This window comes from Phyllobates terribilis, unplaced genomic scaffold (assembly GCF_046119375.1).
Source record: "Phyllobates terribilis strain yellow unplaced genomic scaffold, ASM4611937v1 Scaffold_8__6_contigs__length_399053987, whole genome shotgun sequence".
In the NCBI taxonomy this organism is placed as follows: domain Eukaryota; kingdom Metazoa; phylum Chordata; class Amphibia; order Anura; family Dendrobatidae; genus Phyllobates; species Phyllobates terribilis.
In genome coordinates this window covers 232436700-232508788 of record NW_027362768.1, presented here as the reverse complement: position 1 = coordinate 232508788, position 72089 = coordinate 232436700, and positions in this window count along the sequence as shown.

Genomic DNA, 72089 nt, shown 5'->3' with positions numbered 1-72089 from the left:
AAAGCATAAGATAAAACAACATGAATACAATTTAATAAAGCATAGGTTAAAACAACATAAATACAATTCAAGAAAGCATAGGATAAAACTACATAAATACATTTTAATAAAGCATAGGATAAAACAGCATAAATACAATTTAATAAAGCATAGGTTAAAACAACATAAATACAATTTAATAAAGCATAGGACAAAACAACATAAATACAATTTAATAAAGCATAGGATAAAACAACATAAATACAATTTATAAAGCATAGGATAAAACAACATAAATACAATTTAATAAAGCATAGGATAAAACAACATAAATACAATTTAATAAAGCATAGGATAAAACAACATAAATACAATTTAATCAAGCATAGGCTAAAACAACATAAATACACTTTAATAAAGCATAGGATAAAACAAATTAAATACAATTTAATAAAGCATAGGATAAAACAACATAAATTCAATTTAATAAAGCATAGGATAAAACAACATAAATACAATTTAATAAAGCATAGGATAAAACAACATAAATACAATTTAATAAAGCATAAGATAAAACAACATGAATACAATTTAATAAAGCATAGGATAAAACAACGTAAATACAATTTAATAAATCATAGGAAAAAACAACATAAATACAATTTAATAAAGCATAGGTTAAAACAACATGAATACAATTTAATAAAGCATAGGATAAAAAAACGTAAATATTTTTTAATAAAGCATAGGATAAAACCACATAAATACAATTTAATAAAGCATAGGATAAAACAACATAAATAAAATTTAATAAAGCATAGGTTAAAACAACATAAATACAATTTAATAAAGCATAGTTTAATACAACATAAATACAATTTAATAAAGCATAGTTTAAAACAACATAAATACAATTTAATAAAGCATAGTTTAAAACAACATAAATACAATTGAATAAAGCATAGTTTAAAACAACATAAATACAATTTAATAAAGCATAGTTTAAAACAACATAAATACAATTTAATAAAGCATCGTTTAAAACAGCATAAATACAATTTAATAAAGCATTAGATAAAACAACATGAATATAATTTAGTAAAGCATAAGATAAAACAACATAAATACAATTTAATAAAGCATAGGATAAAACCACATAAATACAATTTAATAAAGCATAGGATAAAACAACTAAAATATAATTTAATAAAATATAGGATAAAACAACATAAATACAATTTAATGAAACATAGGATATACAACATAAATACAATTTAATAAAGCATAGGGCAAAACAACATAAATACAGTTTAATAAAGCATATGTTAAAACAACATAAATACAATTTAATAAAGCATAAGATAAAACAACATGAATATAATTTAGTAAAGCATAAGATAAAACAACATGAATACAATTTAATAAAGCATAGGTTAAAACAACATAAATACAATTCAAGAAAGCATAGGATAAAACTACATAAATACATTTTAATAAAGCATAGGATAAAACAACATAAATACAATTTAATAAAGCATAGGTTAAAACAACATAAATACAATTTAATAAAGCATATTACAAAACAACATAAATACAATTTAATAAAGCATAGGATAAAACAACATAAATACAATTTATAAAGCATAGGATAAAACAACATAAATACAATTTAATAAAGCATAGGATAAAACAACATAAATACAATTTAATAAAGCATAGGATAAAACAACATAAATACAATTTAATCAAGCATAGGCTAAAACAACATAAATACACTATAATAAAGCATAGGATAAAACAAATTAAATACAATTTAATAAAGCATAGGATAAAACAACATAAATTCAATTTAATAAAGCATAGGATAAAACAACATAAATACAATTTAATAAAGCATAGGATAAAACAACATAAATACAATTTAATAAAGCATAAGATAAAACAACATGAATACAATTTAATAAAGCATAGGATAAAACAACGTAAATACAATTTAATAAATCATAGGAAAAAACAACATAAATACAATTTAATAAAGCATAGGTTAAAACAACATGAATACAATTTAATAAAGCATAGGATAAAAAAACGTAAATACTTTTTAATAAAGCATAGGATAAAACCACATAAATACAATTTAATAAAGCATAGGATAAAACAACATAAATAAAATTTAATAAAGCATAGGTTAAAACAACATAAATACAATTTAATAAAGCATAGTTTAATACAACATAAATACAATTTAATAAAGCATAGTTTAAAACAACATAAATACAATTTAATAAAGCATAGTTTAAAACAACATAAATACAATTGAATAAAGCATAGTTTAAAACAACATAAATACAATTTAATAAAGCATAGTTTAAAACAACATAAATACAATTGAATAAAGCATAGTTTAAAACAACATAAATACAATTTAATAAAGCATAGTTTAAAACAACATAAATACAATTTAATAAAGCATTAGATAAAACAACATGAATATAATTTAGTAAAGCATAAGATAAAACAACATGAATACAATTTAATAAAGCATAGGATAAAACAACATAAATAAAATTTAATAAAGCATAGGTTAAAACAACATAAATACAATTTAATAAAGCATAGTTTAAAACAACATAAATACAATTTAATAAAGCATAGGATAAAACCACAGAAATACAATTTAATAAAGCATAGGATAAAACAACATAAATACAATTTAATAAAGCATAGGACAAAACAACATAAATACAATTTAATAAAGCATAGGATAAAACAACATAAATACAATTTAATGAAACATAGGATAAACAACATAAATACAATTTAATAAAGCATAGGACAAAACAACATAAATACAATTTAATAAAGCATAGGATAAAGCAACATAAATACAATTTAATGAAACATAGGTTAAACAAAATAAATACAATTTAATAAAGCATAGGACAAAACAACATAAATACAATTTAATAAAGCATAGGACAAAACAACATAAATACAATTTAATAAAGCATATGTTAAAACAACATAAATACAATTTAATAAAGCATAGGATAAAACAACATAAATAAAATTTAATAAAGCATAGGTTAAAACAACATAAATACAATTTAATAAAGCATAGGATAAAACCACAGAAATACAATTTAATAAAGCATAGGATAAAACAACATAAATACAATTTAATAAAGCATAGGACAAAACAACATAAATACAATTTAATAATGCATAGGATAAAACAACATAAATACAATTTAATGAAACGTAGGATAAACAACATAAATACAATTTAATAAAGCATAGGACAAAACAACATAAATACAATTTAATAAAGCATATGTTAAAACAACATAAATACAATTTAATAAAGCATAGTTTAAAACAACATAAATACAATTTAATAAAGCATAGTTTAAAACAACATAAATACAATTTAATAAAGCATAGTTTAAAACAACATAAATACAATTTAATAAAGCATAGTTTAAAACAACATAAATACAATTTAATAAAGCATCGTTTAAAACAGCATAAATACAATTTAATAAAGCATTAGATAAAACAACATGAATATAATTTAGTAAAGCATAAGATAAAACAACATAAATACAATTTAATAAAGCATAGGATAAAACCACATAAATACAATTTAATAAAGCATAGGATAAAACAACTAAAATATAATTTAATAAAATATAGGATAAAGCAACATAAATACAATTTAATGCAACATAGGATATACAACATAAATACAATTTAATAAAGCATAGGGCAAAACAACATAAATACAGTTTAATAAAGCATATGTTAAAACAACATAAATACAATTTAATAAAGCATAGGATAAAACAACATAAATACAATTTAATCAAGCATAGGCTAAAACAACATAAATACACTTTAATAAAGCATAGGATAAAACAAATTAAATACAATTTAATAAAGCATAGGATAAAACAACATAAATTCAATTTAATAAAGCATAGGATAAAACAACATAAATACAATTTAATAAAGCATAGGATAAAACAACATAAATACAATTTAATAAAGCATAAGATAAAACAACATGAATACAATTTAATAAAGCATAGGATAAAACAACGTAAATACAATTTAATAAATCATAGGAAAAAACAACATAAATACAATTTAATAAAGCATAGGTTAAAACAACATGAATACAATTTAATAAAGCATAGGATAAAAAAACGTAAATACTTTTTAATAAAACATAGGATAAAACCACATAAATACAATTTAATAAAGCATAGGATAAAACAACATAAATAAAATTTAATAAAGCATAGGTTAAAACAACATAAATACAATTTAATAAAGCATAGTTTAATACAACATAAATACAATTTAATAAAGCATAGTTTAAAACAACATAAATACAATTTAATAAAGCATTAGATAAAACAACATGAATATAATTTAGTAAAGCATAAGATAAAACAACATGAATACAATTTAATAAAGCATAGGATAAAACAACATAAATAAAATTTAATAAAGCATAGGTTAAAACAACATAAATACAATTTAATAAAGCATAGTTTAAAACAACATAAATACAATTTAATAAAGCATAGGATAAAACCACAGAAATACAATTTAATAAAGCATAGGATAAAACAACATAAATACAATTTAATAAAGCATAGGACAAAACAACATAAATACAATTTAATAAAGCATAGGATAAAACAACATAAATACAATTTAATGAAACATAGGATAAACAACATAAATACAATTTAATAAAGCATAGGACAAAACAACATAAATACAATTTAATAAAGCATAGGATAAAACAACATAAATACAATTTAATGAAACATAGGTTAAACAAAATAAATACAATTTAATAAAGCATAGGACAAAACAACATAAATACAATTTAATAAAGCATATGTTAAAACAACATGAATACAATTTAATAAAGCATAAGATAAAACAACATGAATATAATTTAGTAAAGCATAAGATAAAACAACATGAATACAATTTAATAAAGCATAGGTTAAAACAACATAAATACAATTTAAGAAAGCATAGGATAAAACTACATAAATACATTTTAATAAAGCATAGGATAAAACAACATAAATACAATTTAATAAAGCATAGGTTAAAACAACATAAATACAATTTAATAAAGCATAGGACAAAACAACATAAATACAATTTAATAAAGCATAGGATAAAACAACATAAATACAATTTATAAAGCATAGGATAAAACAACATAAATACAATTTAATAAAGCATAGGATAAAACAACATAAATACAATTTAATAAAGCATAGGCTAAAACAACATAAATACACTTTAATAAAGCATAGGATAAAACAAATTAAATACAATTTAATAAAGCATAGGATAAAACAACATAAATTCAATTTAATAAAGCATAGGATAAAACAACATAAATAAAATTAAATAAAGCATAGGATAAAACAACATAAATACAATTTAATAAAGCATAGGATAAAACACCATAAATACAATTTAATAAAGCATAGGTTAAAACAACATAAATGCAATTTAATAAAGCATATGATAAAACAACATAAATACAATTTAATAAAGCATAGGATAAAACAACATAAATACAATTTAATAAAGCATAGGATAAAACAACATAAATACAATTTAATAAAGCATAGGATAAAACAACATAAATACAATTTAATAAAGCATAGGATAAAACAACATAAATAAAATTTAATAAAGCATAGGTTAAAACAACATAAATACAATTTAATAAAGCATAGGATAAAACCACAGAAATACAATTTAATAAAGCATAGGATAAAACAACATAAATACAATTTAATAAAGCATAGGACAAAACAACATAAATACAATTTAATAACGCATAGGATAAAACAACATAAATACAATTTAATGAAACATAGGATAAACAACATAAATACAATTTAATAAAGCATAGGACAAAACAACATAAATACAATTTAATAAAGCATATGTTAAAACAACATAAATACAATTTAATAAAGCATAGTTTAATACAACATAAATACAATTTAATAAAGCATAGTTTAAAACAACATAAATACAATTTAATAAAGCATAGTTTAAAACAACATAAATACAATTTAAGAAAGCATAGGATAAAACAACATAAATACAATTTAATAAAGCATAGGACAAAACAACATAAATACAATTTAATAAAGCATAGGATAAAACAACATAAATACAATTTATAAAGCATAGGATAAAACAACATAAATACAATTTAATAAAGCATAGGTTAAAACAACATAAATACAATTTAAGAAAGCATAGGATAAAACAACATAAATACAATTTAATAAAGCATAGGACAAAACAACATAAATACAATTTAATAAAGCATAGGATAAAACAACATAAATACAATTTATAAAGCATAGGATAAAACAACATAAATACAATTTAATAAAGCATAGGATAAAACAACATAAATACAATTTAATAAAGCATAGGATAAAACAACATAAATACAATTTAATAAAGCATAGGCTAAAACAACATAAATACACTTTAATAAAGCATAGGATAAAACAAATTAAATACAATTTAATAAAGCATAGGATAAAACAACATAAATTCAATTTAATAAAGCATAGGATAAAACAACATAAATAAAATTTAATAAAGAATAGGATAAAACAACATAAATACAATTTAATAAAGCATAGGATAAAACAACATAAATACAATTTATAAAGCATTGGATAAAACAACATAAATACAATATAATAAAGCATAGGATAAAACAACATAAATACAATTTAATAAAGCATAGGATAAAACAACATAAATACAATTTAATAAAGCATAGGCTAAAACAACATAAATACACTTTAATAAAGCATAGGATAAAACAAATTAAATACAATTTAATAAAGCATAGGATAAAACAACATAAATTCAATTTAATAAAGCATAGGATAAAACAACATAAATAAAATTTAATAAAGAATAGGATAAAACAACATAAATACAATTTAATAAAGCATAGGCTAAAACAACATAAATACACTTTAATAAAGCATAGGTTAAAACAACATAAATACAATTTATTAAAGCATAGGATAAAACAACGTAAATTCAATTTAATAAAGCACAGGATAAAACAACATAAATAAAATTTAATAAAGCATAGGATAAAACAACATAAATACAATTTAATAAAGCATAGGATAAAACACCATAAATACAATTTAATAAAGCATAGGTTAAAACAACATAAATGCAATTTAATAAAGCATAGGATAAAACAACATAAATACAATTTAATAAAGCATAGGATAAAACAACATAAATAAAATTTAATAAAGCATAGGATAAAACAACATAAATACAATTTAATAAAGCATAGGATAAAACAACATAAATACAATTTAATAAAGCATAGGATAAAACAACATAAATAAAATTTAATAAAGCATAGGATAAAACAACATAAATAAAATTTAATAAATCATAGGTTAAAACAACATAAATACAATTTAATAAAGCATAGGATAAAACCACAGAAATACAATTTAATAAAGCATAGTTTAATACAACATAAATACGATTTAATAAAGCATAGTTTAAAACAACATAAATACAATTTAATAAAGCATAGTTTAAAACAACATAAATACAATTTAATAAAGCATAGTTTAAAACAACATAAATACAATTTAATAAAGCATAGTTTAAAACAACATAAATACAATTTAATAAAGCATTAGATAAAACAACATGAATATAATTTAGTAAAGCATAAGATAAAACAACATGAATACAATTTAATAAAGCATAGGATAAAACAACATAAATACAATTTAATGAAACATAGGATAAACAACATAAATACAATTTAATAAAGCATAGGACAAAACAACATAAATACAATTTAATAAAGCATATGTTAAAACAACATAAATACAATTTAATAAAGCATAGTTTAAAACAACATAAATACAATTTAATAAAGCATAGTTTAAAACAACATAAATACAATTTAATAAAGCATAGTTTAAAACAACATAAATACAATTTAATAAAGCATAAGATAAAACAACATGAATATAATTTAGTAAAGCATAAGATAAAACAACATGAATACAATTTAATAAAGCATAGGTTAAAACAACATAAATACAATTTAAGAAAGCATAGGATAAAACTACATAAATACATTTTAATAAAGCATAGGATAAAACAACATAAATACAATTTAATAAAGCATAGGTTAAAACAACAGAAATACAATTTAATAAAGCATAGGATAAAACAACATAAATACAATTTAATAAAGCATAGGACAAAACAACATAAATACAATTTAATAACGCATAGGATAAAACAACATAAATACAATTTAATGAAACATAGGATAAACAACATAAATACAATTTAATAAAGCATAGGACAAAACAACATAAATACAATTTAATAAAGCATATGTTAAAACAACATAAATACAATTTAATAAAGCATAGTTTAAAACAACATAAATACAATTTAATAAAGCATAGTTTAAAACAACATAAATACAATTTAATAAAGCATAGTTTAAAACAACATAAATACAATTTAATAAAGCATTAGATAAAACAACATGAATATAATTTAGTAAAGCATAAGATAAAACAACATGAATACAATTTAATAAAGCATAGGATAAAACAACATAAATAAAATTTAATAAAGCATAGGTTAAAACAACATTAATCCAATTTAATAAAGCATAGTTTAAAACAACATAAAAACAATTTAATAAAGCATAGTTTAAAACAACATAAATACAATTTAATAAAGCATAGGATAAAACCACAGAAATACAATTTAATAAAGCATAGGACAAAACAACATAAATACAATTTAAGAAAGCATAGGATAAAACAACATAAATACAATTTAATGAAACATAGGTTAAACAAAATAAATACAATTTAATAAAGCATAGGACAAAACAACATAAATACAATTTAATAAAGCATATGTTAAAACAACATGAATACAATTTAATAAAGCATAGGATAAAACCACAGAAATACAATTTAATAAAGCATAGGATAAAACAACATAAATACAATTTAATAAAGCATAGGATAAAACAACATAAATACAATTTAATAAAGCATAGGATAAAACAACATAAATACAATTTAATAAAGCATAGGCTAAAACAACATAAATACACTTTAATAAAGCATAGGATAAAACAAATTAAATATAATTTAATAAAGCATAGGATAAAACAACATAAATTCAATTTAATAAAACATAGGATAAAACAACATAAATAAAATTTAATAAAGAATAGGATAAAACAACATAAATACAATTTAATAAAGCATAGGCTAAAACAACATAAATACACTTTAATAAAGCATAGGTTAAAACAACATAAATGCAGTTTAATAAAGCATAGGATAAAACAACATAAATACAATTTAATAAAGCATAGGATAAAACAACATAAATAAAATTTAATAAAGCATAGGATAAAACAACATAAATACAATTTAATAAAGCATAGGATAAAACAACATAAATACAATTTAATAAAGCATAGGATAAAACAACATAAATACAATTTAATAAAGCATAGGATAAAACAACATAAATATAATTTAATAAAGCATAGGATAAAACAACATAAATACAATTTAATAAAGCATAGGATAAAACACCATAAATACAATTTAATAAAGCATAGGTTAAAACAACATAAATGCAATTTAATAAAGCATAGGATAAAACAACATAAATACAATTTAATAAAGCATAGGATAAAACAACATAAATAAAATTTAATAAAGCATAGGATAAAACAACATAAATACAATTTAATAAAGCATAGGATAAAACACCATAAATACAATTTAATAAAGCATAGGTTAAAACAACATAAATGCAATTTAATAAAGCATAGGATAAAACAACATAAATACAATTTAATAAAGCATAGGATAAAACAACATAAATAAAATTTAATAAAGCATAGGATAAAACAACATAAATACAATTTAATAAAGCATAGGATAAAACAACATAAATACAATTTAATAAAGCATAGGATAAAACAACATAAATAAAATTTAATAAAGCATAGGATAAAACAACATAAATAAAATTTAATAAATCATAGGTTAAAACAACATAAATACAATTTAATAAAGCATAGGATAAAACCACAGAAATACAATTTAATAAAGCATAGTTTAATACAACATAAATACGATTTAATAAAGCATAGTTTAAAACAACATAAATACAATTTAATAAAGCATAGTTTAAAACAACATAAATACAATTTAATAAAGCATAGTTTAAAACAACATAAATACAATTTAATAAAGCATAGTTTAAAACAACATAAATACAATTTAATAAAGCATTAGATAAAACAACATGAATATAATTTAGTAAAGCATAAGATAAAACAACATGAATACAATTTAATAAAGCATAGGATAAAACAACATAAATACAATTTAATGAAACATAGGATAAACAACATAAATACAATTTAATAAAGCATAGGACAAAACAACATAAATACAATTTAATAAAGCATATGTTAAAACAACATAAATACAATTTAATAAAGCATAGTTTAAAACAACATAAATACAATTTAATAAAGCATAGTTTAAAACAACATAAATACAATTTAATAAAGCATAGTTTAAAACAACATAAATACAATTTAATAAAGCATAAGATAAAACAACATGAATATAATTTAGTAAAGCATAAGATAAAACAACATGAATACAATTTAATAAAGCATAGGTTAAAACAACATAAATACAATTTAAGAAAGCATAGGATAAAACTACATAAATACATTTTAATAAAGCATAGGATAAAACAACATAAATACAATTTAATAAAGCATAGGTTAAAACAACAGAAATACAATTTAATAAAGCATAGGATAAAACAACATAAATACAATTTAATAAAGCATAGGACAAAACAACATAAATACAATTTAATAACGCATAGGATAAAACAACATAAATACAATTTAATGAAACATAGAATAAACAACATAAATACAATTTAATAAAGCATAGGACAAAACAACATAAATACAATTTAATAAAGCATATGTTAAAACAACATAAATACAATTTAATAAAGCATAGTTTAAAACAACATAAATACAATTTAATAAAGCATAGTTTAAAACAACATAAATACAATTTAATAAAGCATAGTTTAAAACAACATAAATACAATTTAATAAAGCATTAGATAAAACAACATGAATATAATTTAGTAAAGCATAAGATAAAACAACATGAATACAATTTAATAAAGCATAGGATAAAACAACATAAATAAAATTTAATAAAGCATAGGTTAAAACAACATTAATCCAATTTAATAAAGCATAGTTTAAAACAACATAAAAACAATTTAATAAAGCATAGTTTAAAACAACATAAATACAATTTAATAAAGCATAGGATAAAACCACAGAAATACAATTTAATAAAGCATAGGACAAAACAACATAAATACAATTTAAGAAAGCATAGGATAAAACAACATAAATACAATTTAATGAAACATAGGTTAAACAAAATAAATACAATTTAATAAAGCATAGGACAAAACAACATAAATACAATTTAATAAAGCATATGTTAAAACAACATGAATACAATTTAATAAAGCATAGGATAAAACCACAGAAATACAATTTAATAAAGCATAGGATAAAACAACATAAATACAATTTAATAAAGCATAGGATAAAACAACATAAATACAATTTAATAAAGCATAGGATAAAACAACATAAATACAATTTAATAAAGCATAGGCTAAAACAACATAAATACACTTTAATAAAGCATAGGATAAAACAAATTAAATATAATTTAATAAAGCATAGGATAAAACAACATAAATTCAATTTAATAAAACATAGGATAAAACAACATAAATAAAATTTAATAAAGAATAGGATAAAACAACATAAATACAATTTAATAAAGCATAGGCTAAAACAACATAAATACACTTTAATAAAGCATAGGTTAAAACAACATAAATGCAGTTTAATAAAGCATAGGATAAAACAACATAAATACAATTTAATAAAGCATAGGATAAAACAACATAAATAAAATTTAATAAAGCATAGGATAAAACAACATAAATACAATTTAATAAAGCATAGGATAAAACAACATAAATACAATTTAATAAAGCATAGGATAAAACAACATAAATACAATTTAATAAAGCAAAGGATAAAACAACATAAATATAATTTAATAAAGCATAGGATAAAACAACATAAATACAATTTAATAAAGCATAGGATAAAACACCATAAATACAATTTAATAAAGCATAGGTTAAAACAACATAAATGCAATTTAATAAAGCATAGGATAAAACAACATAAATACAATTTAATAAAGCATAGGATAAAACAACATAAATAAAATTTAATAAAGCATAGGATAAAACAACATAAATACAATTTAATAAAGCATAGGATAAAACACCATAAATACAATTTAATAAAGCATAGGTTAAAACAACATAAATGCAATTTAATAAAGCATAGGATAAAACAACATAAATACAATTTAATAAAGCATAGGATAAAGCAACATAAATAAAATTTAATAAAGCATAGGATAAAACAACATAAATACAATTTAATAAAGCATAGGATAAAACAACATAAATACAATTTAATAAAGCATAGGATAAAACAACATAAATACAATTTAATAAAGCATAGGACAAAACAACATAAATACAATTTAATAACGCATAGGATAAAACAACATAAATACAATTTAATAAAGCATCGTTTAAAACAGCATAAATACAATTTAATAAAGCATAGTTTAAAACAACATAAATACAATTTAATAAAGCATCGTTTAAAACAACATAAATACAATTTAATAAAGCATAGTTTAAAACAACATAAATACAATTTAATAAAGCATAGTTTAAAACAACATAAATACAATTTAATAAAGCATCGTTTAAAACAGCATAAATACAATTTAATAAAGCATTAGATAAAACAACATGAATATAATTTAGTAAAGCATAAGATAAAACAACATAAATACAATTTAATAAAGCATAGGATAAAACCACATAAATACAATTTAATAAAGCATAGGATAAAACAACTAAAATATAATTTAATAAAATATAGGATAAAACAACATAAATACAATTTAATGAAACATAGGATATACAACATAAATACAATTTAATAAAGCATAGGGCAAAACAACATAAATACAGTTTAATAAAGCATATGTTAAAACAACATAAATACAATTTAATAAAGCATAAGATAAAACAACATGAATATAATTTAGTAAAGCATAAGATAAAACAACATGAATACAATTTAATAAAGCATAGGTTAAAACAACATAAATACAATTCAAGAAAGCATAGGATAAAACTACATAAATACATTTTAATAAAGCATAGGATAAAACAACATAAATACAATTTAATAAAGCATAGGTTAAAACAACATAAATACAATTTAATAAAGCATAGGACAAAACAACATAAATACAATTTAATAAAGCATAGGATAAAACAACATAAATACAATTTATAAAGCATAGGATAAAACAACATAAATACAATTTATAAAGCATAGGATAAAACAACATAAATACAATTTAATAAAGCATAGGATAAAACAACATAAATACAATTTAATAAAGCATAGGATAAAACAACATAAATACAATTTAATCAAGCATAGGCTAAAACAACATAAATACACTTTAATAAAGCATAGGATAAAACAAATTAAATACAATTTAATAAAGCATAGGATAAAACAACATAAATTCAATTTAATAAAGCATAGGATAAAACAACGTAAATACAATTTAATAAATCATAGGAAAAAACAACATAAATACAATTTAATAAAGCATAGGTTAAAACAACATGAATACAATTTAATAAAGCATAGGATAAAAAAACGTAAATACTTTTTAATAAAGCATAGGATAAAACCACATAAATACAATTTAATAAAGCATAGGATAAAACAACATAAATAAAATTTAATAAAGCATAGGTTAAAACAACATAAATACAATTTAATAAAGCATAGTTTAATACAACATAAATACAATTTAATAAAGCATAGTTTAAAACAACATAAATACAATTTAATAAAGCATAGTTTAAAACAACATAAATACAATTGAATAAAGCATAGTTTAAAACAACATAAATACAATTTAATAAAGCATAGTTTAAAACAACATAAATACAATTGAATAAAGCATAGTTTAAAACAACATAAATACAATTTAATAAAGCATAGTTTAAAACAACATAAATACAATTTAATAAAGCATTAGATAAAACAACATGAATATAATTTAGTAAAGCATAAGATAAAACAACATGAATACAATTTAATAAAGCATAGGATAAAACAACATAAATAAAATTTAATAAAGCATAGGTTAAAACAACATAAATACAATTTAATAAAGCATAGTTTAAAACAACATAAATACAATTTAATAAAGCATAGGATAAAACCACAGAAATACAATTTAATAAAGCATAGGATAAAACAACATAAATACAATTTAATAAAGCATAGGACAAAACAACATAAATACAATTTAATAAAGCATAGGATAAAACAACATAAATACAATTTAATGAAACATAGGATAAACAACATAAATACAATTTAATAAAGCATAGGACAAAACAACATAAATACAATTTAATAAAGCATAGGATAAAACAACATAAATACAATTTAATGAAACATAGGTTAAACAAAATAAATACAATTTAATAAAGCATAGGACAAAACAACATAAATACAATTTAATAAAGCATATGTTAAAACAACATGAATACAATTTAATAAAGCATAAGATAAAACAACATGAATATAATTTAGTAAAGCATAAGATAAAACAACATGAATACAATTTAATAAAGCATAGGTTAAAACAACATAAATATAATTTAAGAAAGCATAGGATAAAACTACATAAATACATTTTAATAAAGCATAGGATAAAACAACATAAATACAATTTAATAAAGCATAGGTTAAAACAACAAAAATATAATTTAATAAAGCATAGGACAAAACAACATAAATACAATTTAATAAAGCATAGGATAAAACAACATAAATACAATTTATAAAGCATAGGATAAAACAACATAAATACAATTTAATAAAGCATAGGATAAAACAACATAAATACAATTTAATAAAGCATAGGCTAAAACAACATAAATACACTTTAATAAAGCATAGGATAAAACAAATTAAATACAATTTAATAAAGCATAGGATAAAACAACATAAATTCAATTTAATAAAGCATAGGGCAAAACAACATAAATACAATTTAATAAAGCATAGGATAAAACAACATAAATACAATTTAATGAAACATAGGTTAAACAAAATAAATACAATTTAATAAAGCATAGGACAAAACAACATAAATGCAATTTAATAAAGCATATGTTAAAACAACATGAATACAATTTAATAAAGCATAAGATAAAACAACATGAATATAATTTAGTAAAGCATAAGATAAAACAACATGAATACAATTTAATAAAGCATAGGTTAAAACAACATAAATACAATTTAAGAAAGCATAGGATAAAACAACATAAATACAATTTAATAAAGCATAGGACAAAACAACATAAATACAATTTAATAAAGCATAGGATAAAACAACATAAATACAATTTATAAAGCATAGGATAAAACAACATAAATACAATTTAATAAAGCATAGGATAAAACAACATAAATACAATTAATAAAGCATAGGATAAAACAACATAAATACAATTTAATAAAGCATAGGCTAAAACAACATAAATACACTTTAATAAAGCATAGGATAAAAGAAATTAAATACAATTTAATAAAGTATAGGATAAAACAACATAAATTCAATTTAATAAAGCATAGGATAAAACAACATAAATAAAATTTAATAAAGAATAGGATAAAACAACATAAATACAATTTAATAAAGCATAGGATAAAACAACATAAATACAATTTATAAAGCATAGGATAAAACAACATAAATACAATATAATAAAGCATAGGATAAAACAACATAAATACAATTTAATAAAGCATAGGATAAAACAACATAAATACAATTTAATAAAGCATAGGCTAAAACAACATAAATACACTTTAATAAAGCATAGGATAAAACAAATTAAATACAATTTAATAAAGCATAGGATAAAACAACATAAATTCAATTTAATAAAGCATAGGATAAAACAACATAAATAAAATTTAATAAAGAATAGGATAAAACAACATAAATACAATTTAATAAAGCATAGGCTAAAACAACATAAATACACTTTAATAAAGCATAGGTTAAAACAACATAAATACAATTTATTAAAGCATAGGATAAAACAACGTAAATACAATTTAATAAAGCACAGGATAAAACAACATAAATAAAATTTAATAAAGCATAGGATAAAACAACATAAATACAATTTAATAAAGCATAGGATAAAACACCATAAATACAATTTAATAAAGCATAGGTTAAAACAACATAAATGCAATTTAATAAAGCATAGGATAAAACAACATAAATACAATTTAATAAAGCATAGGATAAAACAACATAAATAAAATTTAATAAAGCATAGGATAAAACAACATAAATACAATTTAATAAAGCATAGGATAAACAACATAAATACAATTTAATAAAGCATAGGATAAAACAACATAAATAAAATTTAATAAAGCATAGGATAAAACAACATAAATAAAATTTAATAAATCTTAGGTTAAAACAACATAAATACAATTTAATAAAGCATAGGATAAAACCACAGAAATACAATTTAATAAAGCATAGTTTAATACAACATAAATACAATTTAATAAAGCATAGTTTAAAACAACATAAATACAATTTAATAAAGCATAGTTTAAAACAACATAAATACAATTTAATAATGCATAGTTTAAAACAACATAAATACAATTTAATAAAGCATTAGATAAAACAACATGAATATAATTTAGTAAAGCATAAGATAAAACAACATGAATACAATTTAATAAAGCATAGGATAAAACAACATAAATACAATTTAATGAAACATAGGATAAACAACATAAATACAATTTAATAAAGCATAGGACAAAACAACATAAATACAATTTAATAAAGCATATGTTAAAACAACATAAATACAATTTAATAAAGCATAGTTTAAAACAACATAAATACAATTTAATAAAGCATAGTTTAAAACAACATAAATACAATTTAATAAAGCATAGTTTAAAACAACATAAATACAATTTAATAAAGCATAAGATAAAACAACATGAATATAATTTAGTAAAGCATAAGATAAAACAACATGAATACAATTTAATAAAGCATAGGTTAAAACAACATAAATACAATTTAAGAAAGCATAGGATAAAACTACATAAATACATTTTAATAAAGCATAGGATAAAACAACATAAATACAATTTAATAAAGCATAGGTTAAAACAACAGAAATACAATTTAATAAAGCATAGGATAAAACAACATAAATACAATTTAATAAAGCATAGGACAAAACAACATAAATACAATTTAATAACGCATAGGATAAAACAACATAAATACAATTTAATGAAACATAGGATAAACAACATAAATACAATTTAATAAAGCATAGGACAAAACAACATAAATACAATTTAATAAAGCATATGTTAAAACAACATAAATACAATTTAATAAAGCATAGTTTAAAACAACATAAATACAATTTAATAAAGCATAGTTTAAAACAACATAAATACAATTTAATAAAGCATAGTTTAAAACAACATAAATACAATTTAATAAAGCATTAGATAAAACAACATGAATATAATTTAGTAAAGCATAAGATAAAACAACATGAATACAATTTAATAAAGCATAGGATAAAACAACATAAATAAAATTTAATAAAGCATAGGTTAAAACAACATTAATCCAATTTAATAAAGCATAGTTTAAAACAACATAAAAACAATTTAATAAAGCATAGTTTAAAACAACATAAATACAATTTAATAAAGCATAGGATAAAACCACAGAAATACAATTTAATAAAGCATAGGACAAAACAACATAAATACAATTTAAGAAAGCATAGGATAAAACAACATAAATACAATTTAATGAAACATAGGTTAAACAAAATAAATACAATTTAATAAAGCATAGGACAAAACAACATAAATACAATTTAATAAAGCATATGTTAAAACAACATGAATACAATTTAATAAAGCATAGGATAAAACCACAGAAATACAATTTAATAAAGCATAGGATAAAACAACATAAATACAATTTAATAAAGCATAGGATAAAACAACATAAATACAATTTAATAAAGCATAGGATAAAACAACATAAATACAATTTAATAAAGCATAGGCTAAAACAACATAAATACACTTTAATAAAGCATAGGATAAAACAAATTAAATATAATTTAATAAAGCATAGGATAAAACAACATAAATTCAATTTAATAAAACATAGGATAAAACAACATAAATAAAATTTAATAAAGAATAGGATAAAACAACATAAATACAATTTAATAAAGCATAGGCTAAAACAACATAAATACACTTTAATAAAGCATAGGTTAAAACAACATAAATGCAGTTTAATAAAGCATAGGATAAAACAACATAAATACAATTTAATAAAGCATAGGATAAAACAACATAAATAAAATTTTATAAAGCATAGGATAAAACAACATAAATACAATTTAATAAAGCATAGGATAAAACAACATAAATACAATTTAATAAAGCATAGGATAAAACAACATAAATACAATTTAATAAAGCATAGGATAAAACAACATAAATATAATTTAATAAAGCATAGGATAAAACAACATAAATACAATTTAATAAAGCATAGGATAAAACACCATAAATACAATTTAATAAAGCATAGGTTAAAACAACATAAATGCAATTTAATAAAGCATAGGATAAAACAACATAAATACAATTTAATAAAGCATAGGATAAAACAACATAAATAAAATTTAATAAAGCATAGGATAAAACAACATAAATACAATTTAATAAAGCATAGGATAAAACACCATAAATACAATTTAATAAAGCATAGGTTAAAACAACATAAATGCAATTTAATAAAGCATAGGATAAAACAACATAAATACAATTTAATAAAGCATAGGATAAAACAACATAAATACAATTTAATAAAGCATAGGACAAAACAACATAAATACAATTTAATAACGCATAGGATAAAACAACATAAATACAATTTAATGAAACATAGGATAAACAACATAAATACAATTTAATAAAGCATAGGACAAAACAACATAAATACAATTTAATAAAGCATATGTTAAAACAACATAAATACAATTTAATAAAGCATAGTTTAAAACAACATAAATACAATTTAATAAAGCATAGTTTAAAACAACATAAATACAATTTAATAAAGCATAAGATAAAACAACATGAATATAATTTAGTAAAGCATAAGATAAAACAACATGAATACAATTTAATAAAGCATAGGTTAAAACAACATAAATACAATTTAAGAAAGCATAGGATAAAACTACATAAATACATTTTAATAAAGCATAGGATAAAACAACATAAATACAATTTAATAAAGCATAGGTTAAAACAACAGAAATACAATTTAATAAAGCATAGGATAAAACAACATAAATACAATTTAATAAAGCATAGGACAAAACAACATAAATACAATTTAATAACGCATAGGATAAAACAACATAAATACAATTTAATGAAACATAGGTTAAACAAAATAAATACAATTTAATAAAGCATAGGACAAAACAACATAAATACAATTTAATAAAGCATATGTTAAAACAACATGAATACAATTTAATAAAGCATAGGATAAAACCACAGAAATACAATTTAATAAAGCATAGGACAAAACAACATAAATACAATTTAATAAAGCATAGGATAAAACAACATAAATACAATTTATAAAGCATAGGATAAAACAACATAAATACAATTTAATAAAGCATAGGATAAAACAACATAAATACAATTTAATAAAGCATAGGATAAAACAACATAAATACAATTTAATAAAGCATAGGATAAAACAACATAAATAAAATTTAATAAAGAATAGGATAAAACAACATAAATACAATTTAATAAAGCATAGGCTAAAACAACATAAATACACTTTAATAAAGCATAGGTTAAAACAACATAAATACAATTTAATAAAGCATAGGATAAAACAACGTAAATATAATTTAATAAAGCATAGGATAAAACAACATAAATAAAATTTAATAAAGCATAGGATAAAACAACATAAATACAATTTAATAAAGCATAGGATAAAACACCATAAATACAATTTAATAAAGCATAGGTTAAAACAACATAAATGCAATTTAATAAAGCATAGGATAAAACAACATAAATACAATTTAATAAAGCATAGGATAAAACAACATAAATAAAATTTAATAAAGCATAGGATAAAACAACATAAATACAATTTAATAAAGCATAGGCTAAAACAACATAAATACACTTTAATAAAGCATAGGTTAAAACAACATAAATACAATTTAATAAAGCATAGGATAAAACAACGTAAATACAATTTAATAAAGCATAGGATAAAACAACATACATACAATTTAATAAAGCATAGGATAAAACAACATAAATACAATTTAATAAAGCATAGGATAAAACACCATAAATACAATTTAATAAAGCATAGGTTAAAAAAACATAAATGCAATTTAATAAAGCATAGGATAAAACAACATAAATACAATTTAATAAAGCATAGGATAAAACAACATAAATAAAATTTAATAAAGCATAGGATAAAACAACATAAATGCAATTTAATAAAGCATAGGATAAAACAACATAAATACAATTTAATAAAGCATAGGATAAAACAACATAAATACAATTTATTAAAGCATAGGATAAAACAACATAAATACAATTTAATAAAGCATAGGATAAAACAACATAAATAAAATTTAATAAAGCATAGGTTTAAACAACATAAATACAATTTAATAAAGCATAGGACAAAACAACATAAATACAATTTAATAAAGCATAGTTTAAAACAACATAAATACAATTTAATAAAGCATAGGATAAAACCACAGAAATACAATTTAATAAAGCATAGGATAAAACAACATAAATACAATTTAATAAAGCATAGGACAAAACAACATAAATACAATTTAATAACGCATAGGATAAAACAACATAAATACAATTTAATGAAACATAGGATAAACAACATAAATACAATTTAATAAAGCATAGGAAAAAACAACATAAATACAATTTAATAAAGCATATGTTAAATCAACATAAATACAATTTAATAAAGCATAGTTTAAAACAACATAAATACAATTTAATAAAGCATAGTTTAAAACAACATAAATACAATTTAATAAAGCATAGTTTAAAACAACATAAATACAATTTAATAAAGCATAAGATAAAACAACATGAATATAATTTAGTAAAGCATAAGATAAAACAACATGAATACAATTTAATAAAGCATAGGTTAAAGCAACATAAATACAATTTAAGAAATCATAGGATAAAACTACATAAATACATTTTAATAAAGCATAGGATAAAACAACATAAATACAATTTAATAAAGCATAGGTTAAAACAACAGAAATACAATTTAATAAAGCATAGGATAAAACAACATAAATACAATTTAATAAAGCATAGGACAAAACAACATAAATACAATTTAATAACGCATAGGATAAAACAACATAAATACAATTTAATGAAACATAGGATAAACAACATAAATACAATTTAATAAAGCATAGGACAAAACAACATAAATACAATTTAATAAAGCATAGGTTAAAACAACATAAATACAATTTAATAAAGCATAGTTTAAAACAACATAAATACCATTTAATAAAGCATAGTTTAAAACAACATAAATACAATTTAATAAAGCATAGTTTAAAACAACATAAATACAATTTAATAAAGCATTAGATAAAACAACATGAATATAATTTAGTAAAGCATAAGATAAAACAACATGAATACAATTTAATAAAGCATAGGATAAAACAACATAAATAAAATTTAATAAAGCATAGGTTAAAAAAACATAAATCCAATTTAATAAAGCATAGTTTAAAACAACATAAATCCAATTTAATAAAGCATAGTTTAAAACAACATAAATACAATTTAATAAAGCATAGGATAAAACCACAGAAATACAATTTAATAAAGCATAGGATAAAACAACATAAATACAATTTAATAAAGCATAGGACAAAACAACATAAATACAATTTAATAAAGCATAGGATAAAACAACATAAATACAATTTAATGAAACATATGATAAACAACATAAATACAATTTAATAAAGCATAGGAAAAAACAACATAAATACAATTTAATAAAGCATAGGATAAAACAACATAAATACAATTTAATGAAACATGGGATATACAACATAAATACAATTTAATAAAGCATAGGGCAAAACAACATAAATACAATTTAATAAAGCATATGTTAAAACAACATAAATACAATTTAATAAAGCATAGGATAAAACAACATAAATAAAATTTAATAAAGCATAGGTTAAAACAACATAAATACAATTTAGTAAAGCAAAGGACAAAACAACATAAATACAATTTAATAATGCATAGTTTAAAACAACATAAATACAATTTAATAAAGCATAGTTTAAAACAACATAAATACAATTTAATAAAGCATAGTTTAAAACAACATAAATACAATTTAATAAAGCATAGTTTAAAACAACATAAATACAATTTAATAAAGCATAGTTTAAAACAACATAAATACAATTTAATAAAGCATTAGATAAAACAACATGAATATAATTTAGTAAAGCATAAGATAAAACAACATGAATACAATTTAATAAAGCATAGGATAAAACAACATAAATAAAATTTAATAAAGCATAGGTTAAAACAACATAAATATAACTTAATAAAGCATAGTTTAAAACAACATAAATACAATTTAATAAAGCATAGGTTAAAACAACATAAATACAATTTAATGAAACATAGGATAAACAAAATAAATACAATTTAATAAAGCATAGGACAAAACAACATAAATACAATTTAATAAAGCATATGTTAAAACAACATGAATACAATTTAATAAAGCATACGATAAAACAACATGAATATAATTTAGTAAAGCATAAGATAAAACAACATGATTACAATTTAATAAAGCATAGGTTAAAACAACATAAATACAATTTAAGAAAGCATAGGATAAAACTACATAAATACATTTTAATGAAGCATAGGATAAAACAACATAAATACAATTTAATAAAGCATAGGTTAAAACAACATAAATACAATTTAATAAAGCATAGGACAAAACAACATAAATACAATTTAATAAAGCATAGGATAAAACAACATAAATACAATTTATAAAGCATAGTTTAAAACAACATAAATACAATTTAAAAAAGCATAATTTAAAACAACATAAATACAATTTAATAAAGCATAAGATAAAACAACATGAATATAATTTAGTAAAGCATAAGATAAAACAACATGAATACAATTTATTAAAGCATAGGTTAAAACAACATAAATACAATTTAAGAAAGCAAAGGATAAAACTACATAAATACATTTTAATAAAGCATAGGATAAAACAACATAAATACAATTTAATAAAGCATAGGTTAAAACAACAGAAATACAATTTAATAAAGGATAGGATAAAACAACATAAATACAATTTAATAAAGCATAGGACAAAACAACATAAATACAATTTAATAACGCATAGGATAAAACAACATAAATACAATTTAATGAAACATAGGATAAACAACATAAATACAATTTAATAAAGCATAGGACAAAACAACATAAATACAATTTAATAAAGCATATGTTAAAACAACATAAATACAATTTAATAAAGCATAGTTTAAAACAACATAAATACAATTTAATAAAGCATAGTTTAAAACAACATAAATACAATTTAATAAAGCATAGTTTAAAACAACATAAATACAATTTAATAAAGCATTAGATAAAACAACATGAATATAATTTAGTAAAGCATAAAATAAAACAACATGAATACAATTTAATAAAGCATAGGATAAAACAACATAAATAAAATTTAATAAAGCATAGGTTAAAACAACATAAATCCAATTTAATAAAGCATAGTTTAAAACAACATAAATACAATTTAATAAAGCATAGTTTAAAACAACATAAATACAATTTAATAAAGCATAGGATAAAACCACAGAAATACAATTTAATAAAGCATAGGATAAAACAACATAAATACAATTTAATAAAGCATAGGACAAAACAACATAAATACAATTTAATAAAGCATAGTTTAAAACAACATAAATACAATTTAATAAAGCATAGGATAAAACCACAGAAATACAATTTAATAAAGCATAGGATAAAACAACACAAATACAATTTAATAAAGCATAGGACAAAACAACATAAATACAATTTAATAAAGCATATGTTAAAACAACATAAATACAATTTAATAAAGCATAGTTTAAAACAACATAAATACAATTTAATAAAGCATAGTTTAAAACAACATAAATACAATTTAATAAAGCATAGTTTAAAACAACATAAATACAATTTAATAAAGCATTAGATAAAACAACATGAACATAATTTAGTAAAGCATAAGATAAAACAACATGAATACAATTTAATAAAGCATAAGATAAAACAACATAAATACAATTTAATAAAGCATAGGTTAAAACAACATTAATCCAATTTAATAAAGCATAGTCTAAAACAACATAAAAACAATTTAATAAAGCATAGTTTAAAACAACATAAATACAATTTAATAAAGCATAGGATAAAACCACAGAAATACAATTTAATAAAGCATAGGACAAAACAACATAAATACAATTTAATAAAGCATAGGATAAAACAACATAAATACAATTTAATGAAACATAGGTTAAACAAAATAAATACAATTTAATAAAGCATAGGACAAAACAACATAAATACAATTTAATAAAGCATATGTTAAAACAACATGAATACAATTTAATAAAGCATAGGATAAAACCACAGAAATACAATTTAATAAAGCATAGGACAAAACAACATAAATACATTTTAATAAAGCATAGGATAAAACAACATAAATACAATTTAATAAAGCATAGGTTAAAACAACATAAATACAATTTAATAAAGCATAGGACAAAACAACATAAATACAATTTAATAAAGCATAGGATAAAACAACATAAATACAATTTATAAAGCATAGGATAAAACAACATAAATACAATTTAATAAAGCATAGGATAAAACAACATAAATACAATTTAATAAAGCATAGGATAAAACAACATAAATACAATTTAATAAAGCATAGGATAAAACAACATAAATACAATTTAATAAAGCATAGGCTAAAACAACATAAATACACTTTAATAAAGCATAGGATAAAACAAATTAAATATAATTTAATAAAGCATAGGATAAAGCAACATAAATACAATTTAATAAAGCATAGGCTAAAACAACATAAATACACTTTAATAAAGCATAGGTTAAAACAACATAAATAAAATTTAATAAAGCATAGGATAAAACAACATAAATACAATTTAATAAAGCATAGGATAAAACACCATAAATACAATTTAATAAAGCATAGGTTAAAACAACATAAATGCAGTTTAATAAAGCATAGGATAAAACAACATAAATACAATTTAATAAAGCATAGGATAAAACAACATAAATAAAATTTAATAAAGCATAGGATAAAACACCATAAATACAATTTAATAAAGCATAGGTTAAAACAACATAAATGCAATTTAATAAAGCATAGGAAAAAACAACATAAATACAATTTAATAAAGCATAGGATAAAACAACATAAATAAAATTTAATAAAGCATAGGATAAAACAACATAAATACAATTTAATATAGCATAGGATAAAACACCATAAATACAATTTAATAAAGCATAGGTTAAAACAACATAAATGCAATTTAATAAAGCATAGGATAAAACAACATAAATACAATTTAATAAAGCATAGGATAAAGCAACATAAATACAATTTAATAAAGCATAGGATAAAACAACATAAATACAATTTAATAAAGCATAGGATAAAACACCATAAATACAATTTAATAAAGCATAGGTTAAAACAACATAAATGCAGTTTAATAAAGCATAGGATAAAACAACATAAATACAATTTAATAAAGCATAGGATAAAACAACATAAATACAATTTAATAAAGCATAGGATAAAACACCATAAATACAATTTAATAAAGCATAGGTTAAAACAACATAAATGCAATTTAATAAAGCATAGGAAAAAACAACATAAATACAATTTAATAAAGCATAGGATAAAACAACATAAATAAAATTTAATAAAGCATAGGATAAAACAACATAAATACAATTTAATATAGCATAGGATAAAACACCATAAATACAATTTAATAAAGCATAGGTTAAAACAACATAAATGCAATTTAATAAAGCATAGGATAAAACAACATAAATACAATTTAATAAAGCATAGGATAAAGCAACATAAATACAATTTAATAAAGCATAGGATAAAACAACATAAATACAATTTAATAAAGCATAGGATAAAACAACATAAATACAATTTAATAAAGCATAGGATAAAACAACATAAATACAATTTAATAAAGCATAGGATAAAACAACATAAATACAATTTAATAAAGCATAGGATAGAACAACATAAATAAAATTTAATAAAGCATAGGTTAAAACAACATAAATACAATTTAATAAAGCATAGGACAAAACAACATAAATACAATTTAATAAAGCATAGTTTAAAACAACATAAATACAATTTAATAAAGCATAGGATAAAACCACAGAAATACAATTTAATAAAGCATAGGATAAAACAACATAAATACAATTTAATAAAGCATAGGACAAAACAACATAAATACAATTTAATAACGCATAGGATAAAACAACATAAATACAATTTAATGAAACATAGGATAAACAACATAAATACAATTTAATAAAGCATAGGACAAAACAACATAAATACAATTTAATAAAGCATATGCTAAAACAACATAAATACAATTTAATAAAGCATAGTTTAAAACAACATAAATACAATTTAATTAAGCATAGTTTAAAACAACATAAATACAATTTAATAAAGCATAGTTTAAAACAACATAAATACAATTTAATAAAGCATAAGTTAAAACAACATGAATATAATTTAGTAAAGCATAAGATAAAACAACATGAATACAATTTAATAAAGCATAGGTTAAAACAACATAAATACAATTTAAGAAAGCATAGGATAAAACTACATAAATACATTTTAATAAAGCATAGGATAAAACAACATAAATACAATTTAATAAAGCATAAGTTAAAACAACAGAAATACAATTTAATAAAGCATAGGATAAAACAACATAAATACAATTTAATAAAGCATAGGACAAAACAACATAAATACAATTTAATAACGCATAGGATAAAACAACATAAATACAATTTAATGAAACATAGGTTAAACAAAATAAATACAATTTAATAAAGCATAGGACAAAACAACATAAATACAATTTAATAAAGCATATGTTAAAACAACATGAATACAATTTAATAAAGCATAGGATAAAACCACAGAAATACAATTTAATAAAGCATAGGACAAAACAACATAAATACAATTTAATAAAGCATAGGATAAAACAACATAAATACAATTTAATAAAGCATAGGATAAAACACCATAAATACAATTTAATAAAGCATAGGTTAAAACAACATAAATGCAGTTTAATAAAGCATAGGATAAAACAACATAAATACAATTTAATAAAGCATAGGATAAAACAACATAAATAAAATTTAATAAAGCATAGGATAAAACACCATAAATACAATTTAATAAAGCATAGGTTAAAACAACATAAATGCAATTTAATAAAGCATAGGATAAAACAACATAAATACAATTTAATAAAGCATAGGATAAAGCAACATAAATACAATTTAATAAAGCATAGGATAAAACAACATAAATACAATTTAATAAAGCATAGGATAAAACAACATAAATACAATTTAATAAAGCATAGGATAAAACAACATAAATACAATTTAATAAAGCATAGGATAAAACAACATAAATACAATTTAATAAAGCATAGGATAGAACAACATAAATAAAATTTAATAAAGCATAGGTTAAAACAACATAAATACAATTTAATAAAGCATAGGACAAAACAACATAAATACAATTTAATAAAGCATAGTTTAAAACAACATAAATACAATTTAATAAAGCATAGGATAAAACCACAGAAATACAATTTAATAAAGCATAGGATAAAACAACATAAATACAATTTAATAAAGCATAGGACAAAACAACATAAATACAATTTAATAACGCATAGGATAAAACAACATAAATACAATTTAATGAAACATAGGATAAACAACATAAATACAATTTAATAAAGCATAGGACAAAACAACATAAATACAATTTAATAAAGCATATGCTAAAACAACATAAATACAATTTAATAAAGCATAGTTTAAAACAACATAAATACAATTTAATTAAGCATAGTTTAAAACAACATAAATACAATTTAATAAAGCATAGTTTAAAACAACATAAATACAATTTAATAAAGCATAAGTTAAAACAACATGAATATAATTTAGTAAAGCATAAGATAAAACAACATGAATACAATTTAATAAAGCATAGGTTAAAACAACATAAATACAATTTAAGAAAGCATAGGATAAAACTACATAAATACATTTTAATAAAGCATAGGATAAAACAACATAAATACAATTTAATAAAGCATAAGTTAAAACAACAGAAATACAATTTAATAAAGCATAGGATAAAACAACATAAATACAATTTAATAAAGCATAGGACAAAACAACATAAATACAATTTAATAACGCATAGGATAAAACAACATAAATACAATTTAATGAAACATAGGTTAAACAAAATAAATACAATTTAATAAAGCATAGGACAAAACAACATAAATACAATTTAATAAAGCATATGTTAAAACAACATGAATACAATTTAATAAAGCATAGGATAAAACCACAGAAATACAATTTAATAAAGCATAGGACAAAACAACATAAATACAATTTAATAAAGCATAGGATAAAACAACATAAATACAATTTATAAAGCATAGGATAAAACAACATAAATACAATTTAATAAAGCATAGGATAAAGCAACATAAATACAATTTAATAAAGCATAGGATAAAACAACATAAATACAATTTAATAAAGCATAGGATAAAACAACATAAATACAATTTAATAAAGCATAGGATAAAACAACATAAATACAATTTAATAAAGCATAGGATAAAACAACATAAATACAATTTAATAAAGCATAGGATAGAACAACATAAATAAAATTTAATAAAGCATAGGTTAAAACAACATAAATACAATTTAATAAAGCATAGGACAAAACAACATAAATACAATTTAATAAAGCATAGTTTAAAACAACATAAATACAATTTAATAAAGCATAGGATAAAACCACAGAAATACAATTTAATAAAGCATAGGATAAAACAACATAAATACAATTTAATAAAGCATAGGATAAAACACCATAAATACAATTTAATAAAGCATAGGTTAAAACAACATAAATGCAGTTTAATAAAGCATAGGATAAAACAACATAAATACAATTTAATAAAGCATAGGATAAAACAACATAAATAAAATTTAATAAAGCATAGGATAAAACAACATAAATACAATTTAATAAAGCATAGGATAAAACAACATAAATACAATTTAATAAAGCATAGGATAAAACAACATAAATACAATTTAATAAAGCATAGGATAAAACAACATAAATATAATTTAATAAAGCATAGGATAAAACAACATAAATACAATTTAATAAAGCATAGGATAAAACACCATAAATACAATTTAATAAAGCATAGGTTAAAACAACATAAATGCAATTTAATAAAGCATAGGAAAAAACAACATAAATACAATTTAATAAAGCATAGGATAAAACAACATAAATAAAATTTAATAAAGCATAGGATAAAACAACATAAATACAATTTAATATAGCATAGGATAAAACACCATAAATACAATTTAATAAAGCATAGGTTAAAACAACATAAATGCAATTTAATAAAGCATAGGATAAAACAACATAAATACAATTTAATAAAGCATAGGATAAAGCAACATAAATACAATTTAATAAAGCATAGGATAAAACAACATAAATACAATTTAATAAAGCATAGGATAAAACAACATAAATACAATTTAATAAAGCATAGGATAAAACAACATAAATACAATTTAATAAAGCATAGGATAAAACAACATAAATACAATTTAATAAAGCATAGGATAGAACAACATAAATAAAATTTAATAAAGCATAGGTTAAAACAACATAAATACAATTTAATAAAGCATAGGACAAAACAACATAAATACAATTTAATAAAGCATAGTTTAAAACAACATAAATACAATTTAATAAAGCATAGGATAAAACCACAGAAATACAATTTAATAAAGCATAGGATAAAACAACATAAATACAATTTAATAAAGCATAGGACAAAACAACATAAATACAATTTAATAACGCATAGGATAAAACAACATAAATACAATTTAATGAAACATAGGATAAACAACATAAATACAATTTAATAAAGCATAGGACAAAACAACATAAATACAATTTAATAAAGCATATGTTAAAACAACATAAATACAATTTAATAAAGCATAGTTTAAAACAACATAAATACAATTTAATTAAGCATAGTTTAAAACAACATAAATACAATTTAATAAAGCATAGTTTAAAACAACATAAATACAATTTAATAAAGCATAAGTTAAAACAACATGAATATAATTTAGTAAAGCATAAGATAAAACAACATGAATACAATTTAATAAAGCATAGGTTAAAACAACATAAATACAATTTAAGAAAGCATAGGATAAAACTACATAAATACATTTTAATAAAGCATAGGATAAAACAACATAAATACAATTTAATAAAGCATAAGTTAAAACAACAGAAATACAATTTAATAAAGCATAGGATAAAACAACATAAATACAATTTAATAAAGCATAGGACAAAACAACATAAATACAATTTAATAACGCATAGGATAAAACAACATAAATACAATTTAATGAAACATAGGTTAAACAAAATAAATACAATTTAATAAAGCATAGGACAAAACAACATAAATACAATTTAATAAAGCATATGTTAAAACAACATGAATACAATTTAATAAAGCATAGGATAAAACCACAGAAATACAATTTAATAAAGCATAGGACAAAACAACATAAATACAATTTAATAAAGCATAGGATAAAACAACATAAATACAATTTATAAAGCATAGGATAAAACAACATAAATACAATTTAATAAAGCATAGGATAAAACAACATAAATACAATTTAATAAAGCATAGGATAAAAACACATAAATACAATTTAATAAAGCATAGGATAAAACAACATAAATAAAATTTAATAAAGAATAGGATAAAACAACATAAATACAATTTAATAAAGCATAGGCTAAAACAACATAAATACACTTTAATAAAGCATAGGTTAAAACAACATAAATACAATTTAATAAAGCATAGGATAAAACAACGTAAATATAATTTAATAAAGCATAGGATAAAACAACATAAATAAAATTTAATAAAGCATAGGATAAAACACATAAATACAATTTAATAAAGCATAGGATAAAACACCATAAATAAAATTTAATAAAGCATAGGTTAAAACAACATAAATGCAATTTAATAAAGCATAGGATAAAACAACATAAATACAATTTAATAAAGCATAGGATAAAACAACATAAATACAATTTAATAAAGCATAGGCTAAAACAACATAAATACACTTTAATAAAGCATAGGTTAAAACAACATAAATACAATTTAATAAAGCATAGGATAAAACAACGTAAATAAAATTTAATAAAGCATAGGATAAAACAACATAAATACAATTTAATAAAGCATAGGCTAAAACAACATAAATACACTTTAATAAAGCATAGGTTAAAACAACATAAATACAATTTAATAAAGCATAGGATAAAACAACGTAAATACAATTTAATAAAGCATAGGATAAAACAACATAAATACAATTTAATAAAGCATAGGATAAAACAACATAAATACAATTTAATAAAGCATAGGATAAAACACCATAAATACAATTTAATAAAGCATAGGTTAAAACAACATAAATGCAATTTAATAAAGCACAGGATAAAACAACATAAATACAATTTAATAAAGCATAGGATAAAACAACATAAATAAAATTTAATAAAGCATAGGATAAAACAACATAAATGCAATTTAATAAAGCATAGGATAAAACAACATAAATACAATTTAATAAAGCATAGGATAAAACAACATAAATACAATTTAATAAAGCATAGGATAAAACAACATAAATACAATTTAATAAAGCATAGGATAAAACAACATAAATAAAATTTAATAAAGCATAGGTTTAAACAACATAAATACAATTTAATAAAGCATAGGACAAAACAACATAAATACAATTTAATAAAGCATAGTTTAAAACAACATAAATACAATTTAATAAAGCATAGGATAAAACCACAGAAATACAGTTTAATAAAGCATAGGATAAAACAACATAAATACAATTTAATAAAGCATAGGACAAAACAACATAAATACAATTTAATAACGCATAGGATAAAACAACATAAATACAATTTAATGAAACATAGGATAAACAACATAAATACAATTTAATAAAGCATAGGAAAAAACAACATAAATACAATTTAATAAAGCATATGTTAAATCAACATAAATACAATTTAATAAAGCATAGTTTAAAACAACATGAATACAATTTAATAAAGCATAGTTTAAAACAACATAAATACAATTTAATAAAGCATAGTTTAAAACAACATAAATACAATTTAATAAAGCATAAGATAAAACAACATGAATATAATTTAGTAAAGCATAAGATAAAACAACATGAATACAATTTAATAAAGCATAGGTTAAAACAACATAAATACAATTTAAGAAATCATAGGATAAAACTACATAAATACATTTTAATAAAGCATAGGATAAAACAACATAAATACAATTTAATAAAGCATAGGTTAAAACAACAGAAATACAATTTAATAAAGCATAGGATAAAACAACATAAATACAATTTAATAAAGCATAGGACAAAACAACATAAATACAATTTAATAACGCATAGGATAAAACAACATAAATACAATTTAATGAAACATAGGATAAACAACATAAATACAATTTAATAAAGCATAGGACAAAACAACATAAATACAATTTAATAAAGCATAGGTTAAAACAACATAAATACAATTTAATAAAGCATAGTTTAAAACAACATAAATACAATTTAATAAAGCATAGTTTAAAACAACATAAATACAATTTAATAAAGCATAGTTTAAAACAACATAAATACAATTTAATAAAGCATTAGATAAAACAACATGAATATAATTTAGTAAAGCATAAGATAAAACAACATGAATACAATTTAATAAAGCATAGGATAAAACAACATAAATAAAATTTAATGAAACATAGGATATACAACATAAATACAATTTAATAAAGCATAGGGCAAAACAACATAAATACAATTTAATAAAGCATATGTTAAAACAACATAAATACAATTTAATAAAGCATAGGATAAAACAACATAAATAAAATTTAATAAAGCATAGGTTAAAACAACATAAATACAATTTAATAAAGCAAAGGACAAAACAACATAAATACAATTTAATAAAGCATAGTTTAAAACAACATAAATACAATTTAATAAAGCATAGGATAAAACCACAGAAATACAATTTAATAAAGCATAGGATAAAACAACATAAATACAATTTAATAAAGCATAGGACAAAACAACATAAATGCAATTTAATAAAGCATATGTTAAAACAACATAAATACAATTTAATAAAGCATAGTTTAAAACAACATAAATACAATTTAATAAAGCATAGGATAAAACTACATAAATACATTTTAATAAAGCATAGGATAAAACAACATAAATACAATTTAATAAAGCATAAGTTAAAACAACATAAATACAATTTAATAAAGCATAGGATAAAACAACATAAATAAAATTTAATAAAGCATAGGTTAAAACAACATAAATACAATTTAATAAAGCAAAGGACAAAACAACATAAATACAATTTAATAAAGCATAGTTTAAAACAACATAAATACAATTTAATAAAGCATAGGATAAAACCACAGAAATACAATTTAATAAAGCATAGGATAAAACAACATAAATACAATTTAATAAAGCATAGGACAAAACAACATAAATGCAATTTAATAAAGCATATGTTAAAACAACATAAATACAATTTAATAAAGCATAGTTTAAAACAACATAAATACAATTTAATAAAGCATAGGATAAAACTACATAAATACATTTTAATAAAGCATAGGATAAAACAACATAAATACAATTTAATAAAGCATAAGTTAAAACAACAGAAATACAATTTAATAAAGCATAGGATAAAACAACATAAATACAATTTAATAAAGCATAGGACAAAACAACATAAATACAATTTAATAACGCATAGGATAAAACAACATAAATACAATTTAATGAAACATAGGTTAAACAAAATAAATACAATTTAATAAAGCATAGGACAAAACAACATAAATACAATTTAATAAAGCATATGTTAAAACAACATGAATACAATTTAATAAAGCATAGGATAAAACCACAGAAATACAATTTAATAAAGCATAGGACAAAACAACATAAATACAATTTAATAAAGCTTAGGATAAAACAACATAAATACAATTTATAAAGCATAGGATAAAACAACATAAATACAATTTAATAAAGCATAGGATAAAACAACATAAATACAATTTAATAAAGCATAGGATAAAACAACATAAATACAATTTAATAAAGCATAGGATAAAACAACATAAATAAAATTTAATAAAGAATAGGATAAAACAACATAAATACAATTTAATAAAGCATAGGCTAAAACAACATAAATACACTTTAATAAAGCATAGGTTAAAACAACATAAATACAATTTAATAAAGCATAGGATAAAACAACGTAAATATAATTTAATAAAGCATAGGATAAAACAACATAAATAAAATTTAATAAAGCACAGGATAAAACAACATAAATACAATTTAATAAAGCATAGGATAAAACACCATAAATAAAATTTAATAAAGCATAGGTTAAAACAACATAAATGCAATTTAATAAAGCATAGGATAAAACAACATAAATACAATTTAATAAAGCATAGGATAAAACAACATAAATACAATTTAATAAAGCATAGGCTAAAACAACATAAATACACTTTAATAAAGCATAGGTTAAAACAACATAAATACAATTTAATAAAGCATAGGATAAAACAACGTAAATAAAATTTAATAAAGCATAGGATAAAACAACATAAATACAATTTAATAAAGCATAGGCTAAAACAACATAAATACACTTTAATAAAGCATAGGTTAAAACAACATAAATACAATTTAATAAAGCATAGGATAAAACAACGTAAATACAATTTAATAAAGCATAGGATAAAACAACATAAATACAATTTAATAAAGCATAGGATAAAACAACATAAATACAATTTAATAAAGCATAGTTTAAAACAACATGAATACAATTTAATAAAGCATAGTTTAAAACAACATAAATACAATTTAATAAAGCATAGTTTAAAACAACATAAATACAATTTAATAAAGCATAAGATAAAACAACATGAATATAATTTAGTAAAGCATAAGATAAAACAACATGAATACAATTTAATAAAGCATAGGTTAAAACAACATAAATACAATTTAAGAAATCATAGGATAAAACTACATAAATACATTTTAATAAAGCATAGGATAAAACAACATAAATACAATTTAATAAAGCATAGGTTAAAACAACAGAAATACAATTTAATAAAGCATAGGATAAAACAACATAAATACAATTTAATAAAGCATAGGACAAAACAACATAAATACAATTTAATAACGCATAGGATAAAACAACATAAATACAATTTAATGAAACATAGGATAAACAACATAAATACAATTTAATAAAGCATAGGACAAAACAACATAAATACAATTTAATAAAGCATAGGTTAAAACAACATAAATACAATTTAATAAAGCATAGTTTAAAACAACATAAATACAATTTAATAAAGCATAGTTTAAAACAACATAAATACAATTTAATAAAGCATAGTTTAAAACAACATAAATACAATTTAATAAAGCATTAGATAAAACAACATGAATATAATTTAGTAAAGCATAAGATAAAACAACATGAATACAATTTAATAAAGCATAGGATAAAACAACATAAATAAAATTTAATAAAGCATAGGTTAAAACAACATAAATACAATTTAATAAAGCATAGTTTAAAACAACATAAATACAATTTAATAAAGCATAGGATAAAACCACAGAAATACAATTTAATAAAGCATAGGATAAAACAACATAAATACAATTTAATAAAGCATAGGACAAAACAACATAAATACAATTTAATAAAGCATAGGATAAAACAACATAAATACAATTTAATGAAACATAGGATAAACAACATAAATACAATTTAATAAAGCATAGGACAAAACAACATAAATACAATTTAATAAAGCATAGGATAAAACAACATAAATACAATTTAATGAAACATAGGATAAACAAAATAAATACAATTTAATAAAGCATAGGACAAAACAACATAAATACAATTTAATAAAGCATATGTTAAAACAACATGAATACAATTTAATAAAGCATACGATAAAACAACATGAATATAATTTAGTAAAGCATAAGATAAAACAACATGAATACAATTTAATAAAGCATAGGTTAAAACTACATAAATACAATTTAAGAAAGCATAGGATAAAACTACATAAATACATTTTAATGAAGCATAGGATAAAACAACATAAATACAATTTAATAAAGCATAGGTTAAAACAACATAAATACAATTTAATAAAGCATAGGACAAAACAACATAAATACAATTTAATAAAGCATAGGATAAAACAACATAAATACAATTTAAGAAAGCAAAGTTTAAAACAACATAAATACAATTTAATAAAGCATAATTTAAAACAACATAAATACAATTTAATAAAGCATAGGACAAAACAACATAAATACAATTTAATAAAGCATAGTTTAAAACAACATAAATACAATTTAATAAAGCATAGTTTAAAACAACATAAATACAATTTAATAAAGCATAATTTAAAACAACATAAATACAATTTAATAAAGCATAAGATAAAACAATATGAATATAATTTAGTAAAGCATAAGATAAAACAACATGAATACAATTTATTAAAGCATAGGTTAAAACAACATAAATACAATTTAAGAAAGCAAAGGATAAAACTACATAAATACATTTTAATAAAGCATAGGATAAAACAACATAAATACAATTTAATAAAGCATAGGTTAAAACAACAGAAATACAATTTAATAAAGCATAGGATAAAACAACATAAATACAATTTAATAAAGCATAGGACAAAACAACATAAATACAATTTAATAACGCATAGGATAAAACAACATAAATACAATTTAATGAAACATAGGATAAACAACATAAATACAATTTAATAAAGCATAGGACAAAACAACATAAATACAATTTAATAAAGCATATGTTAAAACAACATAAATACAATTTAATAAAGCATAGTTTAAAACAACATAAATACAATTTAATAAAGCATAGTTTAAAACAACATAAATACAATTTAATAAAGCATAGTTTAAAACAACATAAATACAATTTAATAAAGCATTAGATAAAACAACATGAATATAATTTAGTAAAGCATAAAATAAAACAACATGAATACAATTTAATAAAGCATAGGATAAAACAACATAAATAAAATTTAATAAAGCATAGGACAAAACAACATAAATACAATTTAATAAAGCATAGGATAAAACAACATAAATACAATTTATAAAGCATAGGATAAAACAACATAAATAAAATTTAATAAAGCATAGGTTAAAACAACATAAATACAATTTAATAAAGCATAGTTTAAAACAACATAAATACAATTTAATAAAGCATAGGATAAAACCACAGAAATACAATTGAATAAAGCATAGGATAAAACAACATAAATACAATTTAATAAAGCATAGGATAAAACACCATAAATACAATTTAATAAAGCATAGGTTAAAACAACATAAATGCAATTTAATAAAGCACAGGATAAAACAACATAAATACAATTTAATAAAGCATAGGATAAAACAACATAAATAAAATTTAATAAAGCATAGGATAAAACAACATAAATGCAATTTAATAAAGCATAGGATAAAACAACATAAATACAATTTAATAAAGCATAGGATAAAACAACATAAATACAATTTAATAAAGCATAGGATAAAACAACATAAATACAATTTAATAAAGCATAGGATAAAACAACATAAATAAAATTTAATAAAGCATAGGTTTAAACAACATAAATACAATTTAATAAAGCATAGGACAAAACAACATAAATACAATTTAATAAAGCATAGTTTAAAACAACATAAATACAATTTAATAAAGCATAGGATAAAACCACAGAAATACAGTTTAATAAAGCATAGGATAAAACAACATAAATACAATTTAATAAAGCATAGGACAAAACAACATAAATACAATTTAATAACGCATAGGATAAAACAACATAAATACAATTTAATGAAACATAGGATAAACAACATAAATACAATTTAATAAAGCATAGGAAAAAACAACATAAATACAATTTAATAAAGCATATGTTAAATCAACATAAATACAATTTAATAAAGCATAGTTTAAAACAACATGAATACAATTTAATAAAGCATAGTTTAAAACAACATAAATACAATTTAATAAAGCATAGTTTAAAACAACATAAATACAATTTAATAAAGCATAAGATAAAACAACATGAATATAATTTAGTAAAGCATAAGATAAAACAACATGAATACAATTTAATAAAGCATAGGTTAAAACAACATAAATACAATTTAAGAAATCATAGGATAAAACTACATAAATACATTTTAATAAAGCATAGGATAAAACAACATAAATACAATTTAATAAAGCATAGGTTAAAACAACAGAAATACAATTTAATAAAGCATAGGATAAAACAACATAAATACAATTTAATAAAGCATAGGACAAAACAACATAAATACAATTTAATAACGCATAGGATAAAACAACATAAATACAATTTAATGAAACATAGGATAAACAACATAAATACAATTTAATAAAGCATAGGACAAAACAACATAAATACAATTTAATAAAGCATAGGTTAAAACAACATAAATACAATTTAATAAAGCATAGTTTAAAACAACATAAATACAATTTAATAAAGCATAGTTTAAAACAACATAAATACAATTTAATAAAGCATAGTTTAAAACAACATAAATACAATTTAATAAAGCATTAGATAAAACAACATGAATATAATTTAGTAAAGCATAAGATAAAACAACATGAATACAATTTAATAAAGCATAGGATAAAACAACATAAATAAAATTTAATAAAGCATAGGTTAAAAAAACATAAATCCAATTTAATAAAGCATAGTTTAAAACAACATAAATACAATTTAATAAAGCATAGTTTAAAACAACATAAATACAATTTAATAAAGCATAGGAAAAAACCACAGAAATACAATTTAATAAAGCATAGGATAAAACAACATAAATACAATTTAATGAAACATAGGATATACAACATAAATACAATTTAATAAAGCATAGGGCAAAACAACATAAATACAATTTAATAAAGCATATGTTAAAACAACATAAATACAATTTAATAAAGCATAGGATAAAACAACATAAATAAAATTTAATAAAGCATAGGTTAAAACAACATAAATACAATTTAATAAAGCAAAGGACAAAACAACATAAATACAATTTAATAAAGCATAGTTTAAAACAACATAAATACAATTTAATAAAGCATAGGATAAAACCACAGAAATACAATTTAATAAAGCATAGGATAAAACAACATAAATACAATTTAATAAAGCATAGGACAAAACAACATAAATGCAATTTAATAAAGCATATGTTAAAACAACATAAATACAATTTAATAAAGCATAGTTTAAAACAACATAAATACAATTTAATAAAGCATAGGATAAAACTACATAAATACATTTTAATAAAGCATAGGATAAAACAACATAAATACAATTTAATAAAGCATAAGTTAAAACAACAGAAATACAATTTAATAAAGCATAGGATAAAACAACATAAATACAATTTAATAAAGCATAGGACAAAACAACATAAATACAATTTAATAACGCATAGGATAAAACAACATAAATACAATTTAATGAAACATAGGTTAAACAAAATAAATACAATTTAATAAAGCATAGGACAAAACAACATAAATACAATTTAATAAAGCATATGTTAAAACAACATGAATACAATTTAATAAAGCATAGGATAAAACCACAGAAATACAATTTAATAAAGCATAGGACAAAACAACATAAATACAATTTAATAAAGCTTAGGATAAAACAACATAAATACAATTTATAAAGCATAGGATAAAACAACATAAATACAATTTAATAAAGCATAGGATAAAACAACATAAATACAATTTAATAAAGCATAGGATAAAACAACATAAATACAATTTAATAAAGCATAGGATAAAACAACATAAATAAAATTTAATAAAGAATAGGATAAAACAACATAAATACAATTTAATAAAGCATAGGCTAAAACAACATAAATACACTTTAATAAAGCATAGGTTAAAACAACATAAATACAATTTAATAAAGCATAGGATAAAACAACGTAAATATAATTTAATAAAGCATAGGATAAAACAACATAAATAAAATTTAATAAAGCATAGGATAAAACAACATAAATACAATTTAATAAAGCATAGGATAAAACACCATAAATAAAATTTAATAAAGCATAGGTTAAAACAACATAAATGCAATTTAATAAAGCATAGGATAAAACAACATAAATACAATTTAATAAAGCATAGGATAAAACACCATAAATACACTTTAATAAAGCATAGGTTAAAACAACATAAATACAATTTAATAAAGCATAGGATAAAACAACGTAAATAAAATTTAATAAAGCATAGGCTAAAACAACATAAATACACTTTAATAAAGCATAGGTTAAAACAACATAAATACAATTTAATAAAGCATAGGATAAAACAACGTAAATAAAATTTAATAAAGCATAGGATAAAACAACATAAATACAATTTAATAAAGCATAGGCTAAAACAACATAAATACACTTTAATAAAGCATAGGTTAAAACAACATAAATACAATTTAATAAAGCATAGGATAAAACAACGTAAATACAATTTAATAAAGCATAGGATAAAACAACATAAATACAATTTAATAAAGCATAGGATAAAACAACATAAATACAATTTAATAAAGCATAGTTTAAAACAACATGAATACAATTTAATAAAGCATAGTTTAAAACAACATAAATACAATTTAATAAAGCATAGTTTAAAACAACATAAATACAATTTAATAAAGCATAAGATAAAACAACATGAATATAATTTAGTAAAGCATAAGATAAAACAACATGAATACAATTTAATAAAGCATAGGTTAAAACAACATAAATACAATTTAAGAAATCATAGGATAAAACTACATAAATACATTTTAATAAAGCATAGGATAAAACAACATAAATACAATTTAATAAAGCATAGGTTAAAACAACAGAAATACAATTTAATAAAGCATAGGATAAAACAACATAAATACAATTTAATAAAGCATAGGACAAAACAACATAAATACAATTTAATAACGCATAGGATAAAACAACATAAATACAATTTAATGAAACATAGGATAAACAACATAAATACAATTTAATAAAGCATAGGACAAAACAACATAAATACAATTTAATAAAGCATAGGTTAAAACAACATAAATACAATTTAATAAAGCATAGTTTAAAACAACATAAATACAATTTAATAAAGCATAGTTTAAAACAACATAAATACAATTTAATAAAGCATAGTTTAAAACAACATAAATACAATTTAATAAAGCATTAGATAAAACAACATGAATATAATTTAGTAAAGCATAAGATAAAACAACATGAATACAATTTAATAAAGCATAGGATAAAACAACATAAATAAAATTTAATAAAGCATAGGTTAAAACAACATAAATACAATTTAATAAAGCATAGTTTAAAACAACATAAATACAATTTAATAAAGCATAGGATAAAACCACAGAAATACAATTTAATAAAGCATAGGATAAAACAACATAAATACAATTTAATAAAGCATAGGACAAAACAACATAAATACAATTTAATAAAGCATAGGATAAAACAACATAAATACAATTTAATGAAACATAGGATAAACAACATAAATACAATTTAATAAAGCATAGGACAAAACAACATAAATACAATTTAATAAAGCATAGGATAAAACAACATAAATACAATTTAATGAAACATAGGATAAACAAAATAAATACAATTTAATAAAGCATAGGACAAAACAACATAAATACAATTTAATAAAGCATATGTTAAAACAACATGAATACAATTTAATAAAGCATACGATAAAACAACATGAATATAATTTAGTAAAGCATAAGATAAAACAACATGAATACAATTTAATAAAGCATAGGTTAAAACTACATAAATACAATTTAAGAAAGCATAGGATAAAACTACATAAATACATTTTAATGAAGCATAGGATAAAACAACATAAATACAATTTAATAAAGCATAGGTTAAAACAACATAAATACAATTTAATAAAGCATAGGACAAAACAACATAAATACAATTTAATAAAGCATAGGATAAAACAACATAAATACAATTTATAAAGCATAGTTTAAAACAACATAAATACAATTTAATAAAGCATAGTTTAAAACAACATAAATACAATTTAATAAAGCATAATTTAAAACAACATAAATACAATTTAATAAAGCATAAGATAAAACAATATGAATATAATTTAGTAAAGCATAAGATAAAACAACATGAATACAATTTATTAAAGCATAGGTTAAAACAACATAAATACAATTTAAGAAAGCAAAGGATAAAACTACATAAATACATTTTAATAAAGCATAGGATAAAACAACATAAATACAATTTAATAAAGCATAGGTTAAAACAACAGAAATACAATTTAATAAAGCATAGGATAAAACAACATAAATACAATTTAATAAAGCATAGGACAAAACAACATAAATACAATTTAATAACGCATAGGATAAAACAACATAAATACAATTTAATGAAACATAGGATAAACAACATAAATACAATTTAATAAAGCATAGGACAAAACAACATAAATACAATTTAATAAAGCATATGTTAAAACAACATAAATACAATTTAATAAAGCATAGTTTAAAACAACATAAATACAATTTAATAAAGCATAGTTTAAAACAACATAAATACAATTTAATAAAGCATAGTTTAAAACAACATAAATACAATTTAATAAAGCATTAGATAAAACAACATGAATATAATTTAGTAAAGCATAAAATAAAACAACATGAATACAATTTAATAAAGCATAGGATAAAACAACATAAATAAAATTTAATAAAGCATAGGACAAAACAACATAAATACAATTTAATAAAGCATAGGATAAAACAACATAAATACAATTTATAAAGCATAGGATAAAACAACATAAATAAAATTTAATAAAGCATAGGTTAAAACAACATAAATACAATTTAATAAAGCATAGTTTAAAACAACATAAATACAATTTAATAAAGCATAGGATAAAACCACAGAAATACAATTTAATAAAGCATAGGATAAAACAACATAAATACAATTTAATAAAGCATAGGACAAAACAACATAAATACACTTTAATAAAGCATAGGACAAAACAACATAAATACAATTTAATAAAGCATAGGATAAAACAACATAAATACAATTAAATGAAACATAGGATAAACAACATAAATACAATTTAATAAAGCATAGGACAAAACAACATAAATACAATTTAATAAAGCATAGGATAAAACAACATAAATACAATTTAATGAAACATAGGATAAACAAAATAAATACAATTTAATAAAGCATAGGACAAAACAACATAAATACAATTTAATAAAGCATATGTTAAAACAACATGAATACAATTTAATAAAGCATACGATAAAACAACATGAATATAATTTAGTAAAGCATAAGATAAAACAACATGAATACAATTTAATAAAGCATAGGTTAAAACAACATAAATACAATTTAAGAAAGCATAGGATAAAACTACATAAATCCATTTTAATGAAGCATAGGATAAAACAACATAAATACAATTTAATAAAGCATAGGTTAAAACAACATAAATACAATTTAATAAAGCATAGGACAAAACAACATAAATACAATTTAATAAAGCATAGGATAAAACAACATAAATACAATTTATAAAGCATAGTTTAAAACAACATAAATACAATTTAATAAAGCATAGTTTAAAACAACATAAATACAATTTAATAAAGCATAATTTAAAACAACATAAATACAATTTAATAAAGCATAAGATAAAACAACATGAATATAATTTAGTAAAGCATAAGATAAAACAACATGAATACAATTTATTAAAGCATAGGTTAAAACAACATAAATACAATTTAAGAAAGCAAAGGATAAAACTACATAAATACATTTTAATAAAGCATAGGATAAAACAACATAAATACAATTTAATAAAGCATAGGTTAAAACAACAGAAATACAATTTAATAAAGCATAGGATAAAACAACATAAATACAATTTAATAAAGCATAGGACAAAACAACATAAATACAATTTAATAACGCATAGGATAAAACAACATAAATACAATTTAATGAAACATAGGATAAACAAAATAAATACAATTTAATAAAGCATAGGACAAAACAACATAAATACAATTTAATAAAGCATATGTTAAAACAACATAAATACAATTTAATAAAGCATAGTTTAAAACAACATAAATACAATTTAATAAAGCATAGTTTAAAACAACATAAATACAATTTAATAAAGCATAGTTTAAAACAACATAAATACAATTTAATAAAGCATTAGATAAAACAACATGAATATAATTTAGTAAAGCATAAAATAAAACAACATGAATACAATTTAATAAAGCATAGGATAAAACAACATAAATAAAATTTAATAAAGCATAGGTTAAAACAACATAAATCCAATTTAATAAAGCATAGTTTAAAACAACATAAATCCAATTTAATAAAGCATAGTTTAAAACAACATAAATACAATTTAATAAAGCATAGGATAAAACAACATAAATACAATTTAATGAAACATAGGATAAACAACATAAATACAATTTAATAAAGCATAGGACAAAACAACATAAATACAATTTAATAAAGCATAGGATAAAACAACATAAATACAATTTAATGAAACATAGGATAAACAAAATAAATACAATTTAATAAAGCATAGGACAAAACAACATAAATACAATTTAATAAAGCATATGTTAAAACAACATGAATACAATTTAATAAAGCATACGATAAAACAACATGAATATAATTTAGTAAAGCATAAGATAAAACAACATGAATACAATTTAATAAAGCATAGGTTAAAACAACATAAATACAATTTAAGAAAGCATAGGATAAAACTACATAAATACATTTTAATGAAGCATAGGATAAAACAACATAAATACAATTTTATAAAGCATAGGTTAAAACAACATAAATACAATTTAATAAAGCATAGGACAAAACAACATAAATACAATTTATTAAAGCATAGGATAAAACAACATAAATACAATTTATAAAGCATAGTTTAAAACAACATAAATACAATTTAATAAAGCATAGTTTAAAACAACATAAATACAATTTAATAAAGCATAATTTAAAACAACATAAATACAATTTAATAAAGCATAAGATAAAACAACATGAATATAATTTAGTAAAGCATAAGATAAAACAACATGAATACAATTTATTAAAGCATAGGTTAAAACAACATAAATACAATTTAAGAAAGCAAAGGATAAAACTACATAAATACATTTTAATAAAGCATAGGATAAAACAACATAAATACAATTTAATAAAGCATAGGTTAAAACAACAGAAATACAATTTAATAAAGCATAGGATAAAACAACATAAATACAATTTAATAAAGCATAGGACAAAACAACATAAATACAATTTAATAACGCATAGGATAAAACAACATAAATACAATTTAATTAAACATAGGATAAACAACATAAATACAATTTAATAAAGCATAGGACAAAACAACATAAATACAATTTAATAAAGCATATGTTAAAACAACATAAATACAATTTAATAAAGCATAGTTTAAAACAACATAAATACAATTTAATAAAGCATAGTTTAAAACAACATAAATACAATTTAATAAAGCATAGTTTAAAACAACATAAATACAATTTAATAAAGCATAGGATAAAACCACAGAAATACAATTTAATAAAGCATAGGATAAAACAACATAAATACAATTTAATAAAGCATTGGACAAAACAATATAAATGCAATTTAATAAAGCATATGTTAAAACAACATAAATACAATTTAATAAAGCATAGTTTAAAACAACGTAAATACAATTTAATAAAGCATAGTTTAAAACAACATAAATACAATTTAATAAAGCATAGTTTAAAACAACATAAATACAATTTAATAAAGCATAGTTTAAAACAACATAAATACAATTTAATAAAGCATAGGATAAAACCACAGAAATACAATTTAATAAAGCATAGGATAAAACAACATAAATACAATTTAATAAAGCATTGGACAAAACAATATAAATGCAATTTAATAAAGCATATGTTAAAACAACATAAATACAATTTAATAAAGCATAGTTTAAAACAACGTAAATACAATTTAATAAAGCATAGTTTAAAACAACATAAATACAATTTAATAAAGCATAGTTTAAAACAAGATAAATACAATTTAATAAAGCATAGTTTAAAACAACATAAATACAATTTAATAAAGCATTAGATAAAACAACATGAATATAATTTAGTAAAGCATAATATAAAACAACATGAATACAATTTAATAAAGCATAGGAAAAAACAACATCAATAAAATTTAATAAAGCATAGGTTAAAACAACATAAATACAATTTAATAAAGCATAGTTTAAAACAACATAAATACAATTTAATAAAGCATAGGATAAAACCACAGAAATACAATTTAATAAAGCATAGGATAAAACAACATAAATACAATTTAATAAAGCATAGGACAAAACAACATAAATACAATTTAATAAAGCATAGGATAAAACAACATAAATACAATTTAATGAAACATAGGATAAACAACATAAATACAATTTAATAAAGCATAGGACAAAACAACATAAATACAATTTAATAAAGCATAGGATAAAACAACATAAATACAATTTAATGAAACATAGGATAAACAAAATAAATACAATTTAATAAAGCATAGGACAAAACAACATAAATACAATTTAATAAAGCATAGTTTAAAACAACATAAATACAATTTAATAAAGCATAGTTTAAAACAACATAAATACAATTTAATAAAGCATAGTTTAAAACAACATAAATACAATTTAATAAAGCATAGTTTAAAACAACATAAATACAATTTAATAAAGCATTAGGTAAAACAACATGAATATAATTTAGTAAAGCATAAGATAAAACAACATGAATACAATTTAATAAAGCATAGGATAAAACAACATAAATAAAATTTAATAAAGCATAGGTTAAAACAACATAAATACAATTTAATAAAGCATAGTTTAAAACAACATAAATACAATTTAATAAAGCATAGGATAAAACCACAGAAATACAATTTAATAAAGCATAGGATAAAACAACATAAATACAATTTAATAAAGCATAGGACAAAACAACATAAATACAATTTAATAAAGCATAGGATAAAACAACATAAATACAATTTAATGAAACATACGATAAACAACATAAATACAATTTAATAAAGCATAGGACAAAACAACATAAATACAATTTAATAAAGCATAGGATAAAACAACATAAATACAATTTAATGAAACATAGGATAAACAACATAAATACAATTTAATAAAGCATAGGACAAAACAACATAAATACAATTTAATAAAGCATAGGATAAAACAACATAAATACAATTTAATGAAACATAGGATAAACAAAATAAATACAATTTAATAAAGCATAGGACAAAACAACATAAATACAATTTAATAAAGCATAGTTTAAAACAACATAAATACAATTTAATAAAGCATAGTTTAAAACAACATAAATACAATTTAATAAAGCATAGTTTAAAACAACATAAATACAATTTAATAAAGCATAGTTTAAAACAACATAAATACAATTTAATAAAGCATTAGGTAAAACAACATGAATATAATTTAGTAAAGCATAAGATAAAACAACATGAATACAATTTAATAAAGCATAGGATAAAACAACATAAATAAAATTTAATAAAGCATAGGTTAAAACAACATAAATACAATTTAATAAAGCATAGTTTAAAACAACATAAATACAATTTAATAAAGCATAGGATAAAACCACAGAAATACAATTTAATAAAGCATAGGATAAAACAACATAAATACAATTTAATAAAGCATAGGACAAAACAACATAAATACAATTTAATAAAGCATAGGATAAAACAACATAAATACAATTTAATGAAACATACGATAAACAACATAAATACAATTTAATAAAGCATAGGACAAAACAACATAAATACAATTTAATAAAGCATAGGTTAAAACAACATAACTACAATTTAATAAAGCATAGTTTAAAACAACATAAATACAATTTAATAAAGCATTAGGTAAAACAACATGAATATAATTTAGTAAAGCATAAGATAAAACAACATGAATACAATTTAATAAAGCATAGGTTAAAACAACATAAATACAATTTAAGAAAGCATAGGATAAAACTACATAAATACATTTTAATGAAGCATAGGATAAAACAACATAAATACAATTTAATAAAGCATAGGTTAAAACAACATAAATACAATTTAATAAAGCATAGGACAAAACAACATAAATACAATTTAATAAAGCATAGGATAAAACAACATAAATACAATTTATAAAGCATAGTTTAAAACAACATAAATACAATTTAATAAAGCATAGTTTAAAACAACATAAATACAATTTAATAAAGCATAGTTTAAAACAACATAAATACAATTTAATAAAGCATAAGATAAAACAACATGAATATAATTTAGTAAAGCATAAGATAAAACAACATGAATACAATTTAATAAAGCATAGGTTAAAACAACATAAATACAATTTAAGAAAACATAGGATAAAACTACATAAATACATTTTAATAAAGCATAGGATAAAACAAGATAAATACAATTTAATAAAGCATAGGTTAAAACAACAGAAATACAATTTAATAAAGCATAGGATAAAACAACATAAATACAATTTAATAAAGCATAGGACAAAACAACATAAATACAATTTAATAACGCATAGGATAAAACAACATAAATACAATTTAATGAAACATAGGATAAACAACATAAATACAATTTAATAAAGCATAGGACAAAACAACATAAATACAATTTAATAAAGCATATGTTAAAACAACATAAATACAATTTAATAAAGCATAGTTTAAAACAACATAAATACAATTTAATAAAGCATAGTTTAAAACAACATAAATACAATTTAATAAAGCATTAGATAAAACAACATGAATATAATTTAGTAAAGCATAAGATAAAACAACATGAATACAATTTAATAAAGCATAGGATAAAACAACATAAATAAAATTTAATAAAGCATAGGTTAAAACAACATAAATACAATTTAATAAAGCATAGTTTAAAACAACATAAATACAATTTAATAAAGCATAGGATAAAACCACAGAAATACAATTTAATAAAGCATAGGATAAAACAACATAAATACAATTTAATAAAGCATAGGACAAAACAACATAAATACAATTTAATAAAGCATAGGATAAAACAACATAAATACAATTTAATGAAACATACGATAAACAACATAAAAACAATTTAATAAAGCATAGGAAAAAACAACATAAATACAATTTAATAAAGCATAGGATAAAACAACATAAATACAATTTAATGAAACATAGGATATACAACATAAATACAATTTAATAAAGCATAGGGCAAAACAACATAAATACAATTTAATAAAGCATATGTTAAAACAACATAAATACAATTTAATAAAGCATAGGATAAAACAACATAAATAAAATTTAATAAAGCATAGGTTAAAACAACATAAATACAATTTAATAAAGCATAGGACAAAACAACATAAATACAATTTAATAAAGCATAGTATAAAACAACATAAATACAATTTAATAAAGCCTAGGATAAAACCACAGAAATACAATTTAATAAAGCATAGGATAAAACAACATAAATACAATTTAATAAAGCATAGGACAAAACAACATAAATGCAATTTAATAAAGCATATGTTAAAACAACATAAATACAATTTAATAAAGCATAGTTTAAAACAACATAAATACAATTTAATAAAGCATAGTTTAAAACAACATAAATACCATTTAATAAAGCATAGTTTAAAACAACATAAATACAATTTAATAAAGCATAGTTTAAAACAACATAAATACAATTTAATAAAGCATTAGATAAAACAACATGAATATAATTTAGTAAAGCATAAGATAAAACAACATGAATACAATTTAATAAAGCATAGGATAAAACAACATAAATAAAATTTAATAAAGCATAGGTTAAAACAACATAAATACAATTTAATAAAGCATAGTTTAAAACAACATAAATACAATTTAATAAAGTATAGGATAAAACCACAGAAATACAATTTAATAAAGCATAGGATAAAACAACATAAATACAATTTAATAAAGCATAGGACAAAACAACATAAATACAATTTAATAAAGCATAGGATAAAACAACATAAATACAATTTAATGAAACATAGGATAAACAACATAAATACAATTTAATAAAGCATAGGACAAAACAACATAAATACAATTGAATAAAGCATAGGATAAAACAACATGAATACAATTTAATAAAGCATACGATAAAACAACATGAATATAATTTAGTAAAGCATAAGATAAAACAACATGAATACAATTTAATAAAGCATAGGTTAAAACAACATAAATACAATTTAAGAAAGCATAGGATAAAACTACATAAATACATTTTAATGAAGCATAGGATAAAACAACATAAATACAATTTAATAAAGCATAGGTTAAAACAACATAAATACAATTTAATAAAGCATAGGACAAAACAACATAAATACAATTTAATAAAGCATAGGATAAAACAACATAAATACAATTTATAAAGCATAGTTTAAAACAACATAAATACAATTTAATAAAGCATAGTTTAAAACAACATAAATACAATTTAATAAAGCATAGTTTAAAACAACATAAATACAATTTAATAAAGCATAAGATAAAACAACATGAATATAATTTAGTAAAGCATAAGATAAAACAACATGAATACAATTTAATAAAGCATAGGTTAAAACAACATAAATACAATTTAAGAAAACATAGGATAAAACTACATAAATACATTTTAATAAAGCATAGGATAAAACAAGATAAATACAATTTAATAAAGCATAGGTTAAAACAACAGAAATACAATTTAATAAAGCATAGGATAAAACAACATAAATACAATTTAATAAAGCATAGGACAAAACAACATAAATACAATTTAATAACGCATAGGATAAAACAACATAAATACAATTTAATGAAACATAGGATAAACAACATAAATACAATTTAATAAAGCATAGGACAAAACAACATAAATACAATTTAATAAAGCATATGTTAAAACAACATAAATACAATTTAATAAAGCATAGTTTAAAACAACATAAATACAATTTAATAAAGCATAGTTTAAAACAACATAAATACAATTTAATAAAGCATTAGATAAAACAACATGAATATAATTTAGTAAAGCATAAGATAAAACAACATGAATACAATTTAATAAAGCATAGGATAAAACAACATAAATAAAATTTAATAAAGCATAGGTTAAAACAACATAAATACAATTTAATAAAGCATAGTTTAAAACAACATAAATACAATTTAATAAAGCATAGGATAAAACCACAGAAATACAATTTAATAAAGCATAGGATAAAACAACATAAATACAATTTAATAAAGCATAGGACAAAACAACATAAATACAATTTAATAAAGCATAGGATAAAACAACATAAATACAATTTAATGAAACATACGATAAACAACATAAAAACAATTTAATAAAGCATAGGAAAAAACAACATAAATACAATTTAATAAAGCATAGGATAAAACAACATAAATACAATTTAATGAAACATAGGATATACAACATAAATACAATTTAATAAAGCATAGGGCAAAACAACATAAATACAATTTAATAAAGCATATGTTAAAACAACATAAATACAATTTAATAAAGCATAGGATAAAACAACATAAATAAAATTTAATAAAGCATAGGTTAAAACAACATAAATACAATTTAATAAAGCATAGGACAAAACAACATAAATACAATTTAATAAAGCATAGTATAAAACAACATAAATACAATTTAATAAAGCCTAGGATAAAACCACAGAAATACAATTTAATAAAGCATAGGATAAAACAACATAAATACAATTTAATAAAGCATAGGACAAAACAACATAAATGCAATTTAATAAAGCATATGTTAAAACAACATAAATACAATTTAATAAAGCATAGTTTAAAACAACATAAATACAATTTAATAAAGCATAGTTTAAAACAACATAAATACCATTTAATAAAGCATAGTTTAAAACAACATAAATACAATTTAATAAAGCATAGTTTAAAACAACATAAATACAATTTAATAAAGCATTAGATAAAACAACATGAATATAATTTAGTAAAGCATAAGATAAAACAACATGAATACAATTTAATAAAGCATAGGATAAAACAACATAAATAAAATTTAATAAAGCATAGGTTAAAACAACATAAATACAATTTAATAAAGCATAGTTTAAAACAACATAAATACAATTTAATAAAGTATAGGATAAAACCACAGAAATACAATTTAATAAAGCATAGGATAAAACAACATAAATACAATTTAATAAAGCATAGGACAAAACAACATAAATACAATTTAATAAAGCATAGGATAAAACAACATAAATACAATTTAATGAAACATAGGATAAACAACATAAATACAATTTAATAAAGCATAGGACAAAACAACATAAATACAATTTAATAAAGCATAGGATAAAACAACATAAATACAATTTAATGAAACATAGGATAAACAAAATAAATACAATTTAATAAAGCATAGGACAAAACAACATAAATACAATTTAATAAAGCATATGTTAAAACAACATGAATACAATTTAATAAAGCATACGATAAAACAACATGAATATAATTTAGTAAAGCATAAGATAAAACAACATGAATACAATTTAATAAAGCATAGGTTAAAACAACATAAATACAATTTAAGAAAGCATCGGATAAAACTACATAAATACATTTTAATGAAGCAAAGGATAAAACAACATAAATACAATTTAATAAAGCATAGGTTAAAACAACATAAATACAATTTAATAAAGCATAGGACAAAACAACATAAATACAATTTAATAAAGCATAGGATAAAACAACATAAATACAATTTATAAAGCATAGGATAAAACAACATAAATACAATTTAATAAAGCATAGGCTAAAACAACATAAATACACTTTAATAAAGCATAGGATAAAACAAATTAAATACAATTTAATAAAGCATAGGATAAAACAACATAAATACAATTTAATAAAGCATAGGATAAAACAACATAAATACTATTTAATAAAGCATAAGATAAAACAACATGAATACAATTTAATAAAACATAGGATAAAACAACATAAATACTTTTTAATAAAGCATAGGATAAAACCACATAAATACAATTTAATAAAGCATAGGATAAAACAACATAAATAAAATTTAATAAAGCATAGGATAAAACAACATAAATACAATTTAATAAAGCATTTGATAAAACAACATAAATACTTTTTAATAAAGCATAGGATAAAACAACATAAATACTTTTTAATAAAGCATAGGATAAAACAACATAAATACAATTTAATAAAGCATAGTTTAAAACAACATAAATACAATTTAATAAAGCATAGTTTAAAACAACATAAATACAATTTAATAAAGCATAGTTTAAAACAACATAAATACAATTTAATAAAGCATAAGTTAAAACAACATGAATATAATTTAGTAAAGCATAAGATAAAACAACATGAATACAATTTAATAAAGCATAGGTTAAAACAACATAAATACAATTTAAGAAAGCATAGGATAAAACTACATAAATACATTTTAATAAAGCATAGGATAAAACAAGATAAATACAATTTAATAAAGCATAGGTTAAAACAACAGAAATACAATTTAATAAAGCATAGGATAAAACAACATAAATACAATTTAATAAAGCATAGGACAAAACAACATAAATACAATTTAATAACGCATAGGATAAAACAACATAAATACAATTTAATGAAACATAGGATAAACAACATAAATACAATTTAATAAAGCATAGGACAAAACAACATAAATACAATTTAATAAAGCATATGTTAAAACAACATAAATACAATTTAATAAAGCATAGTTTAAAACAACATAAATACAATTTAATAAAGCATAGTTTAAAACAACATAAATACAATTTAATAAAGCATTAGATAAAACAACATGAATATAATTTAGTAAAGCATAAGATAAAACAACATGAATACAATTTAATAAAGCATAGGATAAAACAACATAAATAAAATTTAATAAAGCATAGGTTAAAACAACATAAATCCAATTTAATAAAGCATAGTTTAAAACAACATAAATACAATTTAATAAAGCATAGTTTAAAACAACATAAATACAATTTAATAAAGCATAGGATAAAACCACAGAAATACAATTTAATAAAGCATAGGATAAAACAACATAACTACAATTTAATAAAGCATAGGACAAAACAACATAAATACAATTTAATAAAGCATAGGATAAAACAACATAAATACAATTTAATGAAACATACGATAAACAACATAAAAACAATTTAATAAAGCATAGGAAAAAACAACATAAATACAATTTAATAAAGCATAGGATAAAACAACATAAATACAATTTAATGAAACATAGGATATACAACATAAATACAATTTAATAAAGCATAGGGCAAAACAACATAAATACAATTTAATAAAGCATATGTTAAAACAACATAAATACAATTTAATAAAGCATAGGATAAAACAACATAAATACAATTTAATAAAGCATAGGATAAAACAACATAAATACAATTTAATGAAACATAGGATATACAACATAAATACAATTTAATAAAGCATAGGACAAAACAACATAAATACAATTTAATAAAGCATAGTTTAAAACAACATAAATACAATTTAATAAAGCCTAGGATAAAACCACAGAAATACAATTTAATAAAGCATAGGATAAAACAACATAAATACAATTTAATAAAGCATAGGACAAAACAACATACATGCAATTTAATAAAGCATATGTTAAAACAACATAAATACAATTTAATAAAGCATAGTTTAAAACAACATAAATACAATTTAATAAAGCATAGTTTAAAACAACATAAATACCATTTAATAAAGCATAGTTTAAAACAACATAAATACAATTTAATAAAGCATAGTTTAAAACAACATAAATACAATTTAATAAAGCATTAGATAAAACAACATGAATATAATTTAGTAAAGCATAAGATAAAACAACATGAATACAATTTAATAAAGCATAGGATAAAACAACATAAATAAAATTTAATAAAGCATAGGTTAAAGCAACATAAATACAATTTAATAAAGCATAGTTTAAAACAACATATATACAATTTAATAAAGCATAGGATAAAACCACAGAAATACAATTTAATAAATCATAGGATAAAACAACATAAATACAATTTAATAAAGCATAGGACAAAACAACATAAATACAATTTAATAAAGCATAGGATAAAACAACATAAATACAATTTAATGAAACATAGGATAAACAACATAAATACAATTTAATAAAGCATAGGACAAAACAACATAAATACAATTTAATAAAGCATAGGATAAAACAACATAAATACAATTTAATGAAACATAGGATAAACAAAATAAATACAATTTAATAAAGCATAGGACAAAACAACATAAATACAATTTAATAAAGCATATGTTAAAACAACATGAATACAATTTAATAAAGCATACGATAAAACAACATGAATATAATTTAGTAAAGCATAAGATAAAACAACATGAATACAATTTAATAAAGCATAGGTTAAAACAACATAAATACAATTTAAGAAAGCATCGGATAAAACTACATAAATACATTTTAATGAAGCATAGGATAAAACAACATAAATACAATTTAATAAAGCATTGGTTAAAACAACATAAATACAATTTAATAAAGCATAGGACAAAACAACATAAATACAATTTAATAAAGCATAGGATAAAACAACATAAATACAATTTATAAAGCATAGGATAAAACAACTTAAATACAATTTAATAAAGCATAGGATAAAACAACATAAATACAATTTAATAAAGCATAGGATAAAACAACATAAATACAATTTAATAAAGCATAGGCTAAAACAACATAAATACACTTTAATAAAGCATAGGATAAAACAAATTAAATACAATTTAATAAAGCATAGGATAAAACAACAGAAATACAATTTAATAAAGCATAGGATAAAACAACATAAATACAATTTAATAAAGCATAGGACAAAACAACATAAATACAATTTAATAACGCATAGGATAAAACAACATAAATACAATTTAATGAAACATAGGATAAACAACATAAATACAATTTAATAAAGCATAGGACAAAACAACATAAATACAATTTAATAAAGCATATGTTAAAACAACATAAATACAATTTAATAAAGCATAGTTTAAAACAACATAAATACAATTTAATAAAGCATAGTTTAAAACAACATAAATACAATTTAATAAAGCATTAGATAAAACAACATGAATATAATTTAGTAAAGCATAAGATAAAACAACATGAATACAATTTAATAAAGCATAGGATAAAACAACATAAATAAAATTTAATAAAGCATAGGTTAAAACAACATAAATACAATTTAATAAAGCATAGTTTAAAACAACATAAATACAATTTAATAAAGCATAGGATAAAACCACAGAAATACAATTTAATAAAGCATAGGATAAAACAACATAAATACAATTTAATAAAGCATAGGACAAAACAACATAAATACAATTTAATAAAGCATAGGATAAAACAACATAAATACAATTTAATGAAACATACGATAAACAACATAAAAACAATTTAATAAAGCATAGGAAAAAACAACATAAATACAATTTAATAAAGCATAGGATAAAACAACATAAATACAATTTAATGAAACATAGGATATACAACATAAATACAATTTAATAAAGCATAGGGCAAAACAACATAAATACAATTTAATAAAGCATATGTTAAAACAACATAAATACAATTTAATAAAGCATAGGATAAAACAACATAAATAAAATTTAATAAAGCATAGGTTAAAACAACATAAATACAATTTAATAAAGCATAGGACAAAACAACATAAATACAATTTAATAAAGCATAGTATAAAACAACATAAATACAATTTAATAAAGCCTAGGATAAAACCACAGAAATACAATTTAATAAAGCATAGGATAAAACAACATAAATACAATTTAATAAAGCATAGGACAAAACAACATAAATGCAATTTAATAAAGCATATGTTAAAACAACATAAATACAATTTAATAAAGCATAGTTTAAAACAACATAAATACAATTTAATAAAGCATAGTTTAAAACAACATAAATACCATTTAATAAAGCATAGTTTAAAACAACATAAATACAATTTAATAAAGCATAGTTTAAAACAACATAAATACAATTTAATAAAGCATTAGATAAAACAACATGAATATAATTTAGTAAAGCATAAGATAAAACAACATGAATACAATTTAATAAAGCATAGGATAAAACAACATAAATAAAATTTAATAAAGCATAGGTTAAAACAACATAAATACAATTTAATAAAGCATAGTTTAAAACAACATAAATACAATTTAATAAAGTATAGGATAAAACCACAGAAATACAATTTAATAAAGCATAGGATAAAACAACATAAATACAATTTAATAAAGCATAGGACAAAACAACATAAATACAATTTAATAAAGCATAGGATAAAACAACATAAATACAATTTAAGAAAGCATAGGATAAAACTACATAAATACATTTTAATGAAGCATAGGATAAAACAACATAAATACAATTTAATAAAGCATAGGACAAAACAACATAAATACAATTTAATAACGCATAGGATAAAACAACATAAATACAATTTAATGAAACATAGGATAAACAACATAAATACAATTTAATAAAGCATAGGACAAAACAACATAAATACAATTTAATAAAGCATATGTTAAAACAACATAAATACAATTTAATAAAGCATAGTTTAAAACAACATAAATACAATTTAATAAAGCATAGTTTAAAACAACATAAATACAATTTAATAAAGCATTAGATAAAACAACATGAATATAATTTAGTAAAGCATAAGATAAAACAACATGAATACAATTTAATAAAGCATAGGATAAAACAACATAAATAAAATTTAATAAAGCATAGGTTAAAACAACATAAATACAATTTAATAAAGCATAGTTTAAAACAACATAAATACAATTTAATAAAGCATAGGATAAAACCACAGAAATACAATTTAATAAAGCATAGGATAAAACAACATAAATACAATTTAATAAAGCATAGGACAAAACAACATAAATACAATTTAATAAAGCATAGGATAAAACAACATAAATACAATTTAATGAAACATACGATAAACAACATAAAAACAATTTAATAAAGCATAGGAAAAAACAACATAAATACAATTTAATAAAGCATAGGATAAAACAACATAAATACAATTTAATGAAACATAGGATATACAACATAAATACAATTTAATAAAGCATAGGGCAAAACAACATAAATACAATTTAATAAAGCATATGTTAAAACAACATAAATACAATTTAATAAAGCATAGGATAAAACAACATAAATAAAATTTAATAAAGCATAGGTTAAAACAACATAAATACAATTTAATAAAGCATAGGACAAAACAACATAAATACAATTTAATAAAGCATAGTATAAAACAACATAAATACAATTTAATAAAGCCTAGGATAAAACCACAGAAATACAATTTAATAAAGCATAGGATAAAACAACATAAATACAATTTAATAAAGCATAGGACAAAACAACATAAATGCAATTTAATAAAGCATATGTTAAAACAACATAAATACAATTTAATAAAGCATAGTTTAAAACAACATAAATACAATTTAATAAAGCATAGTTTAAAACAACATAAATACCATTTAATAAAGCATAGTTTAAAACAACATAAATACAATTTAATAAAGCATAGTTTAAAACAACATAAATACAATTTAATAAAGCATTAGATAAAACAACATGAATATAATTTAGTAAAGCATAAGATAAAACAACATGAATACAATTTAATAAAGCATAGGATAAAACAACATAAATAAAATTTAATAAAGCATAGGTTAAAACAACATAAATACAATTTAATAAAGCATAGTTTAAAACAACATAAATACAATTTAATAAAGTATAGGATAAAACCACAGAAATACAATTTAATAAAGCATAGGATAAAACAACATAAATACAATTTAATAAAGCATAGGACAAAACAACATAAATACAATTTAATAAAGCATAGGATAAAACAACATAAATACAATTTAATGAAACATAGGATAAACAACATAAATACAATTTAATAAAGCATAGGACAAAACAACATAAATACAATTTAATAAAGCATAGGATAAAACAACATAAATACAATTTAATGAAACATAGGATAAACAAAATAAATACAATTTAATAAAGCATAGGACAAAACAACATAAATACAATTTAATAAAGCATATGTTAAAACAACATGAATACAATTTAATAAAGCATACGATAAAACAACATGAATATAATTTAGTAAAGCATAAGATAAAACAACATGAATACAATTTAATAAAGCATAGGTTAAAACAACATAAATACAATTTAAGAAAGCATCGGATAAAACTACATAAATACATTTTAATGAAGCAAAGGATAAAACAACATAAATACAATTTAATAAAGCATAGGTTAAAACAACATAAATACAATTTAATAAAGCATAGGACAAAACAACATAAATACAATTTAATAAAGCATAGGATAAAACAACATAAATACAATTTATAAAGCATAGGATAAAACAACATAAATACAATTTAATAAAGCATAGGCTAAAACAACATAAATACACTTTAATAAAGCATAGGATAAAACAAATTAAATACAATTTAATAAAGCATAGGATAAAACAACATAAATACAATTTAATAAAGCATAGGATAAAACAACATAAATACTATTTAATAAAGCATAAGATAAAACAACATGAATACAATTTAATAAAACATAGGATAAAACAACATAAATACTTTTTAATAAAGCATAGGATAAAACCACATAAATACAATTTAATAAAGCATAGGATAAAACAACATAAATAAAATTTAATAAAGCATAGGATAAAACAACATAAATACAATTTAATAAAGCATTTGATAAAACAACATAAATACTTTTTAATAAAGCATAGGATAAAACAACATAAATACTTTTTAATAAAGCATAGGATAAAACAACATAAATACAATTTAATAAAGCATAGTTTAAAACAACATAAATACAATTTAATAAAGCATAGTTTAAAACAACATAAATACAATTTAATAAAGCATAGTTTAAAACAACATAAATACAATTTAATAAAGCATAAGTTAAAACAACATGAATATAATTTAGTAAAGCATAAGATAAAACAACATGAATACAATTTAATAAAGCATAGGTTAAAACAACATAAATACAATTTAAGAAAGCATAGGATAAAACTACATAAATACATTTTAATAAAGCATAGGATAAAACAAGATAAATACAATTTAATAAAGCATAGGTTAAAACAACAGAAATACAATTTAATAAAGCATAGGATAAAACAACATAAATACAATTTAATAAAGCATAGGACAAAACAACATAAATACAATTTAATAACGCATAGGATAAAACAACATAAATACAATTTAATGAAACATAGGATAAACAACATAAATACAATTTAATAAAGCATAGGACAAAACAACATAAATACAATTTAATAAAGCATATGTTAAAACAACATAAATACAATTTAATAAAGCATAGTTTAAAACAACATAAATACAATTTAATAAAGCATAGTTTAAAACAACATAAATACAATTTAATAAAGCATTAGATAAAACAACATGAATATAATTTAGTAAAGCATAAGATAAAACAACATGAATACAATTTAATAAAGCATAGGATAAAACAACATAAATAAAATTTAATAAAGCATAGGTTAAAACAACATAAATCCAATTTAATAAAGCATAGTTTAAAACAACATAAATACAATTTAATAAAGCATAGTTTAAAACAACATAAATACAATTTAATAAAGCATAGGATAAAACCACAGAAATACAATTTAATAAAGCATAGGATAAAACAACATAACTACAATTTAATAAAGCATAGGACAAAACAACATAAATACAATTTAATAAAGCATAGGATAAAACAACATAAATACAATTTAATGAAACATACGATAAACAACATAAAAACAATTTAATAAAGCATAGGAAAAAACAACATAAATACAATTTAATAAAGCATAGGATAAAACAACATAAATACAATTTAATGAAACATAGGATATACAACATAAATACAATTTAATAAAGCATAGGGCAAAACAACATAAATACAATTTAATAAAGCATATGTTAAAACAACATAAATACAATTTAATAAAGCATAGGATAAAACAACATAAATACAATTTAATAAAGCATAGGATAAAACAACATAAATACAATTTAATGAAACATAGGATATACAACATAAATACAATTTAATAAAGCATAGGACAAAACAACATAAATACAATTTAATAAAGCATAGTTTAAAACAACATAAATACAATTTAATAAAGCCTAGGATAAAACCACAGAAATACAATTTAATAAAGCATAGGATAAAACAACATAAATACAATTTAATAAAGCATAGGACAAAACAACATACATGCAATTTAATAAAGCATATGTTAAAACAACATAAATACAATTTAATAAAGCATAGTTTAAAACAACATAAATACAATTTAATAAAGCATAGTTTAAAACAACATAAATACCATTTAAAAAGCATAGTTTAAAACAACATAAATACAATTTAATAAAGCATAGTTTAAAACAACATAAATACAATTTAATAAAGCATTAGATAAAACAACATGAATATAATTTAGTAAAGCATAAGATAAAACAACATGAATACAATTTAATAAAGCATAGGATAAAACAACATAAATAAAATTTAATAAAGCATAGGTTAAAGCAACATAAATACAATTTAATAAAGCATAGTTTAAAACAACATATATACAATTTAATAAAGCATAGGATAAAACCACAGAAATACAATTTAATAAATCATAGGATAAAACAACATAAATACAATTTAATAAAGCATAGGACAAAACAACATAAATACAATTTAATAAAGCATAGGATAAAACAACATAAATACAATTTAATGAAACATAGGATAAACAACATAAATACAATTTAATAAAGCATAGGACAAAACAACATAAATACAATTTAATAAAGCATAGGATAAAACAACATAAATACAATTTAATGAAACATAGGATAAACAAAATAAATACAATTTAATAAAGCATAGGACAAAACAACATAAATACAATTTAATAAAGCATATGTTAAAACAACATGAATACAATTTAATAAAGCATACGATAAAACAACATGAATATAATTTAGTAAAGCATAAGATAAAACAACATGAATACAATTTAATAAAGCATAGGTTAAAACAACATAAATACAATTTAAGAAAGCATCGGATAAAACTACATAAATACATTTTAATGAAGCATAGGATAAAACAACATAAATACAATTTAATAAAGCATTGGTTAAAACAACATAAATACAATTTAATAAAGCATAGGACAAAACAACATAAATACAATTTAATAAAGCATAGGATAAAACAACATAAATACAATTTATAAAGCATAGGATAAAACAACTTAAATACAATTTAATAAAGCATAGGATAAAACAACATAAATACAATTTAATAAAGCATAGGATAAAACAACATAAATACAATTTAATAAAGCATAGGCTAAAACAACATAAATACACTTTAATAAAGCATAGGATAAAACAAATTAAATACAATTTAATAAAGCATAGGATAAAACAACAGAAATACAATTTAATAAAGCATAGGATAAAACAACATAAATACAATTTAATAAAGCATAGGACAAAACAACATAAATACAATTTAATAACGCATAGGATAAAACAACATAAATACAATTTAATGAAACATAGGATAAACAACATAAATACAATTTAATAAAGCATAGGACAAAACAACATAAATACAATTTAATAAAGCATATGTTAAAACAACATAAATACAATTTAATAAAGCATAGTTTAAAACAACATAAATACAATTTAATAAAGCATAGTTTAAAACAACATAAATACAATTTAATAAAGCATTAGATAAAACAACATGAATATAATTTAGTAAAGCATAAGATAAAACAACATGAATACAATTTAATAAAGCATAGGATAAAACAACATAAATAAAATTTAATAAAGCATAGGTTAAAACAACATAAATACAATTTAATAAAGCATAGTTTAAAACAACATAAATACAATTTAATAAAGCATAGGATAAAACCACAGAAATACAATTTAATAAAGCATAGGATAAAACAACATAAATACAATTTAATAAAGCATAGGACAAAACAACATAAATACAATTTAATAAAGCATAGGATAAAACAACATAAATACAATTTAATGAAACATACGATAAACAACATAAAAACAATTTAATAAAGCATAGGAAAAAACAACATAAATACAATTTAATAAAGCATAGGATAAAACAACATAAATACAATTTAATGAAACATAGGATATACAACATAAATACAATTTAATAAAGCATAGGGCAAAACAACATAAATACAATTTAATAAAGCATATGTTAAAACAACATAAATACAATTTAATAAAGCATAGGATAAAACAACATAAATAAAATTTAATAAAGCATAGGTTAAAACAACATAAATACAATTTAATAAAGCATAGGACAAAACAACATAAATACAATTTAATAAAGCATAGTATAAAACAACATAAATACAATTTAATAAAGCCTAGGATAAAACCACAGAAATACAATTTAATAAAGCATAGGATAAAACAACATAAATACAATTTAATAAAGCATAGGACAAAACAACATAAATGCAATTTAATAAAGCATATGTTAAAACAACATAAATACAATTTAATAAAGCATAGTTTAAAACAACATAAATACAATTTAATAAAGCATAGTTTAAAACAACATAAATACCATTTAATAAAGCATAGTTTAAAACAACATAAATACAATTTAATAAAGCATAGTTTAAAACAACATAAATACAATTTAATAAAGCATTAGATAAAACAACATGAATATAATTTAGTAAAGCATAAGATAAAACAACATGAATACAATTTAATAAAGCATAGGATAAAACAACATAAATAAAATTTAATAAAGCATAGGTTAAAACAACATAAATACAATTTAATAAAGCATAGTTTAAAACAACATAAATACAATTTAATAAAGTATAGGATAAAACCACAGAAATACAATTTAATAAAGCATAGGATAAAACAACATAAATACAATTTAATAAAGCATAGGACAAAACAACATAAATACAATTTAATAAAGCATAGGATAAAACAACATAAATACAATTTAAGAAAGCATAGGATAAAACTACATAAATACATTTTAATGAAGCATAGGATAAAACAACATAAATACAATTTAATAAAGCATAGGTTAAAACAACATAAATACAATTTAATAAAGCATAGGACAAAACAACATAAATACAATTTAATAAAGCATAGGATAAAACAACATAAATACAATTTATAAAGCATAGTTTAAAACAACATAAATACAATTTAATAAAGCATAGTTTAAAACAACATAAATACAATTTAATAAAGCATAGTTTAAAACAACATAAATACAATTTAATAAAGCATAAGATAAAACAACATGAATATAATTTAGTAAAGCATAAGATAAAACAACATGAATACAATTTAATAAAGCATAGGTTAAAACAACATAAATACAATTTAAGAAAACATAGGATAAAACTACATAAATACATTTTAATAAAGCATAGGATAAAACAAGATAAATACAATTTAATAAAGCATAGGTTAAAACAACAGAAATACAATTTAATAAAGCATAGGATAAAACAACATAAATACAATTTAATAAAGCATAGGACAAAACAACATAAATACAATTTAATAACGCATAGGATAAAACAACATAAATACAATTTAATGAAACATAGGATAAACAACATAAATACAATTTAATAAAGCATAGGACAAAACAACATAAATACAATTTAATAAAGCATATGTTAAAACAACATAAATACAATTTAATAAAGCATAGTTTAAAACAACATAAATACAATTTAATAAAGCATAGTTTAAAACAACATAAATACAATTTAATAAAGCATTAGATAAAACAACATGAATATAATTTAGTAAAGCATAAGATAAAACAACATGAATACAATTTAATAAAGCATAGGATAAAACAACATAAATAAAATTTAATAAAGCATAGGTTAAAACAACATAAATACAATTTAATAAAGCATAGTTTAAAACAACATAAATACAATTTAATAAAGCATAGGATAAAACCACAGAAATACAATTTAATAAAGCATAGGATAAAACAACATAAATACAATTTAATAAAGCATAGGACAAAACAACATAAATACAATTTAATAAAGCATAGGATAAAACAACATAAATACAATTTAATGAAACATACGATAAACAACATAAAAACAATTTAATAAAGCATAGGAAAAAACAACATAAATACAATTTAATAAAGCATAGGATAAAACAACATAAATACAATTTAATGAAACATAGGATATACAACATAAATACAATTTAATAAAGCATAGGGCAAAACAACATAAATACAATTTAATAAAGCATATGTTAAAACAACATAAATACAATTTAATAAAGCATAGGATAAAACAACATAAATAAAATTTAATAAAGCATAGGTTAAAACAACATAAATACAATTTAATAAAGCATAGGACAAAACAACATAAATACAATTTAATAAAGCATAGTATAAAACAACATAAATACAATTTAATAAAGCCTAGGATAAAACCACAGAAATACAATTTAATAAAGCATAGGATAAAACAACATAAATACAATTTAATAAAGCATAGGACAAAACAACATAAATGCAATTTAATAAAGCATATGTTAAAACAACATAAATACAATTTAATAAAGCATAGTTTAAAACAACATAAATACAATTTAATAAAGCATAGTTTAAAACAACATAAATACCATTTAATAAAGCATAGTTTAAAACAACATAAATACAATTTAATAAAGCATAGTTTAAAACAACATAAATACAATTTAATAAAGCATTAGATAAAACAACATGAATATAATTTAGTAAAGCATAAGATAAAACAACATGAATACAATTTAATAAAGCATAGGATAAAACAACATAAATAAAATTTAATAAAGCATAGGTTAAAACAACATAAATACAATTTAATAAAGCATAGTTTAAAACAACATAAATACAATTTAATAAAGTATAGGATAAAACCACAGAAATACAATTTAATAAAGCATAGGATAAAACAACATAAATACAATTTAATAAAGCATAGGACAAAACAACATAAATACAATTTAATAAAGCATAGGATAAAACAACATAAATACAATTTAATGAAACATAGGATAAACAACATAAATACAATTTAATAAAGCATAGGACAAAACAACATAAATACAATTTAATAAAGCATAGGATAAAACAACATAAATACAATTTAATGAAACATAGGATAAACAAAATAAATACAATTTAATAAAGCATAGGACAAAACAACATAAATACAATTTAATAAAGCATATGTTAAAACAACATGAATACAATTTAATAAAGCATACGATAAAACAACATGAATATAATTTAGTAAAGCATAAGATAAAACAACATGAATACAATTTAATAAAGCATAGGTTAAAACAACATAAATACAATTTAAGAAAGCATCGGATAAAACTACATAAATACATTTTAATGAAGCAAAGGATAAAACAACATAAATACAATTTAATAAAGCATAGGTTAAAACAACATAAATACAATTTAATAAAGCATAGGACAAAACAACATAAATACAATTTAATAAAGCATAGGATAAAACAACATAAATACAATTTATAAAGCATAGGATAAAACAACATAAATACAATTTAATAAAGCATAGGCTAAAACAACATAAATACACTTTAATAAAGCATAGGATAAAACAAATTAAATACAATTTAATAAAGCATAGGATAAAACAACATAAATACAATTTAATAAAGCATAGGATAAAACAACATAAATACTATTTAATAAAGCATAAGATAAAACAACATGAATACAATTTAATAAAACATAGGATAAAACAACATAAATACTTTTTAATAAAGCATAGGATAAAACCACATAAATACAATTTAATAAAGCATAGGATAAAACAACATAAATAAAATTTAATAAAGCATAGGATAAAACAACATAAATACAATTTAATAAAGCATTTGATAAAACAACATAAATACTTTTTAATAAAGCATAGGATAAAACAACATAAATACTTTTTAATAAAGCATAGGATAAAACAACATAAATACAATTTAATAAAGCATAGTTTAAAACAACATAAATACAATTTAATAAAGCATAGTTTAAAACAACATAAATACAATTTAATAAAGCATAGTTTAAAACAACATAAATACAATTTAATAAAGCATAAGTTAAAACAACATGAATATAATTTAGTAAAGCATAAGATAAAACAACATGAATACAATTTAATAAAGCATAGGTTAAAACAACATAAATACAATTTAAGAAAGCATAGGATAAAACTACATAAATACATTTTAATAAAGCATAGGATAAAACAAGATAAATACAATTTAATAAAGCATAGGTTAAAACAACAGAAATACAATTTAATAAAGCATAGGATAAAACAACATAAATACAATTTAATAAAGCATAGGACAAAACAACATAAATACAATTTAATAACGCATAGGATAAAACAACATAAATACAATTTAATGAAACATAGGATAAACAACATAAATACAATTTAATAAAGCATAGGACAAAACAACATAAATACAATTTAATAAAGCATATGTTAAAACAACATAAATACAATTTAATAAAGCATAGTTTAAAACAACATAAATACAATTTAATAAAGCATAGTTTAAAACAACATAAATACAATTTAATAAAGCATTAGATAAAACAACATGAATATAATTTAGTAAAGCATAAGATAAAACAACATGAATACAATTTAATAAAGCATAGGATAAAACAACATAAATAAAATTTAATAAAGCATAGGTTAAAACAACATAAATCCAATTTAATAAAGCATAGTTTAAAACAACATAAATACAATTTAATAAAGCATAGTTTAAAACAACATAAATACAATTTAATAAAGCATAGGATAAAACCACAGAAATACAATTTAATAAAGCATAGGATAAAACAACATAACTACAATTTAATAAAGCATAGGACAAAACAACATAAATACAATTTAATAAAGCATAGGATAAAACAACATAAATACAATTTAATGAAACATACGATAAACAACATAAAAACAATTTAATAAAGCATAGGAAAAAACAACATAAATACAATTTAATAAAGCATAGGATAAAACAACATAAATACAATTTAATGAAACATAGGATATACAACATAAATACAATTTAATAAAGCATAGGGCAAAACAACATAAATACAATTTAATAAAGCATATGTTAAAACAACATAAATACAATTTAATAAAGCATAGGATAAAACAACATAAATACAATTTAATAAAGCATAGGATAAAACAACATAAATACAATTTAATGAAACATAGGATATACAACATAAATACAATTTAATAAAGCATAGGACAAAACAACATAAATACAATTTAATAAAGCATAGTTTAAAACAACATAAATACAATTTAATAAAGCCTAGGATAAAACCACAGAAATACAATTTAATAAAGCATAGGATAAAACAACATAAATACAATTTAATAAAGCATAGGACAAAACAACATAAATGCAATTTAATAAAGCATATGTTAAAACAACATAAATACAATTTAATAAAGCATAGTTTAAAACAACATAAATACAATTTAATAAAGCATAGTTTAAAACAACATAAATACCATTTAATAAAGCATAGTTTAAAACAACATAAATACAATTTAATAAAGCATAGTTTAAAACAACATAAATACAATTTAATAAAGCATTAGATAAAACAACATGAATATAATTTAGTAAAGCATAAGATAAAACAACATGAATACAATTTAATAAAGCATAGGATAAAACAACATAAATAAAATTTAATAAAGCATAGGTTAAAGCAACATAAATACAATTTAATAAAGCATAGTTTAAAACAACATAAATACAATTTAATAAAGCATAGGATAAAACCACAGAAATACAATTTAATAAATCATAGGATAAAACAACATAAATACAATTTAATAAAGCATAGGACAAAACAACATAAATACAATTTAATAAAGCATAGGATAAAACAACATAAATACAATTTAATGAAACATAGGATAAACAACATAAATACAATTTAATAAAGCATAGGACAAAACAACATAAATACAATTTAATAAAGCATAGGATAAAACAACATAAATACAATTTAATGAAACATAGGATAAACAAAATAAATACAATTTAATAAAGCATAGGACAAAACAACATAAATACAATTTAATAAAGCATATGTTAAAACAACATGAATACAATTTAATAAAGCATACGATAAAACAACATGAATATAATTTAGTAAAGCATAAGATAAAACAACATGAATACAATTTAATAAAGCATAGGTTAAAACAACATAAATACAATTTAAGAAAGCATCGGATAAAACTACATAAATACATTTTAATGAAGCATAGGATAAAACAACATAAATACAATTTAATAAAGCATAGGTTAAAACAACATAAATACAATTTAATAAAGCATAGGACAAAACAACATAAATACAATTTAATAAAGCATAGGATAAAACAACATAAATACAATTTATAAAGCATAGGATAAAACAACTTAAATACAATTTAATAAAGCATAGGATAAAACAACATAAATACAATTTAATAAAGCATAGGATAAAACAACATAAATACAATTTAATAAAGCATAGGCTAAAACAACATAAATACACTTTAATAAAGCATAGGATAAAACAAATTAAATACAATTTAATAAAGCATAGGATAAAACAACATAAATACAATTTAATAAAGCATAGGATAAAACAACATAAATACTATTTAATAAAGCATAAGATAAAA